Genomic DNA, 72,089 nt, shown 5'->3' with positions numbered 1-72,089 from the left:
AGAGAACAAGCAAACTGCCAAGCAATGCTGCTGAATGGTGTTAATGACGCGATGTGCCAGGATCTGCACCCTCTAAGGGCACAGGCAGCTCCAGCTGACACTGTGCTTGCAGCCCAACAACAGACAAATCTCAATGTGCAGGGCTTCTCTCTGATAGCCCATGCTGGTTGGCATCGGCACCTTTTCCCTCCTGCCCCTCACGTCCTGAGGAACAGCAAAGGTGGGAGAAGGCCTCCCCTACATCTGAGGGATGTTGTTCGCTTTTGCACATAGCAGTTTGGTCAGAGAGATGATTGCCTTCATTACCCAATGCCACATGAAAGCTTTCGTGATCAAAGGAGAAGACTAAAAGGGTGCCTGCCTACAGCTGATACACCAGAGGACTTCAAAGACTCTCTCCAGGCTTTTTACACAAATCTGATGGGCAAGTAAGGTTAACAGGATTTCTGCACAACACAACTTTTTGCTGCTGCAGTCTTTTTTGCTGAAAGAATGACAATTCTGTCTCATTTGTGGACAGGGCACTGACAAAGAGTTTGTGGTTGGATTCCAGTGTCTTATATTTTCTTCCTTCCTCTCTCTTACCCCTAGTTAGGGGAGACTCAATAATTAAATCTTTGGCACAAAATGAGTAAACACCACCTTAAACCTTCAAACTGGATTTACTCTATTACTTTTCTAGGAAATTTGTCCCAGAAGTCCACTCTGATGGTTGGAAAGTTTTTCCTCACCAAATATTCATGGCCTGTTTGAGAATATTTGTTACAGTGCCAGTACTAGCCTTCAGCTTAAATAGCTCATCTCCTTCCCTGGTGCTTATCTCCAGATGCATTTATAGTCAGCAATCAGATCTCCTCCCAGTCTTAGTTTCTGAAACACCAAGTTCATTATTCTCGTGTCTTTAGCTAGTTTTCCCATTTCCCTGATGACCCAGGAATGCTCTCTGCCTTACTTCCAGTCTAAGTTCACCTTTTTCAACCTGAATGTTGCACAGTACTGCAGATAAGGTTTCATCAGTGCCTTGGACTATAGAATTATTAATTCCCTTACACTAATAGAAGTATCTCACCTGAAGTCATACATTCTTTTTCTACGACAGTTTCAGTAAATGATCACTCAGGTCATGATCCACAGTTAGTTTCTGTCAACAGCTTTTCTGTAAGGTCTTTGCTATTGTGGTAGGCTGACCCTGGCTGAACGTCAGGTGTCCACCAAAGCCGCTCTACCACTCCCCTCCTCAGCAGGACAGGGGAGAGAAAATATAGCGAAAGGCTCGTGGGTTAAGATACGAACAGCGAGAGATCACTTGCCAATTACCGTCAGGGGCAAAACAGACTCAACTTGGGGAAATTAGTTTAATTTATTGCCAGTCAAAATCAGAGTAGGGTAATGAGATATAAAACAAATCTTAAAAACACCTTCCCCCCACCCCTCCCTTCTTCCCCCGCAGCAGCCCAGGGGGACAGGGGACAGGGGTGGCAGTCAGTTCATCACACATTGTTTCTGCCGTTCCTTCCTCCTCAGGGGGAGATCTCCTCACACTCTTTTCCTGCTCCAGCGTGGGCTCCTCTCTCTCCATGGGGCCACAGGTCATGGCAGGAGCCTGCTCCAGCACAGGCTTCCCACGGGGTCACAGCCTCCTTTGGGCACATCCACCTACTCGGGCGTGTGGTCCTCCACGGGCTGCAGGTGGATATCTGCTCCACCGTGGACCTCCACGGGCTGCAGGGCACAGCCTGCCTCACCATGGTCTTCACCAGGGGCTGCAGGGGAATCTCTGCTCCGGTGCCTGGAGCACCTCCTCCCCTCCTTCTGCACTGACCTGGGTGTCTGCAGAGTTGTTTCTCTCACATATTCTCACTCCTCTCTTCTCCAGCTGTCCTTGAACAGTTGTTTTTCCCCTTCTTAAATCTGTTATCCCAAAGGCTCTACCACCATCGCTGATGGTCTCGGCCTTGGCCAGCGATGGGTCCGTCTTGGAGCCAGCTGGCATTGGCTCTATCGGACACAGGGGAAGCTTCTAGCAGCTTCTCACAGAAGCCACCCCTGTAGCCCCCCTGCCACCAAAACCTTGCCAAGCAAACCCAATAGAGCTATATATCAAAGGCGAGTCTGAAACACCCTCTGGTTCCATGACTAAGCAGTGAAGAATTAATACAGCTAAGAAGGAGCAGCTTCCCTTAGTGACAAAGGGATTTCTCTCTCCAGTAACATTGCAGAAAACTTTTCAGCCCCATAACATTGTAGATCTTCAAAAATAGTTCTCCAGAATTATTTTGAATCAACTATCTATGGCAATGTTCCTTCCCTATTCACAGAATAATGTTGAATACCCAATCTTTTGGTTACGAAGAGTCTTGCAGTACCACACTGAAATGTTTAAATGTGTAGCCCATTCTGTGTCAGATGATTGGAACTGCCTCCCTCAGTTGTGTTGAAATTATAAGTGTCACCCGTGGAGAGGTAAGGAATGCGTAAATCTGGTGGTCACTTGATGGTCTTGTGAATGTAAGCCATAAGCATGTTGGCATGGTGGGACCTTTGCTGAGTGGATGGGCAGCAGCTGCCTCGATCACGTGGTCACGAACAAGATGCAAGCACTTTGACAAGGAAGGAAGGAACTATGGAGCTGATCAGAAAGACAGAAGGAGGTCATCTCTCCGGAAAGCTGAAATCACCTCCCTGTGCAAGGATGCTGAAAAAGAGGGAAAGATGGAGTGCACCAAATTCACACCAAAGTCTATGGGTCAGGTGCTTTGACATACATCTATGTTCATTACTATTCCCATAATTTTAATTTTGTGCTTTTCTGGGATAGCTCATAGCCCTCAATATCTGTAGTCCAGCTATAATTTCTATTCCACCCTCTCTATGTTACCACAGACATATTTTTATACAGCACCACCAGTAAATTTGTATCTTTTATTGCCTGGGCTTTGCATACAGACTTCCCGTTTGCTTCAGCCTCTTCACCATTGCCTGCTTAGGCACTGCTGTTTCACTAACTCTGTCACTTCGTAATGATTGCTTATATCAATGTTAGTATTTCCTTTCTTGTTTCATTCCATCCACCCATTGGATTCTTCGGTCCGTCCACCAACTGGACTTTTTTCAGTTCATCCACCTTCATTCACTACTGTACCCTTGTTCACCCAAGTTTCCTCTTCCTTATGCCTTACAACAATGTATGAAGATCACATGAACTTCATAATCACTTTCATTGATTTCTTACTTTGAAGCTTTTTAAGATTATTTCATCCTCAAAACTCAATCCTGCCAGCCATCCTCCCAGGAGATTTTGTTCTCTATTCCTCCTGCAGACTCCATCATCTGAGAAGATCCTTCTTTCTCTAAATACATCCCAGTGTATTTGAAATCTTCATTATTTTAATATTACTTTGTGTTCCTTTTCTGGGAACTGGAGGAAATGCATTGAAGAATGCAAGAAGAGGAGAACTTGCACTTCTTAGATGGTCTTCCCCTGACAGACATCATTGTTCTATTCTCGTGAGTATTCAGCAGTTCCTGGAATTTTTCCAGTATCATGGCAATGTTTTTATGCCTCAGGCCCTCATCTCGTACTCTGGGTTTGACAAATTCTGACTAGCAGCCTCACCTGTAAAGAAGAAATTATATTGTACTCCTCCTCTGTTGTATTATTCAGTGATACAGCACTGTGGAAAAAAAAATGAAGTCATGAGTAAAATAGTTCTCTAACACAGGCAGAGAAATACTTTTTTTTGTAAGACTCAATGGACTATAATATAAGAATTAACACTGCAAAGAAACATAAGTTGAAAGATCAGGCAGCAAGACAGACACATTATGTTCAAACACTTTTTGAATTAGAATTGCACATTATCTGTCTGAATGTGGCTGTGCAGTGTAGCAAGATGTATTATCTGTTCGAGTAGAGAGCTATCAGAAATTACTTGAGTCAGCACCACATCCACCAGCAGTTCTTTGTTTCTATCACTGATTTTTTTAAAGACCAAAAAAATTATGAAAAAGACCAAAAACATTATGAAAAAAAAGGGGAAAAGAGTTTTGATGTTTGGATTGGAAAAGGAAATGTAATAGTCAGTGTGTATTTGAAATATATAAACTGTTTTATAGCTTGAACTGCTATACAGTGCCCAGAGATTTAGATTTCTGGAGGCGGTTATGGGGGAAAAGCCCTGCACATTTTCTGGATGGAGTTTTTCCAGGCTGTTAAAATTTGACACGTGTATCTTTTCAAGCCCTCAACCTAATGAGTTAAAACCCAACAAAATGGCCTTATCCTCAGACTAGAAGTACTGTTATTACAGAATTTTAGGAACAAGTACTACAGCAAATCTCATGTGAAATGTTCTTATTCATTAATTAATTATTAGGGTGATTCCTAGGAGCTCCCATTATGCAAAGTGCCATTATCATATTTCCCAGCTGCACACTCTGCCACCTAACATTTTAACATGCCTTGTATTCCCCACACTGAACAGTGGTACCTGCTAGTGCTTCTAAACAGTATTTTGCAAGAACAGATATGATGCTGTTTTCCATGCTTTGAGCCAGATAGAAGCTGTGTGAATATGATTACTTAGTCCCTGTGCCAGATTTATACATCTCATCCTTCCCCCAAAAAAAGCAAGCAGTGGTACTGGCCACCAGTGGAGCTGGTGATAATAAAATTCAGAAAAAAACCCACCTCGTTGACTTCTGATTTAGTGAGTTTGGACATATTCCTGTGCTGGAAGATGTCGCATTAAAGGCTTTGCAGATTTAAAGTGAAAGAATTATTGAATTTCTTTACACATATTTCAGGGATAATGGTCTCAGTCCAGCAGGTATTGGGTTTACCCACATATAAAATCAAGGCAAACAAGGAGAACATCCAGTTTTTACGTTTTATCTCCAGAAGTACAGTGTTACTTTCTTGTTATTCAGCTTCAAGTAGGAAATTTGTTCTCATAATTGTGGCCTCAGTGAAACTGTTGCATATTTTCACCAAACAAAATAAATCCTATTCTCAGTGGTAACGACGTAAATCTTCTGGGAAATTTCACAGCCTTGTCAGGTTTTATGGATGGATAATAGATAGAATCTTGTACTTTTCTCTAGAAGAAGTGTATAAAAAAATTCTTCAAAGAAAAATGTTCTCTCTTAGATAACTAAAAGCAGATTAAAAATTAAAACCCTGATATGATCTTTTCCTCAGGAAAAAAAATATGTTTGAGGTTGTCCACATTTTATTGCCATAGATATATGCTTTACTATACAACAAGCCCTGCGTGCCATCTTTGCATTCAGCTCCACTGATCAAGAAAATAAATTAGATTCCAGAAGCTTTGTGCCCATGATAATGGCTTAGTGTAAGGAGTCATTAATGCTGTAAATTATACTCACAGCTGTTAGCAACATGTAAGTATCTTGTTTTCCCTCTTTTGGTTCAGATGAACGTCAATTAGCTCAGTGATATTTACACTAATATTTTATTTATTGGGTGCAGCTGTCCACCTGTTTCAGTAACGATGGAAGTTACAATGATTCTGCTGGAAGTAAAGGCATTAGATTTACTTACTGCTAACCTTTCCCAGGCTGTAAAAGAAACCATGTTCATAATTTTCTGACATACAGGCAATAGTAGAAAGGGAATGTGGCATCTCTGAGAAATAACTCCAAGCAAGGAAAAAAAAAAATCTTGTGTTTTAGGTGTGAATGTGCCAGCTGAAAATAGCAGTAAAAGTAACAACAACAAATACATAATAAAATGACCAACATTACAACTGAGTTAAGTGCACTGAGTAGTGCTGAGCGGAATGCAGTTTTGTGGCATCTAGTTTTATCTTGGGCGAAAAAAAAAAGAGTAAAAAACCACCTTATTTTTTGATCACTTAGACAGGATACTTACCATCCTACTGGACTTAAAGGTAACCTGGGCAAATCAGAACCTTTAGATTTCCTGCCCTGCTCTTTCACTTGTTGATAATCCACCAACCTCCCATGACCTCAAGGGTCAATTTGACACTTCCCATTTTGTCTCATATTTGTCTGCATATGTATGCCCATGTTTTTTCATCTCCTTTTCAGGCATGTTCTTTGTCCTGAATTTTCAACACTAACATAGCCCTGCAAAACTTTGTTTCTTCTGAAGACTCTCTTCCATTCTGATGCATACAGTACTTATTAAAGTCAATGATATCTGATGTTTATGTTCTGTTCAGATTAATCAATTGCATATAAACCACCCTTCAGACACAGATGGTGTCTTCTCTCTCTACTTTACAAACTGTTGGTGAAATCATCCGACATATATCTCCAAGCCATGAACTTCTGAACTCCAGGTGAACAGTTAAGGTAACAGAGTTCATTTCAAGTTACAGATTTATGGTTTAGCTCCATGTTGCTTTATATTTTGAAGCTTTTAAATATAGGATTTCTATAGCTACAGGGGAATTACGTATTAAAGGAAGACTGATATGGGTCCCATCAGCATTTTGCAAAGCATGAATTTTCCCTTTTACAGCTGCTTTTAAGGGTTCTAGCTTTACGAGCTGTGGAAAATGTGAACTGCCCTACAGTTTGAGAGGGTTTTGCACATAGTAGTCTGATAAAGAACTCGCTAATAAAGAAGGGCTTAAATCATGTGATCCCTATGAATGTTTTGCTGTTGATTAACTGAAATTAATGAGGTGTTCATGTTTGGCTCTTTCTTCAGTAGCTGTAAATTAACTGAATGATAATTAATTATGAGTAAATAATTTTTAAATTTATTTCTAAAATGATACAATACAGAGGATCCTGAGAAACTGGAAATTTTTTGATGTGACTTCTTTATGGAACGAAGTCCAAGCAAACTTGATCTACACTTTGCTATGGATGTGTCATTTACTGTCCGGATAACATAATGTATTTTCTTTTCATGCAACTACATTGATCAAGAAAATAAATTGGGTCCAAGAGTTACAGGTTTTGTTCTCCCTTACAATAATGGCTCACTAAGAGAAATCATTAACGTAGTAAATCATAGATAGAAAAGTTGACACCGTGAAAGCATCTTACGTGCTTCTTTTTGATGCAACTGAGCATCAATTAGTTCAGTGATATTTGCATAAATACCTCTATTTTGTGGGTGGAACTGTCCATCTGTTTCACTAAGAACTTAATTACTATGTTTTTTCTGGGAAAGAAGAAATTAATCTTTCTGAATGTTAACCTTTTCTACAAGACAAAGCAGTCATGTTCAGTAGATAAGAGCAACTAAATAGGATCCGATTAAATATTTTGTCTTGGAAAATAAGATGCTCATTAATGAAGACAAAAGCTATTTCCAAAATATAACAAAAGATCACCATTAAATTTTTAGACCATAATTCTCGTTACGTTGACTATCACAGCTTCATATTGATGCCTTCTTTCTTAAGAATAATGCCAACAGTTGCAGTTTTATTTTGTTATTTAAAGGACATTCGGTGCTTACAGGTATCTTGCTAAGAGTCTCAGGAGAGACCAAAGGCAACAGCTGGTCAGTCATATGCAAGAGCAGCTCCACTACCTCATCAGAGTTGAGGCACATTGATATGGTGACATATATCGCTTGTTCTGCCCTTGTCTGATCTGGATTCTACTGAAAACTCACAGAAATAGCTGTTTGCACAAGTTTTCTTGTGGTATTCCAAGGTCGTTTTTTCTCTTGAGCTTTCTGTCCTCCCTCTGACTTTCAGCATCACTCACGATTCCTCCTTTTCATATGAAAGTTACTCATGAACAGCTGAGGAAACTTTGCTATTTTGTGAACGGATAGCTAGCTGATTCAGTTGCTGTAAAACACTAGTGCTGGATGTACAAGCGTCCACCTTCCAGTAACTGACCTGTAATGATGATAAGGGACCCGTTGCCAAGAATACTTAAAAGATATCTCCTTTTATCCAGGAGATAAAGGCTTTTGTTCTTGGAACTGACAAGTCAGAGTTATAGTTTCATTTCCTTGCGTGTCATCCATTCTGTAATTGTGAAGCATTTGGCTTTAACACGTGGATTTATTCCATCTCCAACCTAGCTTTGATCCATAATTTACCCCGAGAGTCTGAGCTGCCTCTTGTGTCCAGAACTATTAAATCAAGAGTAACTTTGTTAAAGTTGGTGGACAGTCAGTGCGATTGTTCCAGTGCAAAACAAGTGTACGTGAAGAAGCAAGCAAGACATCTAATCCGGGCCAGTTCTGAAAACCTCTTCCTTGAGTTTATTAGCTAAATCTTTGCATAACTGACATTGTGCAAATTGCTTGAAAGTGCGGTGCTTTCACAGCTGCCCTTTTCCATGTCTTCCACATGTCAAAATTGAGCAGTCTTTCCCCTTTTCCTCTCCCTCAATGCAATGAGGAAAGGGACCTGAGAGTCCTGGGGGACAACAGGATGACCATGAGCCAGCCATGTGCCCTTGGGGCCAAGAAGGCCAATGACATCCTTGGGGGCATGAAGAAGAGTGTGGCTAGCAGGGCAAGGGAGGTTATCCTCCCCCTCTACTCTGCCCTGGTGAGGCCGCATCTGGAGGACTGTGTCCAGTTCTGGGCTCCCCGGTTCCAGAAGGACAGGGAGCTGCTGGAGAGGGTACAGCAAAGGGCTACAAAGATGATTGGGGGACTGGAACATCTTTCTTATGAGGAAAGGCTGAGGGGCTTGAGTCATTTTAGTCTGGAGAAGAGAAGACTGAGGGGGGATCTTATCAATGCTTATGAATACTTCAGGAGTGGGTGCCAGGAGGATGGGGCCAGTCTTTTTTCAGTGGTGCCCAGTGACAGGACGAGAGGTAACGGGCACAAACTTGGTCACAGGAAGTTCCATCTAAACATGAGGAGGAACTTCTTTCCTTTGAGGGTGGCAGAGCCCTGGAACAAGCTGCCCAGAGAGGTTGTGGAGTCTCCTTCTCTGGAGATATTCCAAACTCTCCTGGACGCATTCCTGTGCAACCTGCTGTAGGTGAACCTGCTCTGGCGGGAGGGTTGGACTAGATGATCTCCAGAGGTCCCTTCCAACCCCTATCATTATGTGATTCTGTGACTCTGTGAGGTATTTTACACGATGATTTTGATGATGATCCTGTTTCTGGTCCAAATCTTCACCAGCAAAGTCCATTCAGCCTGGAAAACTGGTTTAACTACATTGCACATACCAGCATAAAGGAAATTTCCAGGTAAACTGTGTTGGGAAAGGAAACATCAATTCAAAAGACCACAGATGCAGAATACTTGTGGACAATGTAACAGAAAGTCTTTAAGTTCCTCTCACATTAATTGATACCAATAACAAATGTATTCAGGAAAAATAAAACAATAAAACCTCACCACATTTTCTACTTGCACATTCCCATTCCTACATGCAAGTACAGACATGGGAGATTAATGGAGGAGGAGATTACTACACTAATGAAAGGATAGGATGAAATACTAAAGAATAACAAAAGCTCTGCAGGGTGTAATTTATTTTTCAATGTTACATATTGACACTGCTGCAGATAAAGAGTTTGTTCTGTTTTCCATTATAATCTGCTTGATAATATAATTCATCTGTAAAAAGGGGAAAAAACATTTTTCAAATGTTGCTAGAACACCCAACTCAGGACACCACCTAAGAAAATCCAAGTTTCACCAGTTTAAATCTGGCCCTATGGGCCTACTGTGCTCTTCTTTCTCCACACTAGAGTAACTCAAAGCAGAGTTCCTTCCTCTGATGTGAAATCAAATTAATTCCTTAGTAGCATAGAGCCCTAACCCAGTTTTTTCTGCAACATATATATACCCCATTCTAAATTAGCCTCTAAGGATGAAATCAAGGAAGGACCAGACCATTTCCAGTTGCCTCTGGACTTCTTGACTCCAAGCAAGCACACTGTGTGCTTTCTGTAACACCTTCTCTTTTTGCTTAGAGAAATGTTTCTGTTCCCAGAAGTACAGTTCTTCAAAATTATTCTGCTCTGAATATTTTATATTTATAAAATTAGGCTTTGCTCTTTCTTCCTGGTGTTTCAGTGCTTGTACCCTGACCTAATGCATCTATTTCCACATGTGCTAGCCCCACGTACCTTTAGCAATCAACTAAAGTGCTTCAGAAACAAACCAAAATGGGTTTCATATGTCTTTGTTTCATAGCCCTTAGTTTCCTGGAAATGCTAGCACTTAACATACCTCTCCATATTCTTGCAATACCTTTATTTCTGCAGTCATTGGCCTTTAAAGTACCTTGTCATCTTCCCCTGGGAAAAGCGCAGCCTGCCTTGCCCAGCGAGCAGCACACTAAGAGGCAGTTAGCATTCACATAGGCCAGGAACTTTTATACTTCTGGTTATAGAAAGGTTTCTCTGAGTTGAGTGAAGATTTAATAGCATTTTTTTCCCAGCCTTAAGCAAAAGACATTGAAATTGCTCATAATATCAGTATGCCATTAGGAACTGAATTGATTAATTGGCTAGTGATGGTAAAGCACTATGAAAATGTGAATTGCTATGCACTTAGTGGTACTGTTATAATTAAGACTGATTCTTTTCACATTCTTTTCTCAAAGCTTAGACCCACTGTTAAATCAGCTCAATTTAAGGAGTTACCAAGCACTAACGGAGCTGCAGTAGCTGCCCTTATGTGTACCCTTAGCAACAGTCTGATAATTACATTTCATGTAGCCTGTAGTAAAATTAGGTTTGCTACATTGGTATTTGCGTTGTTACTGCCAGACAACATCAAGTGACACTGAAAGAAACTGTCCTTCACTCTCCTTATTGCTATTCACACTCCCTTTTCTTTATTTGTTGAAACATCTATACAACTGTGTGATAAAACAAATTAGGGAATTGATCCAGTTGGAAAATAAATTATTATTATTATTATTGTTGTTGTTGTTGTTATCTTGAAGACTGGTTAGTTTTCAGCTCTATATCTTTTCTCTAAGCTCATGTAAGGTTTGGATATGATCAGCCCAGAAAAGAGGAAATGTAGCACCATTTCTTTTAGTACTGGTGGCAGCTTAAAACACAAGTCGAACTGCACTGTGGCTCACCTTAACCTGAATTTGCTGTAGGTGAGGAGAATGCAAAGCACAGGAGAGACACTTTCTTGAAGCTTGCTAACCTTTGTAACTTCATAGTAATGTTGAGCCCTCACCATTCATGATGTTTTGGAGGGAGTTGAACATAAGGTCTCTTATTTTATGTCATCAATTTCTTTAATTATCAACTGAGACCTTATGAACTCCAAATTTTACAGATTTTTATTTGAAAATGCCAACATGCATGCATGTTCTATTTGTCTTAGGGCATTTGGGAAGTGAAAGCACAAAAGGATTTACATGAAACCAGTGCAACTTTTCATTGGAGATAAAGCTGCTTATTTTGCCTTATCTTTCATCTTTTAAAAATCAATTTTAACTAACAAAAAATAACCCTGCTTATTTTATATATTTAAAAATGAAGGTTTTCTGGGTGAACTTTTTGCATCTTCCATCTGAATTGTTTTAAAATCAAGATGCAGCTTCTCATACCACAAAACCTGTAGTCATAGGCTTTGTGGCTTAAATGATTTAAACCACAAAAAGTGGAATTGTATTTGTGGTTTGCCCAAGAAAATGTCAATGACGTTTTAAAAGTTAAAACTCACTTTGGGGCTCTCTCTCTTCATCGATTTTAGAGAGATATGGCCTGAAAACTTTGAGAACTTGTAAGTGTCAGACTTACAACTGAACTAATTAATAGAGATAAATATTAAATTAAATTGAAAAAAAATTAAATTAAATTCAATTAAATTAAAATACTTACCTACAGAATGCTTGTATGTTTCTCCCAGCATCCAGATTGCTAATTATGCTAATACAAAAGTCCAAGTCTCACCACCATCCTAGTGGACTGCATTTAATGTATCCAGTTCAGCCACAAAGCAACCAGACTCCATATAGTTTTACTGTAACTGCCACAGTTGTTTCCTGTGAATGCAGAAAAGGAGTAACTACAAAAAGGTTTAGAAAGAGGTTTTAAAACCAAAGACCAACAGCATACAAGAAATTATAGGTGGAGGCTATAGATTGGTTTACAGTAGGCTTTGCATGAAGAAGGAAGCTCAAAAACAGCCTTCCTGTAGGAACAGTAGTGACAGCAATCTAAAGTATCAGGAGATCCTTCCTATCACTAGGTTTTAAAAATATTCTGGGTAGATTATCGAACATATTGGTGTCACCAGGACCTGACCAGCTGTATGCATGCCACTGGAAGAAAATTATATGATTACATAACTTTTACTGGTGGACACTTAAGATGCATGAGGGATTTAAGTTTCTCAGCAACTGGCAACAGTTTTTGAGTATTTAAATTTTGGGCATATGCCCCAAAGCAGTAGGAATAAATCCCTTTGTTAATACACCCTCTGTGTGCATTAATTTTCTGCTACATGAGGGCCATCTTGAAACCAGTCTCTGGTCACAGGTCAGTTGTTCTTGATGGTGTCCGCAAGACTGCTAAATATTTGAAAGATTTCTTATCAATTTGCTCTGCACAGTGTGTCTTTTATCATGAGTTCACTAGTTTCTCTTTTTTCCTGTGATCTATTGACAACTGAAATGGCTTTACACTTCATAAAGTGCTGTGAATTAGTATGTGTGAACAGCATGTTATAATTCTGCAGTGCTGAAATGTGTAATATCTTCACTGTCTGGATCTCGTGGGGGAAAAACACCGCACACTTTCTCATTCAAGGATAAATATACTGAACTTTTAAATGCCACGTCTTCCCATAAAGTGGCAGTATTCGGCTGAAGTTAACAGCTCTATGCCAACTTGTAATAGCCAGGGGTCTGGTTCTTGGTATGGAGAGTTCATTAATACACACAGTTTTAGGCTCTTTATGTGTCACAACCTTGATTCTGTTATTTGTCTTTTGACTGTCAGTGTGCGTGCTTTAAACTTTCTTGAGTGAGAAGGATTTAGGCCCTTCCTCTGATTTTTTGTAAGTGTACCCCCAAAGCTCTGAGAACAAGAAGCCTTTGGAGCAACTTCATAGGTCATGATTCACATCAGTTCCTTTAGCCCTGGGCATTTCTTCTTTCTTCTGTTGTGAAAGTCATTCCAACAAGGATCCAGAGGCAACTGCTGTATGTGTCTGAGCAGCATGTGCATTATGACCCAAACTTTCCAAAAAGGCTGGATTTCTTTTTCAGGGGTGTGAACTCCCAAAGCACCTACAGAAAAGGCTGAGGCACTCTTATGCGGTATATGCACTACAGTGCTAACGCAAGTGCATGGTGGACATTCAGTAAAATCCCACCAGCAATATGGTGGCCCAAGGGACCTGGTATCCAAACCATCCACTCAGGGCTAATATGACACAGAAGACATGGTAGACTCACGCCTTTCCAAAACTGCAGCTGGAGGCCAGGTGGGATACTTGAAGGTATCTCAAATGGCACTGGATGCCCATGTACAGAGAACAGAAACAAGCCTTAGGTGTGTAAGTCAGTGGAAGCAGAACAGTTCAGCTCCCTGTCGTGGTTTCAGCCCAGCTGGCAACTAAGCACCACACAGCCGCTCACTCACTCCCCCCAGGTGGGATGGGGGAGAGAATCGGAAGAGTAAAAGTGAGAAAACTTGTGGGTTGAGATAAAGACAGTTTAATAGGTAAAGCAAAAGCCGCACACGCAAGCAAAGCAAAACAAGGAATTCGTTCACTACTTCCCATCGGCAGGCAGGTGTTCAGCCATCTCCAGGAAAGCAGGGATCCATCACACGTAATGGTTACTTGGGAAGACAAATGCCATCACTCTGAATGTCCTCCCTTTCCTTCTTGCCCCCCCAGTTTTATATGCTGAACATGACATCGTACGGTATGGAACATCCCTTTGGTCAGTTGGGGTCAGCTGTCCCGGCTGTGTCCCCTCCCAACTTCTTGTGCACCCCCAGCCTACTCGCTGGTGGTGAGAAGCAGAAAAGGCCTTGACTCTGTGTAAGCACTGCTCAGCAGTAACTAAAACATCCCTGCTTTATCAACACTGTTTCCAGCACAAATCCAAAACACAGCCCCATACTAGCTGCTATGAAGAAAGTTAACTCTACCCCAGCCAAAACCAGCACATTCTCCACCCCTTATTCCATACCATATACGTCATGCTCAGGTCTCACACTATTCAATACATTCTCATTAACCATCACCCCCCTTCCCATCCTTTGATAGAATACACATATACCATTCCCTTAGTCTATGGACCACCCCTGTAAAATGTCCATAAATATCCGCAAATGTCCACAAAATGTCCATTGAGTTCATTTGGTCCATGACTTTGGACTCCATCTGTTATGGTGGTCACTCAGGACAGAAGAGGTGTTGTATTGCATGGAGTTATTGGGCACCACAGCCAGCTCAGGTCAGGTCACTGCTGCACCTGCACTGCTTCTTTTAAGACTTGTCCTGCATTGGTTCAGGCGGTTCCTGCTATAGTAATTCCTGTAACATGTAACTCAAATCATGGGTTACAACAATTTAAAGGTATTTCCATTACAATCTCTACCCCAGTCCCTTTGGACCAGACCACAGGGTTTAGCACTGCAATGAACTCCTCCCCTTGCTCCTAGCCTGGCTAGCAACAAGGGGTTCTTGCTATAATAATTCCCATAACATGCAACTCAAATCCCGGGTTACAACAATTTAAAGGTGTTTCCATTACAACCTCCACCCCTGGTCCCTTTGGACCAGACCATGGGATTTAACATTGCAATGAACACCTCCCCTTGCCCCTGCTCTGGCTTGGACTTATCCACAGACTGCAGTTCCTTAGGACTGTACCTGCTCCAAGTGAAGCCTTATCTGTGTGCCACAGTCTCTTCAGGGGTATACCTGCTGCGGCAGAGAGTTATCCACAGCCACAGTCGCTTCAAGGTGCACCTGTTCCAGCGTGGCCTTATCCATGGGTCACAATGCCTTCAGAGATATACCTGCTCCAGCGTGGCCTTACCCACAGCCACAGTCCCTTCAAAAGTAAACCTGCTCCAACATGGCCTTTTCCATGGCTGCAGTCTCTCCAGGGGTGTACCTGCTCTCTCGTGGGCTTATCCATGGCCTCACACTTTGAGGTGCTCCAGCATGACCTCATGCACAGCCGCTGATGCTTCCAGGTGTACCTGCTGCAGCATGGACGTATCCACAGCCACAGATGCTTCGAGGTGTACCTTCTCCTGCGTGGGCTTACCCTTGGGCCACAATCCTTTCAGAGGTACACCTGCTGCAGCACAGACATAACCACGGCCACAGACGCTTCGAGATGTACCTGCTGTGATGTGGGTTTATCCATGGCCACAGATGCTTCGGGGTGTCCTGCTCCCACATGGACTCATCCACAGGTCACAGTCCCTTTGACTCAAGTTCACACTGGAGTTCCAGCCTGTCCAGTACAGCAGCACAGAAAGAACAGCCGTGCCCTGGTCATCTGCCAGCCCAGGCACATGGCCACTGCTGTTATCAAAATGTTCCCAGGCACAGCAGAGTAAGATGATAAGCAGTATGGCAGTACAGCAAGCAGCGAAAGCAAAAAGCAACCACTAACAAGCACTAGACTCTAATAGACAGTAAGGCAAGCAAGCCCCATGGCAAGCACAGAAGCCTGCCGATTAGTAGCTAAACAGCAATAACAGCTATAAATTCGATCTAGCACATTCCAATCAAACCTGTCGTTATCTTGAACCCTTCGAGCCCCACGTTGGGTGCCAAAAAGGACTGTCGTGGTTTCAGCCCAGCTGGCAACTAAGCACCACACAGCCGCTCGCTCACTCCCCCCAGGTGGGGTGGGGGAGAGAATCGGAAGAGTAAAAGTGAGAAAACTCGTGGGTTGAGATAAAGACAGTTTAATAGGTAAAGCAAAAGCCGCACAGGCAAGCAAAGCAAAACAAGGAATTCGTTCACTACTTCCCATCGGCAGGCAGGTGTTCAGCCATCTCCAGGAAAGCAGGGCTCCATCACGCATAATGGTTACTTGGGAAGACAAATGCCATTACTCCGAATGTCCCCCCCTTCCTTCTTCTTTCCCCAGCTTTATATGCTGAGCATGACATCATATGGTGTGGAATATCCCTTTGGTCAGCTGGGGTCAGCTGTCCCGGCTGTGTCCCCTCCCAACTCCTCGTGCACCCCCAGCCTACTCGCTGGTGGTGAGAAGCAGAAAAGGCCCTGACTCTGTGTAAGCACTGCTCAGCAGTAACTAAAACATCCCTGCTTTATCAACACTGTTTCCAGCACAAATCCAAAACACAGCCCCATACTAGCTACTATGAAGAAAGTTAACTCTACCCCAGCCAAAACCAGCACACCCCCTCTGCAGTAGATACCCACTGGTTGGCCAGCTGAATAGCTCGCTAAGCACTGCTGCTTGTGCGGACTGAGGTCTCTGTCCATTTGCCCACATACAGACATCAGAGATGCCCTACCCCTCTTGGCCTCCAGACACGCCTGAGAAGGGTGCAGGTCTGCCATTCATCCTGTGTCATGTCTGCCAGCCCTTCGTGATGTCTTGGACATATTAAGGCATATCAGATATCACCAAACACTCATGGTTAGTGATTATGTGATGATAGTGAGAACTTAAACAGAATCATCCTTTTTACAACTTTTGGCAAATGAATTCAAGTCAGTTTTCTCAGGTGTTTAAAGCCAGGATTCACAGCTTAATTACTAGACTCTCCAAGGAAGAACCCTGTAGCCAGCTCTGGGATATCCATTGAATTAGCCAGGTAGATTTTGTCGATCAATATTAATATCCCCTAACTGAACTGGATTCAAGACATTGTTCCCCTCATTGCTTACAACTGAAACTGTATGAGGATGATAGAGCTGGATCATATAAAATTAACAGACTGAACTCAAACCCTTTTAGCGTCCTCTTGTCTGCCACAGACGCAGAGAACTTCAAAGTTCGTGGGAGAGAGGGATACAGTCCCTGCCACATCCTAGTGCTGTACATACACCCGCTAGCTACAGCTTTCCAAAGACAAAAGTTTTTCCATAGCTGTTATCCTTTGCCTGCTGCCCGGGACCAGACTTGGTGGCAGTAGATTCTGCGTCTTCCTCTTGCTTCTAGCTATAAGCCAGTGCAAGAAACCCAAAGATGTCTCCTTGGGTTAGATTTGCTTCTTTTTTGTCAAGAAGAATATTTAATTATTTTCCTTTTGTTATGTTTGGAACATGGGTGGTATAAAGAAGCTGCATAGATGAAAATTAATGCAAAACCTGAGATGGACAAAATGCTTTTCATTGCCTACAATTTACTGTAAAATATCACACTTTCCTTTAATTATTGCTCAGGCAAGGTAAAATATTTGCCCATCTTTAGTTCCTTTGACATAGTTTTTAAATGACTCTTTATAACCTCTAAATGACTGTGGCTCTTTACTAATTCCCAGACTTGTAATTGCCTATATCTAGAAGCACAGCACTCAGGAAGGGGATGGCGTGTCCTGGGCCGTATGGTCTATGCCGACTAGCTCTGAGGTTTTACCTATGCTACAGGATAAAGACAAGCTTTAAGAATCCGTTCAAACACAAGAAGTCCCATGTACTGTGCAATTTCCATCTGCCTTGCTGGTTATTTGCCTCTTCATTGCTCAGTATGAAACATCCAGGGTATCCTCAGGAAATGCTGAGTTCCAAGATCAAGTGCTGGACTCAAGTTTTCCTGTCCCAAGGCATTCAGGAGCTCAGCCTAAGTTTGCATTTGAGCATGGGATTGTGATTGTGTGATAGATGAGTCTGGACTTGAACACTGTCTTGGAGCTTGAATCTCTGTTGGCATAATCTGAGCATCTTGTACAGAGCAGTTCAGGATCTCTCTGTCTAAGATGATGCTCATGAGAGCCCCTAAAAGACAGCATCAGCAGACAGACCTAGTCCAGTGTAGCTGTGTGCACATATATATGCTATAAAGACATACGTCTTGTATAGAACAACATTTTGCCTAAAGGAAATTTTATAGTTCTAACCCTGCAGGCTGGATTCACCTGTCATTTATGCCAGAGTGGGTTGACTGATTTCAGCAAACCTTACTCAAAAATAAGGAGTGAATCAGACCCTTATTCTCTCACTGTAACTGGTAAATTTGTTGCTTGGGTGGTTAGTGAATGGTTAGAAGCAAGAACAGGAACACATGAGAGTGTTATTATAAATTTATAATTTATTTTATGGTGTTAGTATCTTTTCATGCTTTTTTTTTTAATGTGATGTTATTACCTTTACACATTCTGACACCTAAGTCAGGGAAAGTACATAATTATGAGGCTTTTATATGCATCACCCCTATCTAAAGATAACCAACCGTGCATTATCAAAATTACTATTCTAAGACCTTCTTTGGAAGACTGAATATCTTAGGCCAACAGACACAGTGAAGGGGGAAAAGCAGCTATTTTGCTGTATTTTCTTACTATACCCAGGTCTGGTGCCATTTGAAAGAGCTCATTCAGCAAAGAAAACGACACAAAATTAATATGATAAAGCAAAGTCTGGCATAATCAGAAATATTTGCACTTCCAGCATTTTCCTTCATCTTGATTTATTTCTAAAAAAGAATTCCAACTACATGGAGGGACCTCAAGCATCAGGCTGTGATAAGCCACTCAGATGCTCCTCACTGCACAAGCAAATAACTGCCTACGTGTGCTGACTTGCACAAGGAGCAGTGCATGCTCAGGGAGAGATGGAGGGAAGCAACCACATAGCTGTCTGTTCAGAAAATCCCAGGACAGTGTGGTAGCTCCCATTACCTCCAAAACTTCTCCAGTTATCCTCATTTCCCCACTCCATACCCACCTGACTGAAGGAGAACCTTCACAATCCAGCCCAGTGTGTATACCACTGCAGAGACATCTGCTTTTATGTATTTGTATTATATACACATATTTTATATATTTATATTATCTGCTTTTATATATTTATATTATCTTTATATAGCTTGTTTTCCAAAATCCCTCACTCTGACAGCATCGTTCACGAATGACAGAGACGAAGCAAAGCCAAGTCACCCAGCCAGCGTAAATGTGCCACCTATGCCTCAGCTCCAAAAACGATGACTTCAACTTGCTGTGTGACAGTTCATGGGGACATAACTCCTGTTTGCTGAATTATCACAGAATCACAGAATCACTAAGGTTGGAAAAGACCTGTAAGTTCATCAAGTCCAACCATCAACCCAAAACCACCATGCCCATTAAACCATGTCCCACAATGCCTCGTCCACACATTCCTTGAACACCTCCAGTGATGGTGACTCCACCACCTCCCTGGGCAGCCTGTTCCAGTGCTTCACCACTCTCTCAGGAAAGAACTTTTTCCTAATATCCAGCCTGAACCTCCCCTGGCGCAACTTGAGGCCATTTCCTCTTGTCCTATCACTTGTCACTTGGGAGAAGAGACCAACACCCACCTCTCTGCAACCCCCTTTCAGGTAATGGTAGAGAGCGATGAGGTGTCCCCTCAGTCTCCTCTTCTCCAGACTGAACAACCCCAGTTCCCTCAGCCGCTCCTCATCAGACTTGTGCTCCAGACCCCTCACCAGCTTCGTCGCCCTTCTCTGGACACGCTCCAGCACCTCAATGTCCTTCTTGTAGTGAGGGGCCCAAAACTGAACACAGTATTCGAGGTGTGGCCTCACCAGTGCCGAGCACAGGGGCATGATCACCTCCCTGCTCCTGCTGGCCTAAGTCTTCCCCGTATCAGCATTGTGTGGCCATGAACCAAGGTGACTGGAGGGAACTGGAAAAACACAGGTATGTCTGACTGCTCTGACGCATGAACCCAAAGAGTGGAGGTGGCGAGAATGGGACCTCCATTCAACAGCAGTGAAACCTTGGATTAGCTGAAGGTAACTATGGACCACTGCTAAAAAACGATTTCAAGTGCCTTCCCCTCTAAGAAATGTCAGTCTGGGGAGAGGGGAATTGGGGATGGGAGATGAAGGTTAGTGAGTTATTCTCAAGAAGGTTCTTCATCAGTTTGCAGCCATGTTTTGCCTTGACAGGAAGTACGCAGTGCACAGCCTTGCTTGCATTTCTGCTGCGCTTTTAAGATCAGGCATTTGATTAAAGTCATTATGGGGTACTACACTCTTTATGTGGAAAAGCCTGAAGACCTCCTGCAGAAACGAGCCTTCGCTCCGCTCCTCCTGGTGTCCCAGACTGACAATTATTCCACCGTCGTGCTCTCTATAGAAGACAAATATGTAAATATGTAATGACTTTTGATAGACACTAAGACTGTAGCGCTTTGATGCGTGTTTTTGATTCAGACTCACTTCCTTCCTTTCATATTTTATTATCAAAGGGGAAAAACCGCTTCCTGACAGGTTTGCAGGTTCTAATAAGCCCCTCAATTCCCTTGCACCAGAACTCGTGGCAGTAGCAACAAGAGTGATTGCTCTTTCTGATTTTTTTTTCTTTTTCAGTACTTCTGGCCCATCTGAGACAGGGCTTCACAGGCAATTCAGGACAGCTGGAAGTCTTAATAAGCCAGAGTATGAAAGATATATCAAATGCAAAAAGCATTTTTTAGTTGCATGCTTTTTTTTGACACGCCTACTTCCCCCATCAGTCTCTCCACATACAAAGCTTTCTTATGGCCCTCCAGGTTCTGCAGAGGGAAATAAACGTCCTGTTGCTAAGTGTCTTTACCCATGGGTCTGCTGCCACCAGATGTTGTCTCATACCATCTTCTAAATTGGAAAATAGTCAAATCCAGCCTCTTTCTGTGCAGCTGTCTGGCAGGAGATAGTGGGCAGCAGAGATGACATGCAGGGGTGGGAGAGAGCATTGGTCTCAGTGGAGGGGATCACTGGTTTTCTGGGGACAAAGCTGTGAAGCATCTTCTTGTGGATGGGATGCAGTCAGGCAGCAGTTCCTTTTTTCTGCTCTGTGAGTGGCCAAAGATTAGAGCTGTCGTGCGCCAGTTCAGTGGGTTTTAGATGTGCAGCATGTTTGGTACAATTTGCCATGATAAATCTGTAGCTTCCTTTGGCAATGAGACGTGGTGACGACTGGGTTTTGTCAGGGCAAAAGCATTTGAAATATACACAGCCATGTCTCTGCATTATATATTCTGTTAAGCAAGTATAAAATTTATGTGCTTGCTGGCATAGCCACATGTGGAAATATGATTGATATCACTTACCTGAGAATACGCATTGGAACTGGAGGTGCAGCTGTGTTAGTAATCGCTCTAACAGCTCTAAACTCCAGATCATTTTTCAGGTAAGACTGGAGACTTTTATTACTATTTTCCCTTGAGCAACCTGTTTCAATTTAATTATTCAGTCCGTTCTTTTCAATTTGCCATCTCCCTTCTGGCAGTTTCAAGAACCTGGAAGAATATTGCCACGTGTACCATGGTAGGTTGACATCTGAGAGCCTTGACTCTACTCTTGACTCTTTGCCTGTCTCGGGCAAACGGCTTAGGCTTTCTCCTGCAGGTTACATGGATGCCATGACCTACTTAATTTCATATGGCACTACCGTATGTGTAAAATCCCTCCATGACTGAGAAGTTTTTGCACCCTCTGTTGATGATGAAGCTGTTTTCATCCATTCAGATCACTTCCTTTAAGAATTAGAGCTGAGGTGTAAAATCTAGATCTGGATATACAAAATGGCTGCTCTCAGACATACCTGGATGATTGACATGTCTTTTTTGACATGAAAGGGCTTGTCTTCACATCCTAGACCCAGTCCCACTCAGATTTTGAGGCCTTTTCACTGCCTTCTCCAGATCTTCTACCAGCAGTTTACCTGAATGGGCTGGAGAGGCTGGGATTAAATGATTATTAAAATCACTCTTCCCTATCTCCAAACAAATGAGTAAGGATAATTTTTATGTTGGCCACATTTAATCAAGGAGTTCCGTTGAGGTACACTGGCACTAGAGGTGCCTTCCTGGGAGAGGCAGAACATTCCATGAGCAGTAGCTCTTTTTTTACAGTTTTTCCTACCCTGTTAGGGTTCACAGAAGATGCCAGCCCAGCAGCTCTGAAGTCATCTCTAAAAACCTGCAGAGCAAAGGTAGCAGTGATTTAGTTGTCCATACCATGCCCGTGTGCAAGCCACAAGCACCCTCAGCACAGCAGCAAATCACACCTCCAACACACTGTGGGGAGAGGCTGACTTCAGACGTAGGCAAAGGGACTTTCTGTACCATATTTCAGTGCAGCTGCAGCCAGTGCAACGGGATTTTTCACTACAGCCTGTGACTTGCTTGATGTCCCTGGCCCTGCTCCATCCCTGCATCAGTTTGCTGGAAGAGACCCTTTGCCTCAGTCCTCTCTGAGTTTCCCTGCTCCCAGTTTGCTGAGACAGTTTACCTCAACATCCACCTTCCTTTTAGGCAGAAAACCTATAAAATCATTGGTTCCTATGATGGCTGTGTCTCATCTCTACTACTGTATTCTCTTCCCAGCACTCTAATTTTCTCCTCGTCATCCTTTCAGTTTTTGGCAGCTACTATACAGGCTTTTCCCATTGCTCTGGCTGCACCTTTGGTACTTGCTCGGCTCTCTGTCCCACTTTTATGATGTCCCTGCTCCTCTATCTCTTCTCAACCATTCTGCTCAGCTTTTTCCTCTCCCTTGTCCTCCCTCTCATTTCTCTGCCTTTTTTCTCTGTCTGCCTCTTTCCTGGCACTTTCCTTGCTGCTCCTTTGCACTGGAATAACATCATCATTTCAAACATCTCTATTCTCCTCTTTCAAGCCTCCTCTTCACCCCTTCATCCACCCTTGCATTTTCAGCCTTACACTAACCATTCTTCTCCTCCCTGACCTTCTCTCAGCTAAAAATTGGTGTTCCTCTTTGGCAAACAGCCTCTCTCTGAAAATCATGCAGGAATAAAGCAGCTTTATTGCATTAAAAGAAAAAAATGTACAATGCTTTGGAAGGTTATGCATTACACCTCCACTGCCAGCCACCTGTTTAACCCTTCTCTTTGGTATTGAAAATTGGAAACATTTCAGTTTATCTGGCAACTTGGATTGAGATCGTTTTTAAAGGGTGGAAAAGTGCTGGTAGGTTTGTCATTGAAAAAACCTTACAAAAAGTCATCTGAACTATATGTTTGTCATGACAATTTCCATTTGGATAAAATACACACACACACAAGGATGTATAAGTACATAAATGTACAGATATAATAATAAAAAAAAAAAAGAAACAACCCTCAAATACCTTCTCTTGTTTAAGTTTTTACAAATACAGCTCATTCTGACAGCAGTATGGCCCAAGCTATTTTATGTGGTTTATCACCCCTTTCCTTAACTCCTTTTTGTTCACCATCTCAGATTTTATATTTGTCCCATTTAGACTGTGACACTAAAGGAGCATGAGCTGTCTTTTTCAACCTCCATGAATTGAAAGATTGTATCTGGATGCTCAAGAATATATGATGATAAACATATTTATCATGTTACATATCTACATATACACACAAATGACAAATAATAAAGGAGGAATTTGTTTGTAAATGACTCAGCCTGTCCATCCAGAACACCAGCAAGAGTCCAAATATTTCACATTACACTGGCTATGAAGCCCTCTGGTGCAACCCTGCACTTGAACATGTGCTTAATCTTATGAGTATTACAGTGGCACTCAGGGTACATAAAACGCAGTGGCAGTTAAACATCTGCTTAATTGCTTTCCTGAAATATGACCTCCACTTTAAAAACAGCAGACTAGAGGTGAAAAGCACAGTAACCCCTACGCATGCTCCTCAACTTTGTCATTTTAAAAAGTGTGCCCAAGGAGGAAAAAACCAATTCATAAGAGAACTGTATTTTTTCACAGCTACTTGGTGGACAATGTGTAGGGAATTCCCAAGTGTGTGACTGGGCTTGCAGGAAGTGATTACCCAAACCAATAGTGAGCTACCTCAAACGAATTAGGCACAGGCAACATGTATATTTGTGTGTCTGGTGGATATGATGGAGATAGTATATCTAAGAAGGCACATCTAGCATGTTTTTGAGTTGGCAGCTAAAGCTTTTCTTTAGCCTCCGGTGATTTATTCAACAAGCTGTTGGGCTCAGACAAAAAAGGGATATGAAAATAAAGTGTCTCAAGAGAGGTCAGATGATCACTAAACAGCAGAGATAATACAAGTCAAAGTTACTTGGCTGGAGGCGAATCCACTGATCTATGGTTTCATTTGCTTGATTCCCAAGAGGTGTGACCTCTCCTTCCCTCCTCATCCTAATGATGTGTAGTCAGGTTAATTTGTCAAAGTTCTGCCTCATCTGATTCTCCAGGAATAAGCTCTGCATTTAAAAAAGCAGTTTCTTCTTCCTCGGTTTTGAGCCTCTAGGTCAAAATAAATTTCAGCTTTTAGTGTTTTCTTAAACATTTTCTTAAGAGCAGGACCAAAAGGGACCTGAGCAAAGACTTTGTGAACTGCTTAGGAATGAAGCCAATTGATAAAGCCCTAAAAAAGCATGTTTATTTGTGCACAATTCAGTGTACTCATGGTACAGACTCTGTAAAGTGGTAAAGTCCAGTATTCCAAAACACAAGGACTGTGTAGCTCCATCTACATTGTCTTTCAGAGAGGGTACAGCCCAGCCCAGAGCCAGGAGCTGCAGTCCCAATTTTCACAGAATCATAGAATCACAGAATCACTACGGTTGGAAAAGACCTGTAAGATCATCAAGTCCAACCTGGGAAAAAAAAAAAAAAAACCCACCACACAACAACAACAAGCCACAACCCACCCAACACCACACAGCACCATGTCCATCAAGCTACATCCCACAATGCCACATCCACACGCTCCTTGAATATCTCCAGGGAGGGTGACTCTACCACCACCCTGGGCAGCCTATTCCAATGTTTCACTAATTTTTGCACCCATTGCTAATGGTGACACCTGGCAAAAGAGGTTTGTAACTCTCTGATGCAGGAAAAGACACCACAACCTTGAGAAAAAGGGACTGAAATGTCTTCTGCTGCTATTACTCTTGGGTGGCCTGATGGTTTGACCCATTGCTTATACTGACGTATTGGGCTGTGTCACTCACTTTAGCCCCGTCACTCAGTGCCCCTAATAGACCCAGAAAGGTCCTTACTCAAGCAGTATAACCAAGTTGTCCTCCTTGGACCTTCCCTGTCTGTTACAAATTAGATTAATGGAGGCACAAAGGAGGCAGGGGAAGGGGAGAAGGACAAACATCAGAGAGAAGAAAAGAAAGAATGGGAGAAAACACAGGAATATGAAGAACTGTAGGATCACAGTAACTAAAAGTCTGCCTAAAAATGAGATAGGAATAGGAGTATATATCAGTCATTTAAGGGCTAGACAAAACCATTGCAAGACATTTTTCCAAACCCCTGACATACTGAACGCAGGGAACAGACTTATTACACTAAAGAGAAATCCAAACACACAAAATAAAACATCTGAAAGCTGTTAATTACATCCTGTAGAATGATGTCTTTAGGAGTATGATTTAGGCAATCTACACTAAGCTGGCTTTTACCCTTTATGACTTTTTTTTCCTTGTGCTTCTTTCTCATTACATGCTCCTAAGAAAAAGGAAGCAAAACTTTCTCATGGTGTTATGAAAAAATAAGATGATGCTTATTTCTTCATGAGGGGGCAAAGGATAAGGGAAGAGGACGAGACAGGTAACTCTTGTTTCATTTGAACCAAAAATAAACTTTGTTTGGGGTGTGAGTCTTCTTTGCTAGATGCTTTATGAAACTATGCAAACAAAATGATGGGTCGTGGGCTCCAGGCTGTTGGGGTTGATAGTCCACGTTAATGGGAATAACACTACAGCGGACGGTAGATTGAGGAGATGTCCTGTAACCAATCTAGCAGCATTAATAGACCAAAGGGAAAGACAATTCACTTAAATTCGCTGATAGGAGAAGGTATAAACGGAAATTCTTTTGATCTTGAACCAGCAAATGTTTGGTCTGAGTGCAAAGAGAATTTTTAACTGAAGCACATGAAATATATGTTCTGTGCTGTGATAGCTGTGTATGTTTAAACAAAAGGAGAAAAAAAGAGTGTTTTGACTGTAAAATAATCAACAGGAGGAGTTAAGATCAAGGCACAAGTTGTGAGGGGTGTGATCAGTGTCTAAAGTCTGTTAGGATATGCCTACACTATATGTTTTTTCACTTGCTGAAGCAAACCCCTGGGCTGAAACAGCAGCTGCCAAACTGCCTGCATGTCTCCAGAGGGTACCTGGGAGGCCTTATTCAGCACGAAGTGCTGCGTGATGAGAACCTCCTGCCTCTGCCATGCCTTGCTCTCCACAAGCTCCTGTGCTTATATGCAACCTTGGCCTCTCACAGGTACCAGTCTCCAGCTGTCTTTCTCCTGTAGATAACATCACAAGGCAGAGAGTCATCCAGACCCTGCTGGGCTGTTGATTAGTATGTAGACTCATACAATATCAGCAAAAGTATTAATCAAAGCAGGTCTCACCGAAGCTGTGCCCAATAGATGAACACTTTACACATCGAACATGTTTACAAGGCCAAAAGAGGGGTACAAAATGTACAGTACGGCCAAATGAGAGAGAGAAAAAAAAGATTAACATATTTAGTGAGCATCATACCAATACTTACATAATAATGGCATAATATGCCAATGCCATATGAGAGGGTTTTGAAGATCCAGCAAGATGCAAGCTAAACATAATACGTTATCATTTTGAGTGCCTTATAAAAGTAGACATAGAAATCATGCCAACTTCTTATTGACTTACTGGTTATAACGTTGTAGTAGTGCCTTGTCACAGGCATCCATGCACATTAACACCTTATCAAAGCTCATTTTAGGGCCCTCCTTTTGAGACAATAAACCTATCTGAATATTTGCGACCAAAAAAAAGCTGTGGTCATGCTTTATGAGACAAGGGTTGGACAGCAGACGTGCTAGCACTGACATCTCCAGAATTATAAACCAACAGCACTCACCCATGAAAAGGAGACAACATCTAACAAGGACTGCATGGGTGACCCACCTGAGGGACAGGATGCCATTCAGAGGGACCTGGACAAGCTTGAGAAATGGGCCATGTGAACCTCATGAGGTTCAACAAGGCCAAGTGCAAAGTCCTGCACCTGGGTTGGGGCAATCCCCCATATCAATACAGGCTGGGGGATGAAGGGATTGAGAGCAGCCCTGTAGAGAAGGACTTGGGGGTACTGGTGGATGAAAAGCTGGACATGAGCCGGTAAGGTGCGCTCACAGCCCAAGAAAGCCAACTGTATCCTGGGCTGCATCAAAAGAATCGTGGCCAGCAGGTCGAGGGAGGTGATTCTGCCCCTCTACTCCGCTCTCATGAGACACCACCTGCAGTACTGCATCCAGCTCTGGAGTCCTCAGCAGAGGAAAGACATGGACCTGTTGGAGCGTGTCCAGAAGAAGGCCACGTAAATTATCAGAGGGCTGAAATGTCACCAAAATTTGGGAATAAAAGAAAACTCCTTAACACCAAGTTAGCATTAAGAAGCAGGCATTTCCCTTTATTGCAGCTCTGGGTGCCAGGAGGATAGTTCCTCTAATCAAGCACACCTAGGTTTCTATAGCTTCAGTTTATATACATACATATGCATTACATTTCCCAGAATAGTTATATATATTCATCCTATTTACATACTTATTAGACATGCGTCCTAAGCCTTTGAGAAACTTCTATAAGGGTCTTGTCTTAGCTCATCACCCTGTTTGCAGATTCCTCAAGTTCCTTATCTTAGTTCCAACTGATTTCTTGCTGGCTTATCTGCACACCTCTGGATGTGCCCATCACAGTTGCAAAATCCTTGATTGCCTTCTTGCCTGAGGCCCCTCGAACTACTTCTTAGCACCTGGTAAATATACACTTTGTTCCACTACACAATAGTATCTCATTCTTGCAAATCTGGCCTATCTACAGGTCACATATCAGCAACACCTCTCCTATGAGGAAAGGCTGAGAGAATTGGGGATGTTCAGCCTGGAGAAGAGAAGGCTCTGGGGAGACCTTATTGCAGCCTTCCAGTACTTAAAGGGGGCCTATAAGAAAGCTGGGGACAGACTTTTTAGTAGGGCCTGTAGTGATAGGACAAGGCATAATATTTTTAAAATAAAAGAGGGTAGATTTAGACTAGATATAATGAAGAAATTTTTTGTGATGAGGGTGGTGAAACACTGGCACAGGTTGCCCAGAGAGGAGGTGGATGCCCCATCCCTGGAAACATTCAAGGTCAGGTTGGACGGGGCTTTGAGTAACCTGATCTAGTTGAAGATGTGCCTGCTCATTGCAGGGGGGGTTGGACTAGATGACCTTGATGACCTTTAAAGGTCCCTACCAACCTAAACTATTCTATGATTCTGTGATTCTATTATTCTATGACCTCAGGCAACAGTAAACACCTATATAGTAAGGACAGTGCCATAGAGGTACCATCCTCTTTTCTTTTTTTCTGGCATTTAGATTTGGAAGGCTTCAACAGAACGGATTTTTTTTTCATCAGTTCTGTCAAACCAGAGGCAGACCGGACCCTCTGCTAGAACTGCTGCATTGTCATACCTGTCAGTATTACTGACTGATGACACCGTCAGTTTCTACTGGGTTTTTTTCAGGGTTTTCCAGAGTCCCTTTCCCTCCAGCTGGCAGGCTCCCAGCAGGCTGTCAGGAGACTGTTTCTTTGGAGCTTCTTGGGTTCAGCCCTGGTACAGATGTACTAGGAAACACTGGATTCCTTGCTCAGAATCAGCAAACAATCCTTCAGAGTCAAGGTGTTTTAATAAAGTTTTTCACACTCTCAGCCTGCTCTCTTTGCTTTCAGGGAAACTTGTATTCTTATAAGATTTGCAGTAGTATCTATTCTTGTTTTTTGTAGGAACAAAAACATTTCATGTTGTGCACTAAAGCAGTCCTTTTGCAGGAAGTGTTCTTGCAAAAGCTGATGTATATAACAGCTGAAGAAGTTCTGGGTGGAAATTTCTTAATGGAACTTTTTTATTTCATTGAAAAAGTGTACCTATATTTTAAATAAAACACCCCCTGAAAGGTATCAGCTGAATAAAACTTCCCTTGATGGAAATTTCCTGATGTAAGTCAGAATACTTGGTCAAAGAGTTGACTGGTCTGACCCAAGACAGCCAATTGCCCAGAGGCCAGGTCCATTTATACAACATGCAAGCAATCCCATCTCAAACCCTCAACCACTGGACTATTGGCGGCTGTGGGATACATTTTCTTATGTTTTTCATAAAGCTTCTAAAGTTTCATTCAAATGCAGTATGGTTGAATTTCCAAACTAACAAAGTCTTCTGTTGGGTCAGGGGTTTCCAGACCAGTTTCATTCAGCCCAACCGTAATATACTTAATCTCCCATGAAGGTGAAGATGCTTGATTACAGATTGTCACAGCTGTAAGCAAATATCTGGTTGCTAATTAGTCCCTGGCCTGATATTAAACTAACTGAACAGGACATGAAAAATCTCTGGGCATGACAAAAAATTTTGGAAGCCACTGATACCAGCGAGAGAAGCAGAAAAAAGTTACAGACAGTGCCCTGAGGGATGCCTGGGATTCACAGGCAGTTAAAGGGAGCAATGACCAAACTCCACAGGTAACTGTAGGAAAGTATTGGGGGTCTTCTGGGAAGCAAATCTTGCAAGGCCAACAGCACCAAAGTAACCATATCAGTAATTCCATGTATTACCCGAGTAACAGTATCAGAAGTACCAGATTTGGGTATGGATGTATCAAATCTGGGACCATTGGGGAAAAAGCTATTAGTGGCAAGTTGTTTATTTGGGAGGGGGCTGGGGTACAAGGGGCCCTTGTCAGGCAACCCTGCACCCAATCACTGTAGTTTTTAGTATATGTGAACGATCTGCTTCTGTGGTCTGGAGGGACTTGGCATCTGTCCTGGCATTGGTGGGGGAAGCGTGGGAGCTCTCCTCCTGACACCCATGGGGGCCTCCTGAAACACAAGTAGATGTATTTTCAGTTTGCATTTGTGGGAGCAAATACACACAACACCCATAAAATTACCTGGGGTGTGGGTGCTTTCCATTTTCCTACATGTGGTGGATGGAAATTACATCTTTGAGGGTGCAGTGCTCTGTCAGATATGAGAGGCTTAAATGTGGTTCAAGTACAACAAGGTGTGCAAGAAATTGCAGTCTCGATGACAAAACTCTTCTGAAATAGCAATGAGAGACCATCATGCAGTTCCCTTGACCCCTTATAGCGAAGGAGATATGCTTCCACTGTCCCAGGCAGAACACAACAGCCTTCCCACATGCAGTGAATCCCTTTTGCTCTCTTTCAGCATGCTCTTAATAACACATGGCCATGACATCTGTAACTCTGGATAGGTGCCCCATTAAAATACCTGTCTATAAGGTACAATACATTGAGAAAACACTGCTTTGTCCTTCTCCCTGAAAGTGTACACACCTGTGATTCCACTTAAGAAAACATATTTGAGCTGATTGGTACCATTCCCAGCCCCCAGACAGTTTCACTCCATTTTTCTCTGATTGCTCTTGCAAGTTTTCAGGCCCTCTGTGGATGCCCACAGTCTTTGAGGAGGGTGGTTTTCTTCCTAGCTGATTGATAAATATTTCTCAGGGTCTTCTGACAGCTGAATCCCCTTGTATTTGTGAAATGTGATTAACAGAGCACTAAATTTCAACTAAAATCAAATCAGCAACACCCAGTGTGAGATCTGCTTTCTCTTTACATCTGCATAAGTTAAGCTTGATCTGTTTGTCTATTTTACTCCATGGTTTGTTTGTTTGTTCCTTTTTTATGTATTTTTGCCTGTGCTAGTGACTTTAAAATGATAAATCAACTCCCCTGTCTCCCCACTCCCATTTTTTTCTTATCTTCTCGTCCTTTTGGAAGTATGACTGCATGCACTTTCTTTATCTCTGTGTGGGGCCAAATCTCTTGTCACGTAATTTACATTCCTCAGGAGACAGCATCGGTAATATTGTACTAGTTTATCACCAGACTGATAGTTAACAGCTCTGGCTTTCTTGTCATAATAAGCCTTTCTTGTCTCTGTTGTGCCTTTTCTTTGGTTTCCTCTTGTCTATTTGCTTGCCTTATTAAATGCAGAGTACTCAGTTTCTGTAATGTGTTATATTTTCTTCTGCAGAAATCTTTGCCTCCTACTGCTTTTTCTTCACTATGTGCTCAATCCCCTTCAATTGTTCTCCCAATTACTATCTCAAATATAGAAAGACCTGAAATGTCTTGGGGTACTTCCAAAACAGAAAACATTGTAGGAAAAAAAAGCAGCCAGTGCACTTACTTCATCTTTAATAAATATACACATCTTTCTTTACAAGTGTGTTTGTCAGGCTAAATGCCATAGCAAATCCTTCCCTTTTGTTGTCACTGATGGTAGAGGCATCAGCCCAACCTTTAACTGACCTGCTTCAGCAGGGTCCATTTCAGGAATGCTGACCCTATCCTGAAAAATTCACATTTAATAAACCAGATGGACAAGGGGAAGAAGAAGAAACAGAGAGACAAAAAAATTCTGAAGTTCCCAGTTTAGTGGTACAGCAGGGAATATAAATTATCCACCAAGCCATGCAGTAGAAGTGGCCTCGAATGAGCTCAGGATTGCCTACTTAGTGTTCTCGGTTTGGACTCCGCATATTCGGAGTGGAGGTTTGCATGACCAAAGCCTTTCTGGGTTTTACTAAGGCTGTCAGAATCACAGAGCAACTGAGGTTGAAAGGGACCTGAAGATCACCTGGTGCAAACCCCTGCTCAGAGTAGATCCAGTTAGAGCACGCTGGTCAGAGTCTTGTCAGTTGTTTTACTTGTCTAAATGGATGCAAACTGGGTTCCATTCCAGTGTTTGGTCACCCTCATGGTAAAAATTATTTTCATTATATCTGAATGCAGTTTCTTAAGTCATAATTTTTTTCCAAATTGCAACTGTGAGCATTCAGAAACTTCTTTTCCTCTCCAAGAGAAGTCTGCCTCTACCTTCTCCACTTCCTTCCAGCAGGCAGTTGAAGTCAAGAATAAGGATGCTGGCTTTCTCTTCTTAACTTTGAATAGGCCCAGTTCTCTCACCATCTCCTCAAATGTCATGTTTTTCAACCATCTGACCATCTTGGTGACCATCCCTTTGATTCACTGCTGTTCCTCAATGTCTTTCTTGTACCAGGTATCCCAAAACCTGACACAGGACTCCAGACGTGGTCTCACAAGTGCCTCTTCAGTGCCAGACCATACTGGTGACTCTTGTTCAACTTGTCATTCACTCTGCTGCAGCTCAGCACAGTTTCATGAGTGCAGTGAGAACATTTGAAGCATACTATGGACTGTAAGAGTCAGAGTTTAAGTCACTTGCCATTTGATAACCCCATTATAAGCTATAGCCTGCCCTCTCAGAGGCAGAATGTGTGTGAACCTACCCAAAACCTGTCCCAGGGCACAGGCCAGTGTTTAAGCAGTTTGATTGACTGTGACATCCAGGGACCTCTAGGATTAGGCATCAGCTTAACAGAGGATTACACTTAGACACAGGCTAGATGGTGGGAAACCTTACCTGGAACTTGGAGTTTACTCTTCTGAATGCAGTACTTATTTCCTGTGTGTCTGAAAGTCTGGATATTGGATGGAATAGGTAAAATGGTCAGAAGGACAGTGGGAGACAGGTGAGTAAGTGGGGATGAATCTTGGGGAAAAGGTCAAATTTAGATACATCAAAAGACGAAGGTGCTGCACGGATCCTCCCATCCAGCTCAAAGTGTCCTCAGGCCATGCCCATGCCTAAGACTTATTAAAGTAATACACTGTACACTCACCACAAGTAATATATACCACGCTGGGAGTAACAGAGAAATCTGTACTCCTCAGGAGGTTATTGGAATCCAGCTGAGAAACTTAATGGAGTTGGACAGAGCCTACTCAGCATGGGAAGAACCAAGATTATGATTGATGAGTTTTCCGCTTTTACTGGGGTCTATCTTCTCTCCAGTTGTTTACCTTGTGAGTAATCACCTTGGGCTGGTTGACTGAGCACACTTTATATTAAAATGTTTCTTAAATGGAAAACCATGTCTGAATCATATGTTTAATATTCCTTTCCCAAATTGGTTTTCATTGTAATTTACTACTCAGACCACATAAATCAACTGAACGTAACAGAAGACATCCATAACTAGGAATTTTTCTTGTCTGAATTCTCTTAATCATTTCTGTATGACTTCACTGACTACAACCAATAACCTTCTCATTTTATGTCCTGCTTCTTTACATGTCCTAAAGCAAATATTCTACGATTTTTGCTTCGTGTTAAAATAATGATGTTGCTTGGGGTGGGGTTAGGGACAACTGGGATTTGTATTTTGTTTTGTTTTGTTTTCCTGGAAAAGATACCTGATTGCATACTGTGATTGCAAATGCTGTCAAGTACAAAAAGTCAGTCCAGGCAGGCCACTTAGGTACAGCTTCTCAAAATCCTCAGTGAAATTTACCCTTCTATAAGTACAGGGCAGTGGAGTACGTGCATGACATCAATGTGAAGTATAAGCATCACAGGAATGGAAAATATGAGTAACAACGAGAAAGCACGCAATGATGAGAAGCTACACTTTGAAGGAGGAGAAACACTTTTGTTAATATAAGCTTTAGAGGATCTTAAATGTTCTTAAAGAAAGCACTGCTGTCTAAGCTGTGTCTTAAACACTGATGCATTTGGTAGAAATACCATCTATTTCTACTGCTCCAAATGTGACGTTACTACCTTTCAGTGTGATGATTTCATGGCTACATCTGGTGTCCAAGGTTTCCTCCATGCTGTCTGGGTACAGCACCACTGCTGACCAAGGGACTGGCTGGAGGGGATCTCTGTGTATGCAGGAGACATGGAGGCAGACCCCAGGCTGACTGCTGGAGGAGCTGGATGGGGATGTCTCGCAAGCTTGTGCAGAGTTCAGAAAGGCTGAGGCTGAGTGGTCTGGCAGTGCCCGAGGGGCTCGCAGTGTGATGTGAACAGGGTGCTCCAGACCCTGGGAGTTACCTAGCAGAGCAGTGCAGACATGACTAAATAGTCTAAGTAAGTAACTCAGACTTGCTCTTCAAGGCTGTGAACACTGTGGACAATCACACCCAGAAACAGGAAACTCAGAGTAGGAACTCGAACAATTGCTCAAGGAAACATCTCCTGGCGGTCATTCAAGCTCTAGTGTCCAAGAACATTCCAACGGGAGGAAAAAAGAGATTAAAACACTTAAATAAGGCAAGTGTACCTTTACCAAAACATGCAGTAGAAGTTTCAATCAAACAGTTGACATAGTCACTTGGTGAAACAAGCTATTGTGAGCCTTATATACAGGCAAACTGTATTTTGACTTCATAATGAAATGATGGAGTAGCAGAGAGTGTTTTTTCAATTGACAGGGAGCATGACAGCTAATTGGTGAAGAAACAGTCAGCAAAAGTAATGTTTTTGTACGATTAGGGATCACTTTGGAGCTACTAAATTAGTATGTATTGCTCTTTCTACAGTGACTGAGTCATATGCATCACGTACATGGTCTTTACCATGAGAATTTTAGTGAATCTAATAACTTTAGCCTTATAAATAAAAATAATCCAATGGCTGAAGGTTATAAATAAGATATATCAGTATATGCATAAAATTCTATATTAAAAAGGCAGATAGGAGAAAATAAGATATGCCCGGTAAAGACTGAGAGACTGAATTTGAGCCTAATATGGAAGAGTACAAAAATAATTCATCCCTGCAGAAAGATATTACCTATGTAGTACTACAAAAGACAGAGAGACTGCCAGGTTCAGCTGCAAGCAGTTACATGAAACTCCAACTGGGAATAGAGTTTAAATGAAATTCTGAAGGCAAATGGATCATGCCAACATTTTTGCTCAGAGCCTGCTTTTCTGTTGATTTCAGCTGTGTTTAGAACAGTCATTTAGAGAAAATGAAGAAAATTACAGTTCCTTGGGTCAACATGTTTGGTTTGATTGTGCAACCTGGGGTCTCACTGTGCTACAGAGGTAGTGCTCTCCACGTCTATTATCTTGCTAATTGTAGAGAGGTTACTCTCCTATACAATGGAGATCTTGGTGTATTCTTTTGGAAAAAAAAAGGCATGATGTAAGGCTTATCTCATGAGCAGCTGTAGTGGACTTGAACCCTTGTGATAGCATGTGGGACAGGGTACAGTGTTCACAGAAGCCTGTTGGCGTTGTGCCACTGATATTCAGCATAGAGAGAGTGTTTTGGGGTTTTTTTCCCCCACATTGTTATTTCCAAAGCCTTTCAGATGCAGCAGCTCACTTTTTCCCAAGCATTTCCTTGATTGGGGGTGGGGTGGGGTGTCACATGCACAGATTCTGTCACTGCTCCTCATCACTGGTCCCTCTGGTAAAGCAAGGTCATTGACTGGGATATCAGCTGGAAGTTGACTCACTAAGGCAACCATAGGTGGACCCATTCCTGGCAGAATTAATCAGCCTTTGATAACGCTGTCTTTATATGAACAGATCCATTGGATACTCACCGGTATCTAACATCCTGTGCTGAATTTGTCATAACTTTAGACCCACATCCTGCATCTTAAGAAAAGGCCCATTTTAACGGGACAGGAAACCATCACGTGAGGAGTTACTCTTCCACGAGGAAAGCAGGCACCAGTGTGCCAAAGCCCTACCCCACGTGTCAATCTGCCAGAGAGAGTCCAGGCCCCCTGCTAGGTAGGACTTGAACAGCCCTTGCTCATTTGGACCAAGAGCTCGGCAAGACAGCTCGGCTGTCATCCGAGAGCATCCTCCATGACAGGTGTGACTTGAGTGGCACCACAACCTCAGACACAGCACTGGGACTGTTCCTGATGTCTTCTCTGCAGGTCTGTGCATCTGACTGATAAAAAGAGTATCTATAACACATGGGAACCCAGAGACCTGAGCTCTACTCACTGCTGGGATCTGCCCTGCTTCTGGGTAATCACTGGCAGCTCCCTCTGCTTCCTTTTGAGCTTTCTGTTTGGTTTGTGAACTTCTCAGAGCAGCGTCTGATAGACAAGGTCTGGTTTTCAGGGGCCTCAGTAAGTCCCTGTGTGGTGGGTTGACCCTGGCTGGATGCCAGGTGCCCACCAAAGCCGCTCTACCATTTTCTTCCTCAGCTGGACAGGGGAGAGAAAATACAATGAAAGGCTCATGGGTCGAGATAAGGACAGGGAGATCACTCATCATTATCGTCACAGGGAAAACAGACTCAACTTGGGGAAATTAGTTTAATTTATTACCAACCAAAATCAGAGTAGGGTAATGAGAAATAAAAACAAATCTTAAAAACACCTTCCCCTCACCCCTCCCTTCTTCCCGGGCTCAACTTCACTCCCGATTTTCTCTACCTCCTCCCCCGAGAGGCACAGGGGGACGGGGAATGGGGGTTGGGGGTCAGTTCATCACACTTTGTCTCTGCCGCTCCTTCCTCCTCATATTCTTCCCCCTGCGCCAGCGTGGGGTCCCTCCCACGGGAGACAGTCCTCCAGGATCTTCTCCAATGTGGGTCCTTCCCACGGGCTGCAGTTCTTCACAAACTGCTCCAGCATGGGTCCTTTCCACGGGGTGCAGTCCTTCAGGAGCAGACTGCTCCAGCGTGGGTCCCCCATGGGGTCACAGGTCCTGCCAGGAGCCTGCTCCAGCGTGGGCTTCCCGCGGGGTCACAGCCTCCTTTGGGCATCCACCTGCTCTGGCGTGTGCTCCTCCAGGGGCTGCAGGTGGATATCTGCTCCACCATGGACCTCCATGGGCTGCAGGGCACAGCCTGCCTCACCATGGTCTTCACCAGGGGCTGCAGGGGAACCTCTGCTCCGGTGCCTGGAGCACCTCCTCCCCTCCTTCTGCACTGACCTGGGTGTCTGCAGAGTTGATTCTTTCACATATTCTCACTCCTCTCTTCTCCGTCTGCAGTTGCTGTTGCGGAGCAACGTTTTCGCCTTCTTAATTACGTTATCCCAGAGGTACTACCACTGTCAGTGATGGGCTCAGCCTTGGCCAGTGATGGGTCCATCCTGGATCTGGCTGGCATTGGCTCTATGGGACATAGGGGAAGCTTCTAGCAGCTTCTCACAGAAGCCACCCCTGTAGCCCCCCTGCCACCAAAACCTTGCCACACAAACCCAATACACCCTGTTAGAAATCTAGAAGAGCTTTAGCATTACGCACACAACACTTACACAACTCCTCCTCCAAAGGCTTTAAATCATTCAAGCTAATCTAATTATTTCACCAAGTAGTGGGCTTGTCTCCTTTTATGCAAAACTCCCAAACATTGTAAAGACTGCAAGTTATCTGGCCACTTTCCAGTTAATTAACTTAAGACTGAAGGAAGTACTGAAAAACAAAATTAAAAGCCATCCAATTTCTAGCCATCCCAATTCCTCACAAAAAGTAATGGCATTACATCTGTCTTCACTCAGAATATGAAAGCTATTTTCATATGACCCTAACTCATCTTTTTTATTCCACATTCTCAATCACTACTTGATTAAAAAAAAATAAAAGCACAAACCCACATACAACTGATTTCAGTTAGACAGAGAAATAATACAGGCATTTAATTTGTTGGAATTCAAAGAAAATCATCTGGCCCAGCAGATTCTATTGAAGCTCTCAGACAATAGATTCCCTGAGCAGCCAGATGAAAGGTATGATCAGAAAAACAAGATCAGCATGTTCCTGAGCTGTCACCCACATGCTTGAATCCTTCTTGAATCTAGGGGGACAGGGAATTCGAGCAGCCATGCAGGTACATGGCAGCTGCTTTCCCACATGGCTGCCAGGCAGCTGGGTACAGATCAGGGGGTGGGCTAGGTGGCATCTATTTCTGTTGGCACCTTGAACAGGCTTCTGTTCATGTCATGTGTTGCTTGCAGTGGGTCTGGTCCTATGCGTAAAATTAAGAACGGATGAAAAGCTTTGCAAGATGGCTATCTCGGTTAGCTTTGTTTCTGTACACCTGGTAAGACTGCTAAATTTCATTCCTCAAACTATCCCTCTGTTTTCAATAGGATCAAATCCTTTTTGGTAGACTTTTTTCCAGGATCAGGTTTAATAAACATGAGTTTAGTGCAGACAACCTAAGAATATAATATCCGAGCTGCCAGCATTATTCTCCCACTATACCATGGAGGAGAGAGAAAATTGGCATGTCAAAGAGTTAAAAGAATGGTACCTGCTAGAGCTGGTGTAAGTCAGACTTCCTTTCTCCTATCCTGGGATCCTCACAGCTAAACTTGATAAAAAGCCAGGGGAATGAAAACTAGACTTAGACCACGGAGAGTCTGTAACTGGCTGCTGAATCCCTCCCCCTCCAGGCACTGGGCTCTGGGTCTTGCTCTGTTCAAGGAATGCAATTTGACAAGCTCAGATTTTAAAGACAGTCTCTCTCTTGTTTTTTAGAAATACCTGCTCCTTCCTGTCCTAGCCCACATCCTTGGAGCAAAGCAGGGTCTGAGTCTCGGTCAGAAAACCCTGTGCTTTGTACCTGGCTCTGCTACCACTTTATTGCAGCTTGCTTTCTATATGTCGATCCACTCTCCTCAACCTGTGAAGTGTGCACAGACCTTCCTTCTCTCCCTGGGGCTGGGAGAGTGAAAATGGGAGTATTTGTGTAGCCCCAGGGAGATGTGAAATGTTGCATGGGACACAACCTCGCTTGTGAGCAAGGCGCTGTTTTAGTGCTGGCTACATCTCAATGCAGCTCTGTGCTATGCACACAGCAGCGTGGGGGACAGTAAAGTGTTAATGCCAGTCAACAGAAAAACTCCATTTTTCCATCGCGCTTGTTCATCTTAGGAGAGTTCACAAATAATGAAACTCACATAGGAAAAATCAATATTACATTAAATGACATATGTAAAGAGCTCTCCACAGTCAACACCAAGTCAGGCTAATGAGCTACAGGACAGTCTTCCTGCACTGTTTGATGCAATCATCTGAAATGTTATTCTGTATGCATGAATCTGGAATATGATGTCTTTTCAGTATTTCTTTTATGCTTTTAACTTTAATCCTCCTCATTTATTCCCTTTTGCACCTGAGACTATTCTTTTTTACAGGAAAAATAAGACATCTCTGGCTGTCCTTTCACATCTTCTCAAGGAGATAGGTGTAAGGATGTCATCTTGCACCCCTGAAATCAGGGGAGTGCTGCTGTTGAATGAATGTACAGACAAATCAAGCTCATGCTGCAGAAAGATATATGTGCAAGATCTTTGCGTTCAGCACCCTGAGGCACTCAGCACCCTCCATTGCCCCCAAGTTCAGCTAGAGTTGAAGGAAAATAGCTTTTCACAGCCTATTCCTCAACACGGTATGCAACTGCAGACCCAGATGCAGTGAAGGACATGGCAACTTCCATTTTCATGCAGTGCATGACAAACAGCAGATGGATCTGCAAAGGGTTGGGTCCTCAGAAGTGTTTCAGCATCTGAGTTCCCACCCATTTAAAAGGAGCTCTGGTTTTAAGTCTATTTTGAAGACTGGTGCCCTGGACAGGACTTAGATCACTGCCACTTTCTGTACTTCCAAATGTAGATTCACCAGCCTTCTCTGTGCCTGCTGCTGAACTTTGGGGGGACTTGAAATGATGCTTATGAGCATTACACTAATAGACTCTAAAGATGTGTTTTGAATATGTTAGGACATGCCTGTTAAAGCACTAAATGTTCACCTTACATCTAAACCCTTCAAGCTTCCCAAAATGTTCCTACACCCTTCCCACCTCTGAGGCTCAGACTGGAAAGTACTCTCACAGCAAGTTTATTATTTCAGGTCCCATATGAAGTTAGGACAGACCCACCGCCTCTTCCATCTGACCATTCGTTACTTAGAGACTTCATCAAACATGAGAGATTCACATTCAAATCCTTTTCCTTCTTAAATCGATGTTCTAACCCTGGGTAACAGGAAGGTGAGCATAGCTGGGAAATACAAAATCAGAAGACAGGGTAGGGATTTGTGCGTAATCCTGGAAGGAAGGTCAGCCTATACTTTCTTGGGAGGAAACATGGCAGTCAGATTTAATGAACATCTAGTAAAGAGGGTTCTGAGGTGAGGATCTGTGTGCACTTCTGGAAACAACAAGGGAAGTCCAAGGAAGACAGCTTGAACTAGACCCAGATCAATGTCTGGCCTTCCCCCAGCACACTGGCGATTTTGTCTACTTACCCTCAGTGAAAATAGCCTGGAAAATGCAAGCTATCCTGAAAGTCAAGAGTCTCTGGGCAGCCTCTAAAACAAAATGTGTCTGTGGATCTGAGCAAGGCAGAACAGAGTTAACTCATTTGCTCTACATTGATTCCATGACATTTACCCACTGCTGAAAGAGGTCCCAGGACTCCGTATATCACTTTCGCCCAAGGCAAAACCTGCCTCCACAGCAGATGAGCTATTACTGTACACAGTGGTACCAAGCCTAAAGTGATTAGGGATTGTGTGTCCCACTAAAAAAATAAAATCAATGTTTAAAGACCAGTTCAATGTTCCACCAGAGGAAGCCAGGTTCACTTTGTGTACAGGAGCTCATGCAATGACCCCAGGGTGAAATCAGTATCCTGCTTAGTCTTATTATTGTACCTCCCTGTGCCAAGCATCTTTCAGCTTAGCTCTCATTTGTCTTTTCTCACTAGATTTCTTAATGTCGGAGCATAAAAACATGATGACCCTAAGGACCTGTGTGTGATACACATGCGTTTTAAACGAGAGCTTTGTGGGTCCTAGAGGGAAACATCTCTATTTATTCTCTTTCTGTTCATGAGAGGATCTCTCTAGTCACTGTCCATACTACATTTCTTTTTATTCAGCATCACAGCTCAAAGCCAGCTGGGGAACAACAGCGTCATTTCTTTATCAGTGCTGCAGAAATGTCCTCAGAAACGGGTGGTTTTGTAATGGTATCCATTTCTGCTAAAAGGGCCCACAACCCTACCCAGGGAAGCACCTTTCGCAGTGGATAAAATGAACATTAATACTAAATCACACTCACACAGTGGAAGACCGCTAGGATTACACTCTGTTCCTCAAGGTATGCTATAACTTCCCAGACCTTTTAAAGGATGATTTGCAGCTCTGGTAATAGTGGGATGACTGGATAGAGCACTTTTACAACACAACTAGCTGTTTTTCTGCTACTATAATCATCTTTCAGTTGCAATTTTACCAGATTGCATTGATTCCTAGGAAACGCCAATTAACACCCATTTGTACAGAAAAAGCCACAAATTGAAAAGTGAATTTACAAGTGTCTGCTATAAAGCATAAGCATGATTTTCATATTCATTTCCAAAATGTAAGATAAGATGCATTGTCCTTATGGGGTGGAATGTTCTTTAGTGTTAACTCATAATCCCTGCTGCTTGATAGAAACAATAACGGAGACCTAAATAACTTTGTTTTCTGAGCTGACTTCTTTGACTCCTTAGGGTGTCTTCTTTACCTACATGGAGACAATGTAAAATGTTACAACCAGGGTGAATGAACACAGAATTTGATAGTCTTGAACACAGTGCGCATAGGTGTGAGGTGGTAAAAAGTCAACAGGTGCCATGTCTTCTTCCTTGTTTGCTCTTTTGATTCAGATTGCTTATCTGTAAAATAGGTGATCCATTTACAGACACAGGAACTGTTGTCTGAGAAACCCAAAAATGAGTTTCCCTGTTGATGTAGATCCCAGTAAGCCATCATAATTTACATCAGCTGAGGATATAACCCCAAATCTCCCATAATATTCTGAGATGTCAGTTTATTCCCCAATTTTGTGAGCAGAAGGGAGAAATAAAGGAGTGGAGTACGAAAGAGAAAAGCAGGAGAAAAAAACAATCTGTTATTTCAAATAAATTGACAGAGGACCTACATGTTTAAGCTTCTCCACAGATTTATGTGTCATGTATTGGACATAAATGTATCACAGATGCAGAAATTTGAGATCAATTGATCCAGTGAAATATTACAAGCAAACACAAGAGGGAGAGCATGCATGAGATCAGAAGACATCTGATCAGAGGTCAGAAGACTCCATAGACATCCAGGGACAGCAGACAAAGTCCATATGCTGTATGTAGAGGAGCTGAAATTAAATGTAAGCCAATATTAAAAAAGTATCGCGGAATGATTTTACCACTGTGCTGTTCTTTCTGACCTACGTGGTTCTTTGTTGACAACAGCTCTCGCAAAAGAAATACAAAAAAAAAAAAAAAAAAAAAAACAAAACCCGAAATAAACCTACGCTTGCTTGGTGTTTCTTCCCAGCTGGTCTCATAAAATGTCTCTGACTTTCCCCAGTGTATGTAGAGTTGGTTTTCACGTCTGCAATATGTTGCATGAAACAAAGGACCAAATGTGGGGAAACAATATAATTCTCAGTGGAGGAAACATTCCCTTTCGATGCAAAATCAACATTTCACAGCAACTAGGAAAAAAGCACCCTTCTCCCCAGCAAGATCGAAAAGGGGTAATGCAGCTACCTGCTACTTTGGCACTTGGCAGCCATCAGACCTTGGTTAACCTCTCGACGGTGAATTTGAGACTTCACAGCTGCAGTGATGATGGTGCAGAGAGAAAGGCACTCACAGATAGCTGTGGAAGAAAGATCTTGAAAAGAAATTGTTGTCTGTTTATAGGTATGTCTGTTGTTGTATCAAGATTTCAGTGTAAGACTTTCAAAAAGTGTAATAGGTGCTGTCAGGTGCTGGGTGTTGTATAGGATTTTGAGAGTTGTGGGACTTATGGCTAATTTAATTATTAACTGTTAGCATGTATTTATGTATTTTATTGATATTTTCTCAAAATTGCCTTTCTACCTAGTAAAAATAAAAATTGTTATCATGTATGTTACTCCTTGAGATGAAAGGTTCTGTTATCTATACAGTCAATGAATTTTAATATAAAAAAGAAATATGCCTCTTCTGTTCTGACAAAAGCTTCCTGTATCCACAGACTTAGAGATGGCACGGAGAGCCAGCATTTTCACCACAGCATTGCTTGTCCAGAGGATTTTTTTCCTGTTCAACAGAGCCTCCAAATTAACATGCAACTATGTATATTTTTCCCCACTATCAGTACTGAAACACCCAATGGATATCCATTTAATGAGTTCCCACTTTTCTCCTGAACTAGGGAAGTCCTAACTCTATTAAAATAAGATAGAAGCATGCCCATTTTCCTCATTCTTCTGCCACAGCTCAGTTCACTTAAGGACTAATGGATAACAATAGCCATGAAAAAATACGGCTGTCAAAATTATCTTCCCTGGAGATGTGGCCGTTCTCACATGCTTTATTGTCCCTATATATTTCTTTGAATGTAAAAGGTTCCCTGTACTAGAACCCAGTAATTCAGGTAAAGGGTTGTTTGAGTAGAGGTTTGTGGGGGTTGTTATGCTCAAAGGTACTTAAAAAGTCATAAAATTAAGCAATACATTGACATACTTAATTTAATAGCGATGCATGGGGAAAATAAATTTGGAATTGATACTTTTCCTTGCGTTCAACTCCTTGTGTGTTTTGCATTTCTAAAGAAAGAGGATTTCCTCTGCTATTTTGCTACCAAAATGGATGAGGTCAGAGATTTTCTTTGCCCAGAGACCTATCTCCTGGCACCACTATGTTAAAAAAAAAGGATTCCTTTTAACAAGATTTTCCATGCCCCCACAAAGCAGTGTATACATAAATGGTACTTAGAGATTGCTCTATTCATTCTTTAATCTCTTACAGTGGAGTCCTATAACACATCTCAGTCAAGTCTCTGTATTGATTTGTTGAGTGTATCAGGTACCAAAGAAAGCACCATCAAAACTGAACAGTCTGATAAACTTGTGGATTCTCAGCACTCTTAATCAGATGCATGAGATAAAGGAAAAGTAAATAACAGCACGACAGGAGGGAAAGGAAGGTGATCTCCGAAACTGTTGTGAGATTAAATCCAACACGGTAGCATCCTTCAGCTGTTCAAAAAAACAGTTCAGTATCTAACAGGACATTTATCAGTGATGCACAGCAGCTTAACCACTGTTATTTGGCAGAGACTCTCCACGGCTTCTCCTACCAACGTGGATGCTCTGCCCCGTGGAAGTTCAGAAACACTGGCCTGAAGTTGAGCCTGTTGTGGGCATGTTCTCTCTATTTGCTAGGAGCCTCCTGTGGCAGACAGCAGAAGGTGTTTAAGCTTCTGGTTGCAATGTGCAAGGGCCTTACTGTACATAAAAATCTTCATACAGTAGCTGTGGGCAATGCTGAAAAGCTGTTTCTGGAACAGAAGATTGATTAACATGCCTCTATGTAAAAACATCAGCTATTATCTTAGCCACTGTTCCTCTTCTCAGCCCCCCATTTCAAACATTAAGAGGAAGAGAAAAGTAACAAATATACATGGATAAAATGAAGATGTTGCATCTTCACCTAAGGTTATGTAGACTAAGCAATAAATTGTAGAAAAAATTGCATAGTATAAACACAATAGACAGGGTTTCTTGGCTTTTCTAGGAATCTTTATCAAGAAATAAACTTGATCTAAATATTCACAGCTACTTTGCCAGTAGGGGTCTTTTTGCCGTTATGCTTGCCTTTAGCAAAATCAATTTGTACACTGTACACATTTTAATTTAAATTTGTTATTGTCCTCTAATCGCTTTGAGATTCATTTTGCATCTAGGCAATGAGAGTATTACCAATGTTTTTCTTACGCCTTGAAATGCAATGAATGCTTTCTGCAATATTTTCCTCCATCCTTAGGATGGTCTTAATGCAGTAAAGGAAAAGCAAACAAAGGCATGAACATCTCTAACGGAAGTTGCAGAATCAACATGCTGCGCTCATTTCTCATTCAGATGCCTCTGTATTAATTCAGCGCTGAAAAGGTTGGGTTTATGGATAATATTGTGGCCTGTCACTGAGAGAAATATAGAGCAATTCCTGGCTGTGCTACAGAGATCTTATGAAATCTCAGGCGTGTCTCTTGATATTGGTGTGACTATCTGATCAATGATGGAAGACACCATGCCCTTTTTACCACTCCCATTCCTGTATTTTGCAAATGTCTTATAGGAAGGCATGACGCTAATTGTGCACAGAGCATGTAGATAGACGCTATGTTGCTCTCACTGGGGATTCAGTTGCTACAGAAAATAGGAAGAATAAAAAGTTCATTTTTTTTCTGGAACCACAGATGGCCAGCTGCTGTGCCCAAGGGGATACTTGATCTATGAAAGTTATTCATGCAGTTCCGTGAGATTTTAGCTCTTTTTAGTGATAGTGTTGCTGTAACTGTTAAGTTACTGTAGATGTGTAATAGAAGCAGTGATCTCTAAAACTAGTTACAGGCTATAAACCTTGTAATTTTTTTTGTTGTTCAAATAGGCATTGAAAAAGAAAGTCTTTTATTTTAACAGAGCAGGTGATCCCACGTATATGTGTTGCTCTTCCCAGCCTTTTGGAAACACAGTCTCCAGATGAAGCTCTCCTGTTTTGGACTACAAATATTGTTTTACTAATAAAGATAGATTTCTGTCCTGACCTCCTGGCTCACAGATTTGTTTCATCCTGCTCTGCATAGTTTACCCTCCTTTAGTAGTTCACTTGCCACTGACATTTCAAAATATCAACAACTGCCTAAAAAATACGTGCTAAAAACCTAGGCATCATCAGATTTTGGACTGAACTCTGATGTCCCCTGTACCAACAGCATTTTAGGGACCCAGGGTCCCCTCACTCGAGAAAGGCAAAACTTGCATCATACAAGGGAGCATAACAGAGACACCTAAGCCAAGCAAACTTTGAAAGCAAAAAATACAGATCCATGTCAGGGCAACTGTTCATCAGCAGGAAACTAGCTCAGGATAGGACGTCAGAATCTGTTAATTACAAATTTATATAAAATTCATATTATACATTTTATTTCGCTCTGATGAATTATTGACTGAATATGAAAACCTTTACCAATTAGGCTAAGAGGAAGTGCTGTTTACAATGACTTTATTTCTGATCTCAGGAAAAACAGATCTTAGAGAAGCTTAAGTGGGGACTGCTTTCTCTTGCAAAGCTCACTCATAAGAAAACACCTCCTTAGAATGCTAAACAGCCATTTTCAGTCATCACACGGTATTAAAGTGGTTCAAGGCAACTTTCTCAGCAAAAATTATCATTGCAGAAAAGTGGTGATAATTTCAAGGTAATGATAAAGTTCGCTAGATGATTGACAACTAGATTAAATTTGCAAACATCTACTAAAATAGGTTATTTCTGTTTGTTTTTAACTTGATGCTTAATGTTATAGAATATTGCTACCTGTTGTGGCCTGGAGTTTTCTCTTCTTTTGGCAGGTTAATTAGAGCTGAGTAACAGACGATCCTTTTGAATCTAACAAGATACTTATGTGATAGTTAAATGCTGAAGCCCAAAACTGCGGCCAAAGATGCATGCCCAAATTCACGTAAACTTGTAGACAGCTAAACATCTGCTAATTGGATTCTATACAGTAGAAATCCTCTCCCTGCATCCTTTGAGTACGCAATACAGTGATGTGCTTGGAGAATTCTTAATGTACATCAGTAAGACAAAGCTCTTCACAAAATACTTCAGTATATTTCCATGGATAAACTGCAGAAAGAGGTTACTTAATGTCAAAACCCACAAGGAACAGATAGCACCTGAGTACCCACGAGGCCAGGTGTTTGGAAACGTCTTCCTTTTTTTTTAATGCAACTAAAATTCACCAGAAGGCTTTGGCCATCAAAGAGAAGTTTAGCATACCAAATAATTTTATCAGCTCTGAAGGACTCTTATCCAGAAAAAAACCCTGTGTTAAGAATTTTTGTAAATATGTCAAATTGTTGTTGTTGTTGTTGTTATTATTATTATTATTTTCTGTGCAAAAAATGAGTCCTATTTGAGTGTTCTTTGAGAAACAGAATGAAATGATCATCATGAGTTATTCTGGGTTCACAAGGCAAAAAAGAAAACTCCTACAGGGTGGAGGACATTTTTTCCCAGCATTGTATTTTATATTTATAGGAAAAAGAGTCATTACCATAGAAGAGGTGGTATTTGATGACACCATCAGCCAGAAGAAAATCTCAGGGAAAACAACTGCTTCTGTTATAGTATGTCTGGGGACATTACCTTCATTTTTCTATTTATCTACAATTTGTTGCTACAAAAAGATTTCCCTGAACAGGTCATTCTGCAAAAGGATCTGAACTGAGTTGAACAGTTTATTTCATGATTGTTAGACAGGGTCATAGATTAGGACTCCTCACTTGGGGTCCTTCCTCTGGGTCCCACAAACACCTCTCTAGACAGTGGCAGGTCCACCTCCAACAAGACCCCTTGTTTCTCAATGTCACAGTGATGAGCAACATCTCCAAGAGGTGAGTCTACCTTTACCCAAGGAGCACTTCAAAGATGATTCACTTGCTGCATCCAGAGTAGATTCAAGTTGATACTTTAAGGTATGTGTGGATTGTGGTACTGAGATTGTAGGTCGGTTGGGTACTCCACATGCTCTGAGCACAAGCATCTACTGCCAGCAGTTGTGCATGTAATAGCACTCCCTTGCATGACATGAGCTTAGGGTGTGACAAGTCCTGTGAGCATCAGTACTATCTATCATGAACCAAATATTGAGTCACTTGTGTGCTGTGATTTCTCTATAGTACTTCCAGAAAATCAGATTGGAGAAGAGCTTGCAGGCTTGGTTTTGCTGTTTTATATACATTTTTTTGGTGGCAGATTTTCATCATGGAACCCTGAACTCTATGCGTAGTTTTTTTCAAATTCTCAGAGGTTAGGGTGTATAAAATACCAGGGCTTGAATTTGTTAAGTAACAGAAAAATTAAACAGAATGTGTTTCCATGGAAAGAAGATGCTAAGGAAGAGAAAGAAAACTCCATAAAAAGCAGTATGGTTTCCTTTCAGCATTTTCCATCTCACAGGGTCATCAGATACGTCTTGGACTCAAAGATAAAATGATATCTTTTCAAAGGACAGATGATATCTTTTCAAGGAAAAGATTCCAAAATATGAGTTGGCTTCTTACAGCCTGCTTAACCCACAAGAAAGCTGTAGATGCATGAGGAATAGCTGGTTCAAGCTTAGCTCAGCTAAGATGGAGAAGAGAGTGACAGCAAAAGACAAAAATTTCGACAAGGAAAAGTTTGGGTATTGCTTTCACATGGTCCTTTCTCATAAATGCAGGAATCCCACTTCTGTTTAAATTAGATTCTCATCCATTGTTAGAAGTTGCATCAATGTCCCTGTCAGCAAAAAAGGTCAGAAGGATAAGGACCTGACCTTTAATATTCTGTTTCTTTTAAAATCAGCATTCAAGGATGGTTTCTATTCCACTCCATTTTCCTCTTTTTCTTGCTTTGTTGCCAAGTATCACATGATCCACACCTAATACATGATCCAGTTTGAGGAGCGAGCATCTCTGACAAAATACAGTGTGGGCTGATGATTGAAATGTGGTTTTGACTTTTTACAAGTGGGAAAATCTGATGTTAATAGTCATAACAACAATCATCATATCAGCTTGGTTGCTACCCTAATTTAGGTAAGTGAATGTGTTTGAGTTAATACCCAAATTTCATATGGAAGAAGAAAATAGCTGAACTCCTGAAGTATTGTGATCCTGCCCCTCCTGCCTCTGCATTTTAATAGCCAAACAGAAAGTTCTGTGGCACTGGAAAATACGGGAAAAGGGGATGATGCCATAGAAGCATGGAACCTGTTCCTCACATATACCATCCAGATGTGCCAGAGTTCCGTGGAAGCAGATAGTCTTTTATTTTCAAACATAAATAGTTGAACAGCTGCTTTGAAAGCCAAATGTGGACATTCTAAAGTGGAACAAGCAATGATTACTCATCTCTCATACTCAACACACCTTTGCATTTTACTCAGAATATGTGATAGTCTGTAGTCCTGCTGGCGATTGAAAAAACCCAAGCTGTTATTTCTGTGATGTACCATCTATAAACTGTTTGGGGCTGATGCAGTGATCAATACGTGTCTCTGGACCATCTTTGCACAGAGCATTAGACCAAATTAGTGCTCACCTTTAAAATCTGTGAAATGAAGTAGGTGCCGGCAGAAAGGTCAGCAGCTGGGTGGCTTGCAGTATACTGCTACACATGTGGTTGTGAGTAATAGGAAATTCTGGCCTAAGACCATGTAGGCTTAAGTCCTACACTTAAAAACATGTTCAATCACAACTTTTATGTTTTGTCCCCCAGTAGAAGAAGAACATAGACAAACTGGAGCAAGTTCAGTGGAGGACCACTGGGATGGAACACTTGCCCACTGAGACGAAGCTGAGGAACTGGGACTTATTCAGCCTGGAGAAGGGATGGCTTCAGGGGGATCTAACAGCAGCCCCCAGTATCTATGGGGAGATCATCAAGAAGATGGAGCCAGACTCTGCAGTGGTGCGTGGTGTGAGGATGAGAGACAATGGGCATGCATTGAAAGGCGAGAGATGGCTGGATGTAAGGAGTAACTTTTCACCGTGAGGAGAGCTGAGCAGTACAGCAGGTTGCTGAGAGAATTTTTGTTATCTCCATCCTAAAAGGTTTTCAAGACTGGGCCAGTTAAAGCTCCATGTAATCAGGCCTGAGCCATAACTGACCCCACGTTGAGCAGGAGGTTAGGCAAGAGAGCTCCTGAGGTCCCTTCCAACCTGGATGGATATCCTACAAGCCTATGATCCCTTATGCATTGCTACAACAGAGATACCCAGTCCCCATGCTGTAGTTGTCATCAAGAACAGCAGAGCTTTTTTTTTTCCTCATTGTGGGATGGTCTTGCCGATTTTCCACTGCAAAAGGTAACTACCTCTGCATCCCCTGGTGGGATGGCATCATGCCTGTGTCCTATAACTGTCTTCTCTAAGCCTCTTTCCTGGCTTAGCAGCTCCTAAACTAGTCAGCAGCACAAGGAAGCTTGCCATCTCCCCTTGCAGAGGGAAAGTTAAAGAGAAACTCTGCTTTATACTGTTTCAAATCACAAAATAGTAGTTTAGTATTGTTTTCCCACTTAGTTTTGTAGGGTTTTTTTAAGGGATTCATTCATTATGCACAGAAGGGGCAATATTTAATATTTATGTCTCTGATAGAAGCAATTGAGATGAAAAGCAAAAAATTAATTGGCTTCCATACAAGGTTTAATTTTCTCGATATGCCATTATAGCTATGTGGTCATTGTCACGAAGTGTTGTGATGCAGTTTAACGTTATCAGAAGGACAGCAAATGAAAATAACATTAATTTTGCTCAATAAAGCAAAAAATGGGTTGCCATCCATTCTGAGGCTGTGTGTGGTTAGTGGTTACTCACCTGAGCTAAGGTTTCCCAAACTCTTACCTCCTTGATCGTTGCAGGTTAATTCGAACCTGGAGATTGGTACTTCATCACACTCAAAGAGATTGCAAAAGCTGGAGGAGTATGTTTATTAAACTGCACTGGAAGTTTATGCATGTTTTTTTCGATCAGCTTCTGTTTGTATTAAAGAATAACACAATTTACCTCTATCTAACCCAGCTGAGGTAAGGATTTATCTGATGCTGGCACCACACACCATTAGCAAGGATGAAAATTACTATTCATTGATTACAGTATTATTTTTTTTCTTTTTCTCAGTGGAAGCTGCAACCAGGTTTTATGTTGCCCCTGACTGGGCTCAGCATAAGTCACGCTGTGCATGTAGCAGCACCCTTCACTGCTAGCCTCTCTCGTTCATTGGGGAAGAGTTGAGCTTGGAGATAAGGGGACTCAGCTCAGGTGCTGTCTTCTACTGCAAATCTTTTGAATGCAGAAAACCATGTTTGCATAAGCGGGTAGTCAATAAATCCCAGCCCTTGACACTTATTGACTAAAGCTCCAGAATAAGTAGATCCATTGCTGGTGGCTTATTAAAATAATAAGCTGAAAGGAAATCCCTGTCTCAGTGCTGAAGATTTGTGATCTATCAGCTCTGAGATCTGGCAAGGAACTACAAACAGGTTAGGTTAACATTTCTCCTTGGAATATATTTTTTAATAGGAAAATATATTTTCAGTGAAGAAAACCAAATAAAATCATAAAAACTTCCTGTGTTCTAGGGGAATACCTCAGCTCTTCAAAAAAATTTTATTGAAACTTTTCTTTCTTTTTAATTGCTGGTTATATTGGTGGGAATACAACCATATTCCAGCTGCTGTTCATGACTCAGGAAAACAATTCACAGTTCTGAACTGTGCCACCTATTCATAGGATGGTGTTGGGAAATTATTTTTCCTTTCACATTCCCTATCCACAAAACCAGGAATGTTGATCTTCATTGCTTATGGGCTGTTGAGTGATAGGAAACACTGCAAGTCTATGAGCAGTGGTTGCTGTAAAACTGGGGAACTTGAAAACTGGACAGTTAAAACTTACCAGACTTGCATGGTTGTGAAGGATAGTATTGGGTTTTGTTTGTAGATCAGCTATAAGAAAAAAATTAACCAAAACGATTCCAGGTGAACCAGACCTGCAGTCTGAAGACTTCTGAGCACGAGGGCCTCCTGGCATCTCAGTTTTCAGGGTTACAGCCCTATAAGAGCAGCTAAGGAAAGCTCAGACTTCATATTCCTGACACTTTATTGGCTCTTTTTCCAAAATGAGAGACAGAAATCCCATCTGCCCTTTGGAAAGCCCTCCCAAAGCAGAGGACAAAGATTTGCTTTATGGGTGGAGGAGGAGACAAACATGTCCATGCTGGGTGGTGGCCCACTGACTTACTCTTCTAGAACAGGAAGGATACATTCCTTTGCATTAAAGAACATGAGACTTTTTTATCTTGAAATTCCAGAAGTAATTAAACTTGAGTTACTACAGCAGGAGCCTCTCCAACTCCAGCAACAGCAGAAACATCCATTTGCCTCTGATTTTAGGATTTCCCTAGGGCTGGTTAGTGCAGCTCACTTGCAGACAGGAATGCAGAAAGGTGGGACAGCAGTTGTTTTTCATTTCCTATAGTTCTAAAGACAGCATTTAGTTGCCATCTCCCTTTCTAAGATTTTTTTTTAGCACCTTATCTCCCTGCCTTCTACCTTCACCTACATTCCCTGGCCATTTTTGTGGATACCTTGAGAAAGTTGCTGAAGGCTGCTGTCCATAGGGCATTTCTTATGCTGCTGGGGATTGAAAAGAATTAAAAATAATTTTGATTTCTAAGTATCAAAGTGAAACAAATAAGCTGTGCTTATGTCATGCTGATGCATGTTATTTTTCCTCTATCCTTGAAAAAAAATATAAATAGTTGATTAACTATAAACGTAGGAACATCTGGGAATGTATCTGATTAATTTTGGGATAACAAGTCTAAGGCACAAATGTTACATAACAAGATCTGGCAGACAAAATAAACTGTTTGGTTATCTTGACTCCCCAAGCAGCCCCTGAGTTATGGTGCTGAACTGCTCATCTTGAAAAGGCTGTTTCTATCACTGTTCGGGTACATGCCTCATTTATTGCCCAATTTAAGTACTCCATGAACAAGAAGCTCTCTCAAGAGTGATGGTGGGAATTCTTGGAGCTCAGTCTCTTATTTCATTATGAAGGCAATTTATTAAAAGTTTCATTTTCCTTCATTAGATTCCTTCTTTGGAATGGCACTGTATCTTATTATCCATACCTACATCATATTCTCCTCCTCTCTGCAGGTACATTGCTTCATTTATAAAATGTCAGTATGGGGCTTTTTGACTTTTTTTAAAAAAAAAACAAGATTTGTCTTTTTATTTTGTTCAAAGCAACATCTTTGTTTAAAAATAACTTTCACTAAAAAGGAATGAGGGAGGAAGAGAGAGACAAATAAGTTCTTAAGGTGATTCTACAACCTCAAATTAAAATGGAAGATTTTATTTAGAGTCAAATAACATTTAATCAGCTTTGAAATTAATAGAATCATAAAAAGGATATATACTTTAGCTTTAATTTGACCCAAACCAATTTTTCTATAGGGTTTTTCAATGTCCCCAACTGACTGATGGGAATAATACTCTCCCTGTGAAGAATTACAGAGCTTGAAAGAGGGGAATCACCTGGCAGATGTCTCCTTTCCACTCCCACAGATGGGACCTGCTGCTCACAAGTCCTTTTTGCCTTTCAGTCACATGCTGCTATGAAAATATGGACTATGTTTAAAACATTAGTGCAGCTGATGGACACTTTAATGAAGACGTTTTTAAAGCTTTGCCAAACTGCTTTTGAAGCAGTTGACTGAAATGTCAGAACTTCCTCTCATTAAAACTCCCACTTCAGCTACATCCCTTGTGTTTCAGAAAATCTTTTTTCACCGCTTCCACTCAGATACCAAGAATAACTTACTGAAAAAGGTGGTTTTCCCTCATGAAGACCTGACTTGTGATATATTCTACCACGACAAATAGTATTTCAGATTTATGTTTATTTTTTGTTTCTGGGCAGTAATATTAAGTTACAAGCTATGAGTCACTGTGTGTTCTTTTTTCATTTTCACAGCTGAAAATGAATTAGGTTAGTGAAACTTTTTTTTTTTTTTTTTTAAAGTCTTAAACTGCCTTGGTTTCTACTCGTGGGCTTGAAGACGGGGCTTGTTGAATGTTTTCTCAGCTGTATTAGCCCTGACTTTTTCTCCTAGAGCTGCCTACGCATTGTACCCATGCTAGATCTAATTCTGCTCTACTAGGGTTTGCGTGATGCTACCAGCAACCTCTGGGAACAGCCTCTACATTCTTAAAGCTAGGCTGCTTGTCGCACCTGGATTTAGGGATGATGCCTCCTAAATTTGTGCTCCTCTCTTACTCAGAAATCGTCCATTCCAGCAAAGCTTTGCTGATATGGACTTGACACAGAAGGGAGGTTTATAATCTGGGTGTGTATAGACTGCATCCGAGACAGCTGTTGTGGTATGGCTTTGGAGTTACTGTTTCCTCTGATTCTCCACCAAATTTGGGATTAAAATGTTCCCTCACTGCTTTTTCCCTTCTCTTTCATCAGTTGACTTGTAACTTCATTTTCAAACATGAACATCACTCTCTCCATCCTGGTAACTCATATCCCAAAGTTATCAGATCTTATATTTTAACTAAGACTCAAATCAATGACACATGAGCCAAAATGAAACCCATTTCCAGCTCCCATGATTGTTAGCACTACAGGACAAACAAATCAGTTTTCTGGCATTAGGCAAATGGGACGTGTGGACGAGGCATTGTGGGACATGGTTTAATGGGCATGGTGGTGTTGGTTGATGGTTGGACTTGATGATCTAACAGGTCTTTTCCAACCTTAATGATTCTGTGATTCTGTGTGACTCTGCATATATACAGGCAGAAAACACACTGAGTAAGAAAGCCTCACTGCTACTTTCTTACTCTCTCAAGCATAAGTGCACTCTCAAGTCAGAGTTAAAAGTTATTGAAAAGACTTCAGAAATGAAAATAACTCCAGTGTTTTTCTTCAGTTGAGTGTTTTGATAGAAAACTACTCTTCTTTTCTTTGAAGACGCTGTTTGTTAACCTTTTCTCGATATAACGCTTCTTTTTTTAATGCTGTAGAAAAAAAAAATATGTGGAGACAAAGTGAAAAGTCTCCTGTTTCTTTAAGAGATGCTTTCCCAAACCTTTCTAGGCTAAATTTGCTTAGCTTGTCCATTTTTCAGCCTGTCAACACATCCTTTGTGTTCTAATTGTGCCATCTGTAGTTTTAGGTTTTTACAGTTGTCAGTATTCCAAAGACTGAGTTTTGCAATGAATTTGGAGAAGGCAAGTAGTCTGTAATACGTAAACTTAGGACGAGCATCTGAATCTCGTATTTTGCAAATACTACACCTATTTTTGCACAAGGGAAACTGTTCAATGTATGTTTGCCGCATGTTCCTCTGCACATGGACAGTTGGAAAGTTATATTATTTTTTAATGTGTTTTCTAGTACCCAGGGTTTTTTTACTCCAAATTCTGATGACAAATAGAAGATTGTATGTGGAATATTTCATTCCCCCTTTTCAGTCCCAAATTGAGACACTGGTAAACATCCAGGAAGGAGACAAAAGTTACATCCACCACCCAGCCAGTTCACCTCACACCCACTTTATCTGCTTCAAGAAAGAAATTAGAAGAAACCTCATTCTTATTTGCATGTGCACAAATGCAACATGCTACTAATGATTGTCCCACCTAGAAGACAGGGGCCTTCTCTTGCATCAGGAATTCCATTTACTCGAGTTATAGTGTCTAGAACTGTGAATATAAAGATTAAACCCTCCTGATGACCTAGCTAGGGCACCCTGATATACATTTATACATTTATAACCTCATACATTTTCTGTTTGTTCCATATATGAAATTTTTTTTGCTGCTCTGGGGCTGAGAAGTAAAGATCTCAAATTTAAGTCACGTTGGAATTAACTCTTCATCTTTAATGTGAAGATCGGGTAATCCAGCATTTTGCCTGTGACTCAGTTCTTTCATTGTGTTTTGATGTGTTTAGTAATTCGGGACTGTTTTTTGGATGAAGTCAACTATTGGAAGGGTGCTGTTATTGAACCACCATGGCCTGAGATGGAAAAGACTTCTTTGGTCATCTGTTCCTTCTCATTGCCAAGACAGGATTAGTCTTCATTATTGCACATTTGGCCAATGTTTTGTTCTGTTTGGTTTTCTTCCTGCCAGGCCATGAGTTTTGAGAATTTTTCCTGGGAGATGATTATTCAGGCTAATAAAGCTGTAAAATTAAATTAAAACTGAAACTGTTCAATAGTGAAACATTATGTTTCTCATGGATGTTCATGTGCCTACTGGTTTAAGCTGTGAGTGCTTAGGCTTTCTTTTTTTCTTTTTTGAAGTGCACTCACATTTAAAGGATAGCGAGTAACCAGATGTCCCTCAGTGTGGGTGCTGCAGATCCTGCCTCATCGATCTGGGCATCGCTTTGTGAGTTGAAATGAGAGCAGCACCAGGACCTCACATCACCACCTGCAAGAAGAAACCGATGGTTCGGAGCCAGCTCACCAGGTTACCATTTCAAGCTCAGCCAGAGAGGTGTAGGTATTATCATCTGACAGCTTTTTGGCAAGCAGATGCTCTACAAAATGAGCTGATGGACTCCAGCCATTCCAAAGAGGTGCTCACATTTTAGAAAAATGTCCTCAAATAGCCCAAACCAGCACAAAACCACACACAAACCTAACTCACTGCAGAATACAACTGGCCATCTATGCATACCCAAAAAATGCTGTTTCCTTACCCAACAACTAAAGCCTAAAACATGCTTATAGCCCCAAGATGACAAAAATTGTGAAGGCAGGACAACATCCAAGGAAGAGGATGAGCTTGGGAGGTCAGACGAGCTTGGGAGCTCGGACTCATTGCTGGAGAAGCCAGAAAGCACTGCTGCCACTGTTCAGCCCAGTTGCTTCAGAATCCCAGTTTCTCCTAGAAACTGGAATAGAGCAGCCAAGGGTAAATCCTGCAGATGGAGACAAACCAAGCAAAAAGGGTTTTCATGGAATTTTTCTACAGTCTGTATTCGTACTGTCAGGGACTCAGGGACAGGTTATGCGGAGATAAGGACATTCAGTTCTCCTCTTCCATTTATTTCCCTGTTACAGCCTTGGGAAGAGCATTGCAGCTTCTCTCCAACGCCCCAGCCAATGCAGAGAACTGAGAGAAGCTGTGGCATGGCATATTGGGAAAGGACAGCTTGAGGTTCCCCCAGTCAAAGTCCTGTGCTACGGACCCATGGGATCCCAAGCGACCCTTGGGTGCACGTGTGAGCACTGCTTCAGCTCCATGGCTGTATTATCATAATGCTGTCATCAGATATGTAAATCCATAAGAGCAACCTTTTAACACCACCCACTGCATCCTCTCAGGACAGAGATTAACCTGTGAGCATGTTTTGTGTTTCCAAAACTTTTAAAGGCAAGACTTTCATTCAGTTCTTTAGCTTTGGGTATTGCACATGTAACTTTGAAGCAAGATCCCAAGAGAAAGTAGTAGCTGTGTCTGCTGAGTCTGGATTCTTTTTGGGAAATTAAACAGGAGATATATTTCAGTCACAGTTCCTAATAATGCAGCCTCTTAACTTTGTCCTTTGATTAAACTGTAAAAATGTCTTCCAGGAAGGGTCTGCCATGCTCTTGTCTTAACAGACCCTGTGGCAAATGGGAGGTTGGGCCACTCCTGCTAAACTGAGGATGAACTTTCTAACACCTACCTCTACAACAAATAACATCAGATGTCATTTCTCTATAGCTTTGACAGGGAAGACAAAATTCATAAAAGGTGAGTTATTTGGAGGAGTGTTGTCTAAGCTAAATAAACCAACTATTTAAGTAACAGAAGGACCAAAGGATTAGAGCAGAGAAATTGGGTGTCCTGTTATTGTGCCGAGCACGAACAGTGCTCCACAAAATGTCCCTGAGCTCACCAAACCAAGGGCGCTCAGGACTTAAGTAGAGCACTCAGCACATTGAAGGAGCAGGCTCTAAATGTATTCTTTATTAAGACGACAGACTGCAAAGAAGGTACAGAAGGGAGTATATTTTTTAAAATGCAGAATTCTGAAAAGGTGTGAATAGCTTCATCAACAAAACGCATGAATATTAATATTCATATACTCATTTATAAAGCAATTGCTGCTGAATCAGGTTGGTTATCTTCAGAGCAGACTGCAAGGATGTTTTGTTTAATCACGTTTTTTTAACTGGTTTATTAATTAGGTTCCACCAAAGCAAAGAAGCTCAAATAGTGACATTGAGATCTGAATGAGTCAGTTCTGAAAAGATCAAGTATTGTGATTTTCTTTTTTTTTTTAACCTGATGGTGGTGTTTTATGTGGTTGGCTAAGTTACCTCCCTAACACTACCTGCAGGGTATAGCAAATAGTCTGCAGGTCCTCATATGAAACTTTTGAGGTTTGCTTATTACTACCTAATATGCCAAATTATACCAAAATTAATATTACTGCACTAGATGCATATTCAGTGCAAAAAGATCAAGTGAATATTGACTCAAATAGATGAAGTGCAAAAGAGAATAGTGAAGTAGAGAAAAGTGAAAACTGAGAGGGTCCCACAGAGACATGTTTCCACATCTGTTTCAAATATGTATATAAATAAAGCAAATCCTTGTGCTGATGCTTCACGGTATCTTGACACCAGGAACACTTCTGCTTTAAGCAGTTTTCTGGGCCTTTTTCTTTTTTTTCTAAATCACTGAAATGGAAGCTTTTGAGCCATGTAAGCTTTACAACAAGATTTTCAAAACTGGAGACTTACGGAAAGATTCATAAATTTTTGCACAGGTATATAAACAAATTGTCAAATGTAAAAGTACGTGCTGAGTACATTTGAAAGCAATTTGCCCAAACAAAGGTTTTGGGACCTCATCTTTGGCTATGTACAAGAGGAAGTTAAATGCCTAGAGCCAGATTCTGAGCAAGTGAACATCACATATGACTCAAACCAAGTGGAATTCAGGTGTCTGATCTAGGAAAGGCTGCTTAGAGTTGCTGCTCTCAACCATCCTGGAGATCCCCAAGATAAAATCCCAGCTCTCTCTGAGTTTGAATCACTGCCTAAAATGGTCTCAAGCTGACAGATGGCCTAGGGGCATGGTTCTGCCCTCCACTGTGGTTCTGGTATGCATGGAGGGGTGCCTCCATACCCAGAGGCTTACATAGTCCCATAAGTATGCTTGGACCATGTCTACCAAACACTGGAAGAAAGTCCTCACAGAGGATGGCTAGAAGGGACAGTGTTATGCCTCCCATCTAAGTGTTATATAGTAGATCACCAAGGACCAAGAAGACCATGGTCTGGGGGAAATTACAGTCTTTACTTTCTGAGAAAGGTGCTTTCACTCAAGGGTCCTGGCCCCTGCTGCAAGGACTACTTGCCTTTGGGTATGGTACTATGGCTCCCTATTTTCTCCAGAGTAGAAGAACAGTCTAATAATCACGAGAGGAGCTAGGACAGATAAAATGTGCAGGAGGCATGGTCACACTTGTAATCTGCCTAATCTGAACCTTTATGTCATGTAAATGCTTAACCCATCTAGTCCTTAATGTCTTGATGTTACCCCAGGCAAAGTAGTAGAAGTTTATCACCAGAGTACAACTTGAGGTATGGGTTTTTTTCTTTTCCACGTGTCTAGTTTTTTTGCTTTGTTTTTTTCCCCAATAATAGTTTTGTCCCTAAATCCTGACAGGGGGATTAGGGAGCATTGCAAGAATTCACAGAAGAAATTTCACTGAGAATTGCTAAGAGGGCAAAGAGTTTAAGCCTTCCCTTAAAGCATCCTATTGGCTAAGTTTAAGAGCTCTCTGCACAGCACATGGACCTCTGTGACTCTTATACCTGGGTGTCTAACAATACCCATGCCTTGTATGAAGCCTGAACACCAAGAAATGTACTAAGGAGGAAGGTGCCTTATAGATAGGTACCCAAAAATTCATCACTGTGATAATGAAGTTCCCCTTTCTGAACCCAGCCACCTTTTCCATAATCTTAGCCAGAGTCAAGAACTAGCACTGCTTCCTTCAGTAAGAGAAAATAACAGTTGTGACTGGAATATGCCCCTAAGAAATGATGCTGTCCTCTTTCCAGACAGCCACAAGATCTGGATTTAATTTCAGGCTGTGATGACAGGTAGAAAGCTATATGCATTTAACCACTTTCATTTATAAAAGTGAGAAAGAAAAAGAATAATTGCTCTTGATCAGATATTGTCTCAAAGGTCTTGAGACGTGGAATGTGTGTGCATGCATGTCTCAAGAGGGTGGGAAGGTCTTTGTTTCACCTAAGTGATTTAGTGGTATCCAGGAAGAAGAAATAAGCAAAGCCAACTTTTGATTCTCAAATCAAGAGAGATTTGAGAGCATGGGCTCTGTCAAGGGGTAGGTTGCACTCAGAGTGGGAGAAAAGCACAGTCTACAGGTCTTTATCTCTGACCTATACAATTTTGAGTTTCTCTTCCTCTCTTCTGTCTCACTGAAAGATCTCTATTCTGTAGCAGTCATGTAAAGAGCCTAACTTTCTTTTTGTCCTTGCCCATGCTGAAGCTATTGAAGAGGAGAAGAAAGAGGAGGTCTTGATCTAAGAGGTTTGAGAACAACTGAGTTGGATGCATCAGGTTTAATCAGAAGGTGTAATCAAAAATCACAAGGCATCATTCTATCGACTTCTCTGGGCATGGGATCAAACCTGATCTGAAATAATGAACTAGGACTCCCAGGATAAATTGTCCTACTACTTTTTCCAGAACTTTTGCAGGATTTTAAGAGCAATAGGGGAAGGCGAGCCAGAAAGCCTAGTGAAGAAAAGAATTTCACTGTGAAAGGAAAGGTAAAACAGAAGCACATCCATCAGTTGAGTATGGTTTAATTAGATGAAACCCAAGATATATTGGCAATCATTTAAAAAATACTCTGCTCACTGGGGGATGAGGAGGTGATTTACAAACCCATTGTTTGCAAATGCAAATGCAAGGAAAAAAAGGCATGTAAGCAAAGTTTTGTGCTGCATTCAGAAGCTTACAAGTAATCCAAATTTGGGTTAGAAATCATGATAGTGAGACAATCCTTATTTTTGAAAAATGCAATACTCTTAGAAGAGGCTGAAATTTAAAGATCTATTATTTACTAATGAGAATGTAAGAGCTCTTGAATATTAAAGAGCTGAGAGAAGTTTGCGAATGAAACAGATCTTAGTTGTATGAGAGGAGAAATATCTGTAAAAATAAATCAGTATTATTATACCTTACATTTCTTGTGATATGATATAGGAATTGGGAAATAATTTCCCTAAAGAAAGTGGCATATAATTAGTAGGATATGATAGGAAGTTTAATTACATAGGTCTAAAGTAACTTTCCTCTATGGAGGGTGAAATTACTGCTGTGATTTGTGAAAGGAATATAGGGACTTTTCTTAATTTCTTGAGCTTATTAACAAAAAAAAATAAAAGAGACTCTTCTCAGGTATTTACATTCAAGTTTTAGGAACTCGTTGTTCCTGAGTTAGAAGAAAAAGATGTTCAGAAAAAGCAAAGGAGACTTATCAAAAACGATTAAAGTTTATTTTTGAAAGGGAGTGTATTAATGAAAGGTCATGGCATCAGTATGAATAATTCTCTCCTAAGAGATATGCCATTTCATCTGGCATGAAAAGCCCCATTGTACAACCAACCCTCTCCCAAGCGTGCTCAACATATGGGACAACAGTTGAAGGTGTTCATAAAAATAATTCTACTGAAGAGATGCCCTTTTGGTAGAGCGATCTACCATCACCGCTGTGATAGTGGGGTTTCGTTGCTTGTCTTGCAGAGATCAAATAGCCAGAACTTGTTAAGAAAAAGAATATTATTCTAGACTCAAATATCTCAGTGCAATTAACATCTGAGTTTCTAATTCAATAGCACACTTCAATAGCAGAGAAATTTTATATAGTGTGATATGAAGAGTTTCAACTCACATTCTGGAGGGCTAGAAGGTCAGGACTGTATGATTAGAGAAAAAAAAAAATTATGACAAAAACTAATGCGAAGGCTGCAGCCAAAGGCATCCAAAATAGAGGTGTGAAGCCACCCTTGGGCTGTCTCCTGTAACTTCCCAGTTACAATGAAGACCGATTTTTCATCCCTGGGTTTTCAGAGAAGAAAGGTCTCTGTCAGAGGCAGAAAAGGACTGAATGAAAGTAACTGAGAAAGAGGGTGAACTGGAGCTCTGTGGGAAGGCACTTCAGCTGAAGGAAATTTCTACAGACAGGTCTTTAGGCTCCCTGCTTCCATCACAATGCAAGGGTACAGCACAGAGCCTCCTTTCTTCCCACTGCGATACAGTGGCCGACTGTCAGCAGACAACTTTCCTTTTTGGCAGCATATGTTTTGCTTCAGTTGTTTTTTCTGACTAGTAGCCTGCAAACACAGCGGATGCTTATGTTCACAGTAGGATTATAAGCTTCCTACTTCCAATCCATTAAGCATGGTCTGTGGCAATGTGCGCACCACATCTTATTATACAAATATGTGTAATCCATCAAACAATTCAAAAAAGTAGAACTCTTCAAAGTTTGTATAACTGACTTTTATAAACTCTGTTCGCTTTGTGGAAGATGCACAGAAGGCAAGTTAACTGAATAGTTTAAAGCACACCATAAGTTACATATGAATCAAAGCAGATGTGGCTGTACAAAACCAAACAATCCCACCCTTCCCCCAGTACAGAGATGGGGATTATGTTTGAATGCAGTAGTGCATCCAACAGTATGTTGTGGGTTATGGCATTGGATCTAGAGTACTGGAATGAATGTTCTTTGGGATAAAGGGGATTCAGCAATTTTTCATTATCATTAATCTCCCAAAAGCATGTCTAAGAGAAAAATAACAGCCAGTAGCTAATTAGACATCTGCTTTAAAAAAACAAAACTCGTGTTGTGGGGTTTTTTCTGTAGAATTAATACATGTGAAATGTGCCAGACAGCAGGGACTGGAGATGGAAGCTCTCTGTTTGCAGAGCAAATGCAGCCCCACGTGTCTCAGTGCCAGGCTAGGACAGTTGTTTAGTCTTCCCCCAGCATGGCCCTTGGGGAAAAAAAAAAAAATCAATTCATTTTAGGATCCTATCCTAAAAATAAAGTGTGGTCTTAAATCCCTTTTCAGCAGAGCAGCCACAACTTGAGGTAGCACATATGGGTACTACTGCCTTTATCTGTAAATGTAGATGTAAACTGGCAGTGTCATACGCTAGAGTCTGTTTTTTCCAAGCCTGCTAATTCCCACCCACATTATTTTCTAAAAGGCCATTCCTTTTCAAGAAGCTAGCTCTCCTCCCTCCCAGCTGAATGATCTAATTCATAGGTTTGTGATCCCAAAGGTTTCAGACCAAAACATCTGAAATCTCAAAATGTCTGGCAGATCAATGTGCAGATCAGCAAGTTTTCAACTGCAGATGCTGTGAAGTCAATATTGCTTCATGGAGCAGGCTGTGGAGGTCTCACTTATCACAGCCTCCATTGCTGGGAACCTCTGTAGCACCAAAAGCACTGATCCTAGATGAACATTTTCCAGGCCCCTGCATTCACAGGCAACCACTATATATTTACATGAAAGGGTCGTACCTGAGATCTAAGGGTGACACCTCTGCTGTAAGGGTGAGATACACATCTAAGTAATGGGTTTTGTTTAGGCTGCACTACAGCAACAGAAGAATTACCATCTCACTATATAAAAATGTCTGTATTTGTGTATATAATATATTTATATGTATATATTTAAACAAATTGGGAAATGTATCTGAAAACCACAGGGTTTTTATTTGCTCAAGCCTGGACAATATAAAAGGATTATTGGGTTAATTAGTATACCCAAGAAGTCATTAGTATCACCTCTAATAAACTGTAAGGCATTCATACATCTGTACGCTACAGTTATTTGATGACTTTATTTCAAGAAGCTGCAATGAGAAAAAGTTAGAGAAATTACATATGAGATCAAAACTTGAAATGTAAGCTTCATACCCAGGAGGTAACGCTAATCAAAGCCTGATAATTACCAGTTTGATTCTGCAAAGTCTTAATTGTCCCCAAGTCCATGTCAGTTCTGCAGCATCTGCTATGCATCTTGCAGAACTGAAATCCTCTTGAAAAGCATGATTACCCAGGGACTGATTTTGCCATCCTTGTTGCTGATTTCAGTGGCACTGTTTGTGAAGGAAGGTGGTGGTGTGAATGAGCTCTTTATGCTGCTTGTTTTAGATAAAGAAATATCTGAAAGAGACTCGGGCATAATTTTGCATTACGTTTGTTTGCATGTACTGTGGAAACTGCTCTAAAGATCATCTCTAGTAGGCAATCTCATCTTTACAGAAACTGCTCGAAGGTATCTTGCTGCAATACGCATTGTAATTTTCTTTGATCTTTATTTTCTTTTTCCCTAGAGTGGATTGCCAAAGACAGATATATCTGTTAAAATATGCTAAGAAAAATGCAACTTGAAGGGGGACACTTATCTCTCTGAATGCAGCGCTGGTAGGACAACACATTGAAAACCACTCATTGCCCTATTTTCCCAATTCTTCAAAATGACTAAAAGCCTTGTCAATGACAAACTACTGAGTTTGACCTTAAAATTTGTTATATGAACATAAGAAACCCCCTTACAAACATTGCTCCACGATATTATTTTTCAAGCAATGGGAGGCACAGTTTTGCCACAAGTAGCATAAATATGATTGGATAATTTGCTGTCCTGGGGTTATACATAAGATGAAGATTGCTTTTAAAGCCTTGGCACCAATTATCTTTAGCTATTAATCTTGAAATTAAAAAAAGTAAATCCAACATTGCATCACAAATATAGTGGCTGCAAAAACTTTTTGCATCAATGATTCATAGATTCTCGCAGATGAGGACTGGACAGGACTGTTTGATCATTAGTTTGACCTTATCATACTATCAGGCACTGTCACTCTTTTACTTTTATGCTGAGCTCAGTAAGTTGCCTAACCAGTAACTTCCAGGAAATTTTCCATTCTTGATTTGAAGACATCACAGCTGGAAAATCTTTGCATCTGCCCCAGTGGCCAATTGGCCTTGCCAATCGAAGTTTATTTTCACTATGGATTTCCTTGACATCCATTCCCAGCTATTAGGCTACCTGAGGGGCAATACAATTGAATTATCCTCTGTAGATGACGGAGGCAGAAATAGTACCATCATGCCCCCACTCTGGGACATTAAAAATGGGGACTTGAACCCAATATTCCCATTGGGTAGGAAAATGCCTTACCCAGAAGGCAGTATCCGGAGAACGTGACATAACACTCCCTATTCAGCCTGTTGTTACAGGTACCTCCACTTAAAGAAGGCATAAAATTGCTTCAATTAGTATAGCATAATTTAGACCGTCTTCTAGTTTCTAAGCTATAAGTACTGGGCTGAAACCATATCAGGCATTCTCTGTGGCCCTTATCTAAATAATCAGCTCAGAGCCACATAAGGACTGAAGTGCATAGGTGCCAAAGATAGTGTCATTGCTGTCCTTTGCTGGGGAGCACGCAGAAAAGCGCTCAAGGGCCGCCTAAGAGCAGTGACAATCTGTTCAGGGGCAGGAGTAAGTCCTTCTTCTGGGACTGGGGCTCCATCCTTAGAAACAGGGGTCACTCTCTCTTCTGCTTGTGAAAATTTAAAGATGCTTTTAGAGTAGCTGTGCTTTGGCTGATGCTATGGAGAACAGCAGCCTCTCAAGGGAAATAATACTGCAAAATCCTCCCCAAGGTAGCACCGTGGTCACTTCAGCAGAGATGATGGAGAAGCAGCCCAAGGTGGAGGCACAGAGTGCCAGAAAACATCTCTCTGAACCAACACAAAATGAGAGCAAAACTCACTCAGCTCCCTGAGGTCGATTGGGTCTAACATTAAGTCCTCTGATTTCAATTAGCACCCTGGAACTAATTTATCCTTTGATCTCCAGCGCACCTGAGCTGCCTTGCTGCTTTATTGGCCCCCTCTCCTTTAACCATAATTTTTCTGGCTATGGGCCAGGCGGAACATTAAGCACCTGAATTTCCAAATTTAATTATAGTGTTTAAATAATGATACACAGCATTGATTCCATTTACTCACAATGGTACAAACCAGCTTTAAGTATTTAACACCTAGGGCACTTCCCGTCTCACCGCTCTCTGTTTAATCACCTTCTGTCAATTAGAAAAATCCCTAAGAGGTTGGTCTGCTTTATACCATTAGAGAAACTGAATACTCCAGGCATTACAGCAGCTTTTATTTAGTGTTTTATGTCCTGGAGAGAAAGATTTGCTTGAAATGAAGTAGATGGTGTATTTGAATCTTTATATTGCATACCTACAACTCACTCTGAAACTGCTTGGATATTGGCACAGTCTGACCTGAGTTTATAACTGGTGCCTTTATAAACAATTTTTGCTGGGCTGGCTGCACAGAAGGACTCTGAGGTGGGGATACGTGTGACTTTGCAGAGAAATTTATGTCTAGAGGGCTCAGAGCATGTCGGATGCAGGGCGGTCATGTGTTCCACTGTACCGGGGAAGAGCCCCATCCGGAGTGCCAGTTCCCGAGCGCGTTGCACCCTCACAGCCCCAGGATACCGCCTGCAGATGTCTGCTGTGGGCAGCTGGTGAGGTGTTCTTGGTCCCCAGGTCCCGCGAGGCCGTGGGAGCGCTGCATCCTGGGCAGCTGCTCGGGGAGCTGAGCTAGCCTGGGACGAGCTGAGAGCTGCCTGCCCTCCACTTTCCTAGCCCTTCCGTCTGACTCCAGCAAGAAGCTGGAGCTCTAGACAACAGCAACGCCACGGCACACCTACGCCACAGAGCTTGGAGCTTTCTGATTTAATGAGGCTAAGCAGGGTGTTTGCTACTGCGCTCACGCTTTCCCCTAAGGCTCCGGCCAGCTGGTATTCACTTGTCCTTGTCATGTTTCTTTACAACATCAGCAACTTCATTCCTCCCTCTCTGCTCTGTGACCAAATCACACTGCATGCAGCAGCTGGGCCTCTGCTCATTCTTCTTCCTCGTCTCTGCCTGATGTTTCTATATAGTCACTCCTAAAGGTCATCCACATAGAGGATCTTTCTCTGCTGTACCTTTCCCTTCGCTGCCGTTGGCATCTCGCTTTCTGTGCCTTGCCTGTGATCATGCACCCAGGGAAGACCCTGCCGCGGGTCTGGCCATGTGGATAGCACTCGGGAAAGCTTGGTTTGACCCTTCTGCCCCTGAAATCCATGGCAAAGGTCTCTTCGATATGGACACAGGAGGGCTGTACTTGTATTTTCTCTGTGTGCCAGTGTTCCCAATGAGAGGTTGGGAGGAAAGGGAAGCATGGGAACTAGGAGGGGAAGGCAGATACAAATGTATTTAAATTTATGGCTTTCCCTTCCTGGGGCTAAAATCACAGGGTTTCTAGCCCAAGTTTCCCATACTGACTTGACCAAACAAACCCCTTCTTGTTCTCTGTGCCACATTTGTTCAGCCGCTGTCCTAGGGGAGGCTAATTTTGCAGCTTCCTTGAACTGATTAAAAGCAGCTTTACATTAATAACAGTGTCCTCTTGACAGCTTTTAATGCTGATTTGCTATGCTGCTGCAGCAGCGGTCCCAACAACTTACTTAGCAGTCGTAAGCGGCGGAGATGCAAATCCCCACCTCCAACTGCAGCCGAGGAACATCCCATCCCTGGTGCCCTGGCTGGTCCCATCAGCCCAGGAGAAGACAAGTCTCTTCCCTCATCATTTGTGGTTGCTAATAATGCCACAGCCAGACTGATGCTGCCCTGTCAGCCCAGCGCAGGGCTCCTTGTACACACCTGGGAGATGCTTTTCCTCCCTGCTTACTATTCTATACAGCACCTGTGAGCATTTGCTGCCCCAGAGCTTCACAATCGATCTGATTTGCTCATCTGGCCCCCAGGGAGAGATTTACTCACTGCAAATATCTCTCCTTTCTGTCCTTACCTCCTCCGAGAGCCTTTAGCATATCTCTGAGCTCTCTCTATGACTAGGGGTGTCTCCCCGTCACTCAGGGAATGTGCCATCAAGCTGCAGACTGTTTAAGATACCTTAAGATATCTTAAGATACCTCTTGCAACCACCCTCATGGTTTTATTTAATCCTTTCAAAAATCTGCAAGTTTGCTCTTAACCTTATTGATTCTTAATGGTTTCTTACTGTGCGAGTGCCCTGCATTCCCTTTGACTTAGCGGTAGGAGCGGAGGGGGCTGTGGAGCTGTTTGGATGTGGTCATGTCCCCTTTTCTGGAAGTTTTGCTCCCCACAGGAGGGCAAGGAAATTTCTATCAGGTCCAACTGCCCACTTTTTTCTGTTGAAAATGCCTTCACAGACCCTCTCTCAAATATGTACGGTTATACAGAGTGTGGTGTAGGTTATTCAACTGCCCCATCCTTTTTCCCAGATTTCTCTGCTATCTAAGGCACCATTCATTGAAAGGATTATCAAGCATTGGAACAGGCTGCCCAGGGAGGTGGTGGAGTCACCATCCCTGGAGGTATTTAAAAGGCGTGTGGATGAGGTGCTTAGGGACATGGTTTAGAGGTGGACTTGGCAGTGTTAGGTTTACGATTGGACCTGATGATCTTAAAGGTCTTTTCCAACCTAAACAATTCTATTACAGTTTTATTGCTAAAATGAGACAGGTCTTCCTAGATCGCCTTTTTTTTGGGCCATCGCATCTTCATCACAGCTCTGGAGTAAGCCATGGAGTCTAAGTGCTGAAATCATGTCTAAATTCCACATACCACATTATATTTTAGGCACCAAAAATACCTTCTTGTTGATGTGGTATTTTCCTCCTCTGAACCTGAACTTCCATCTTCCTTTTCCTAGCTGATCACTGGTTTTCACACCAGAAAGATGTTGAGGCAGTGAAGTGGTTTACGAGGTGATTTTTTCTATGTAACTACTTGCATTTGCAAAGAGATTTTTAATTCTCAAAAATAAATAGTAGAAAGGTGGTAGGGAAAGCCATAATCTCAGCTTGCTTCGTAGCCTTATTCACCTCCTTACACACCTCCTTCCTAAAAATAACAATTTTTTTTTTTACTTCTTTCTTTTTTTTAAACTATAGCTTCATATTGATGCTGTCATTCTTCTTACGCAATTACTTTCAGAACAAAGCAGGTGTAAAGTGTTCCCATTTCACTTGAGGGCATTTATATTCACTTACCACTCAGATGTGAATGGCCACACCAGGAGCACCCTCTGGAGAATCCTGGGCAAACGCCCATTCCTCCTCCTGCTTCCCAGGGCAGCTCTCCAACCTGAATTGATGGAGGTCTGTCACAGGGAGCCTGAAGTGTGAACAAGCCCTTCATCTCAATGGAGCTTTAAATCTGAAGATTAATGTGGGTGGAGGAAAAAAACTTTTCCCAAAAGGCTTAGGCATGCTCACATCATTTCTAAATGCAATTACTGTAATGGTATGCTCCACTCAGGATAATGTAATTTGCATGAGCAAGTGGTCTATATATAGTTTAAAGAAAGGCTGTTTACCGAGTGTAGTATGAGGCTCAAACTTTACAGACGAAGACTACAGACCATGGCTAAAAGTTGTCATTGTCCTTTTTCTCTGAGTGCCTTTGACACCTCTGCCTTACATGGGGCATATTCTACTTGGGCAAATGAAAAATATCGCAGGGCTCCAATTCCATGGTGCAACCTGCAGCGTGTGAGTTAAAGCTGCGTACTGCAATTTTTCACTAGGTTTTTGCTGGAAAACTTCTTCAGAATATAAAATAGTAGAAAACATCAGACTCATCTATTAGCTTTGAAAAATAGAAGGCACAGACACAGCAAATGAAAACTGGAATATGTGCATACGTGCAAGGCTTCCAGAGGAAAAGGTATGAAGGACTGCTGGGAATCAAATGAGGTTCAGGAAAGATCTGATAGAAATTTGTGCTCTTGGGAGGAGGGGAGGGAAAATTATTCAGGGAAAATTATATTTTTCTCCTTCATCCCTCTTCTTTCCTCCCAACCCCATGTGCATTCATTCCCGCTGACTTATGGTATAGATATGTTGATATGTTGAATAGGAATTGGCATAAGAGATCAGTTCCCCAGCTCTTTTCTCTTGCAGTGGCCTCCTTACATTGAAGGGGTGTTTTTGGTTGGAGCAGAAGCTTGCACACGTGGTCTCTGTATGGGCTTTCTCTGCTGGAGAAATTTGCTCCTTTGGCTGGTTACAGAGAGGGTTTGCAACTGAGACAAAGGCAGGATTTTATCCTCTTTCATTTTTGAGATTTTTTTTACATTACAAAAATTACAAACTGACTTGTTTCTAAATGCATGAAGCTTTTTATTGGTGTTGTTATTTCAAATTAATTTTGTGGAGGTTCACAAATTTCATATGAGGTTATTTTTATGTCAAGATAGAGCCCCTGGGTTTTGTAGTGTAAGTGATGACACAACTAGGTAGAGTAGCAGGCACAGCAACATGGAAAGCCAGAATAAAAACAAAAGGCTATGGAGGCTGCATTCATAAAACAAAATGAGGCAATAAACCAAAAGGTAGCATTCTCAGAAGTTGGTTATTTCATTTCTGATGCCATCAGCTCCCACAAAACAGCCAAAAAATATAGACATATGTAGTCTTTTGCTACATGAGGTTTGTCAGATAATAAATATAAGTACTGCCTCCCTCTCTGGAATTGTTGGCTTTATTTGAGGGACCTGGAAAAAAAATGTCCTTCCTGGGAAATATTTAAAACTGAAGCAATTTGCTATTGTAGAGAAACTAGTAATAATCACTTTGTTTCTCAGTTTTTCAGGGTACTCTAGTGACTAGTGAATTTTGCTTTAATTCAGTAACAAAAGAATCCTTCATCTGGGATGAGAAGAGACCTGAGACCAGAGATGAAAAGTGTTCACTGCATGGTTCTCATGTGGACCGTTGCAGTTTGTCCAAACACAAAGTTCAAAACTAGATGCCTGGATTTAACCGATCATTTGTTAGTGACATAGATCACAATCTTTGGATCTAGAGCTAATGCTCCTCAAATTCTGAATTGTTTAGAACAGTGGTTAAACAATATCCCATTTTTGCTGCTGTACCCCACAAGAAAAAAAAAAAAACCACCAAAAAACCCCTTTTTGATCTTTTTGATCTCTTCAATGTCTGTAAGACCAACAAGGTTGGAGGTAGATGCTTGCAATGTTCCCACAGTGTTCTGCTATGTTTTGGTTTTTTCATTTATAATGCTTAGGCCACATAGAAAGAAACTCACTAGAGATATTATTGCACATAGAATGAAAAAAGTATCCTTTATGTGAATTTATGTTCTATATTAACCCAGATTGTTTAGAATAGTGAATAGGCTTCACAGAGCAGCTTGAAGATAAATGGGCAGTGAGGCACTTAGGTAAAAAGATATAGTGGGTGGCAGCATTAGAAGCCACTAACTGGGACCATGCAGGCACCAACCTTTGCCTGCTTAACCAGGAGAACTGTAGAGCTCATGAAGGAAGAAGAGGACCTCACAAGCTGCTAGGGCTGAAAGCTTTTCTTGTTTAATTTCTTAAAACCGTAACAGTGAATTGTTAATGGAATTTCAGTTTTGTTCTCTTCTGCAGAGGTGTCTTATTCTGCCCACACCACCACATCACTGAGCACCTCCTTACCTCCTGGCACTGCACTGGTGTGCCTAGTCTTTGTCAAGCATGGCTCATTTTTCTCTTGGTTTCCAGAGAAGGTCAGTGTGAGAGCCTCAGTGCTATGTTCGCATGTTTTTAATGTCTGCTGTTCTTATAAAGAGTTATGAAAATGGAAGAAGCTAGAAAAATAGAAGAAATAATAGGTGTTGGAAATGTCCCCTTGAGTCTTGGGGGAATTAGCTGCTTTTTGGGATAACTGTTATGCCTGAGAGGCAGAACTGATGATCACATTTCTAGAATGGGAATGATTTAAAACTTCAAGGGCACCGCTCAGAAATGCTTGTGCTAGGCTGCTTTGTTCCTTGATGATGAGGACCAAGACATAGGAGTCAGAATGGCTAGAACAGGTCTGAGGGTGCCAAGGTAGCCCACCTCACTGCAGGGGCCTCTGTGATGTCCTGCGCTAATGGGAGGTTCCACAGGTTGACAAGCAGACAGTGGTCATCTAAGTGGAAAGTAACGTTAAGTATGGTTAACCGGTATCTGATCAACGTATGTTAAGAAGGGATGGGGTCTTCTAGCCAGCCAAGATACTATGGAAACTAAGATCAGTGATGGTCCTGAGTGTAACATACTCTGCAAGGTGTAATATGCTCCTCCAGACAGGGGTAGCTGCCTTCTGCTGTTGTTTCCAATCGTCATATAGGGATCCCCCACATAAAGCACAGATTGTCACACTCTGAAAGGTTAAATGTTTCGATACATGTCTGAAAAGAGCATCCAAGGCATGGATGCATCTGAATTCTCTGACTACCTGTAGAGAGAGGATTTGACTGTAAAGGGTTTGGAAAGGACAACCTGCCAAATGTTAGGTTAATCTGTGTAAACCACTAATTTAGAATGGCAAAGCCATCATTTGCT

The sequence above is a fragment of the Gavia stellata genome, chromosome 3, assembly GCF_030936135.1.
Source record: "Gavia stellata isolate bGavSte3 chromosome 3, bGavSte3.hap2, whole genome shotgun sequence".
Taxonomy (NCBI): Eukaryota; Metazoa; Chordata; class Aves; order Gaviiformes; family Gaviidae; genus Gavia; species Gavia stellata.
The sequence above is the reverse complement of the archived record's forward strand: the minus strand, read 5'-3'. Positions refer to the sequence as shown.